We start from the raw sequence: 72,089 nt of genomic DNA on the forward strand, positions 1-72,089 counted from the left end.
AAAATGGGAAATGGAATACTGAATATGAAGGATATTAAGGAGGTCAGCTTGGCTGAGATAAACTATTGACAGAAGGGAGTAGCATCTAATAAGACTGGAAAGATAGATTGAGGCATGGCCGTAAAGGTCTTGAAATGTCAAGCAGAAGGGTTTTCTTTTGATCCTGGAGGTAATAGGGAATCACTGGAGCTTAGTGAGTAGGCTAGTGACATGGTCAGATTTGTTCTTTAGGAAAATCCATTTGGCATCTGTGTGAAAAATGGATTGGACTGGGGACACAAATTATAAAGTCATTGTAATAACACAGAAGAGAAGGGATACAGGCCTAGGTTAGTGGCTGTATAAGGGGAGAGAGGTGACATATTGGAGAGATAGTATAGAGGTAGAAAAGCTGGCAACTAACTATATATTGGGGATGCATAAAAGCATGGAGTCCAGGAAGACAAGGAGTTTGTGCAAGTGGGTGACTAGAAGAATGGTGTCCTTGACTTTAATAGGGAAGATCTAATGGATGGCAATTTGTGGTGAGTGATACAGGTAACAGAAGGCTATGGAAGAAGGGTCACAAGCAATAAAGATGCCCAAAATGTTCTATTTATACACATATCCATTACACAAGCCCAGAAGAGCTCTAATTGTGGATCACAATTGTTCACTCTCTTCCTTATTGAGATCTTCCTATTCCTTCCAAAAGGCTGTTTACATCATTTGAATGGATTCAGTCCAAGAAGCTCACTGGTTGATCCCAGGGCCGCCTATCGCAAGGATTGTTGTGAGGTTCAAATGAGATATTTGTAAAGTACTTAGCACAGTGCATGGCATATAGGAGGTGCTTCATAAATAATTGGTCACCTCCTCTTAATTCCTTTTCCACCTTTCTTGTCCACAGATATAATTTACTTTTAGCTCTATTCAACAAGTACTTGTTCAGTAAATATGTGCTTCAAATGCAACTAAGAAATGCAAGAAATACAAAAGAGGGGCAAGATATGGTCTCGGTTTCCCCATCTTTAAAATCAGGGAGTAGGACTACATGATTACTAAGCCTCTTGCCAACTCCAAATCTTATAATCCCTATCCTCAGAGTTTATGGTGCCAATAGAGGCCCTTCTGTACAATGTTCTAATCCAATGAGAGGTGTGGCTGATACTGATCCAAATATGGGAGCTGTCTATGCAATCACAGATGAGTAGGTAAGAAGGCAGTTCACTAAACAAATGTTCCTAAGGATGGGGGTGGAGGTTTGGGTTTGGTTGGGATGAATCAGGTCATCCCACAGAATGGGTGTCACCATCCCAAGGTGGACAATTAAACCCACTATAAAACTCACAGCATTTTAGACAGAAGGTACCCTGCAAGCTAGTTCAGCCTCCATCCTACCTGTTCCTTTGGTGAACTAGGGTAAGTCAATCTACCTAGTTGAATGAAGATTATAGCACATCATGGTTACTGTAAGTGGAAATATAGGAATTAGGCTAATATGTTGACAAGAATACTGAAATTGGAGTAAGAAAAACTGCGTTTGGATTCCAGTTCTGATACTTAGTAGCTATGTGACCTTAGCCCTTTGCCTAAATGCTCTGAGTCTCATCTCTAAAATAAGGGTGTTGGACAAGATGATCTTAAGTTTCCTTTAGTTCTGGTATGTTATGATATTGTTAGTGAAGCTTTGTTCTTCATCTGCTTCAAGACCATTGTTAGTGCAACTTCCTCTCTATCCTGGGGGAAAATAAGAAAAAAGTCTGGCTCTTCTAAGGCCACCAATGCAAATGTGGAATTGCTGGACTATTTCATTCAAATAGGCCGTAAGATGACAGGGAGGTACTAATAGTATCTTACTGTTTTCTACCATGTCAACGCTTTTAAGTTAATGGACATTCTATCAAGCTTCAGTCAGTTTTCTATGACTTGAATGGTTCTGCCAGTTCTTTTTTTCTTGTCAAGTGAAAAATTAATACACTGGATGACAAGAATCAGCATTCAATAAGATTGTGTTGGGCTAAAGCTCTAAGATAATTGTAATAAGATAAGATTCAAAAGAGATCAATGTAAATAAATTGTGGGGAAGGGTTCCAAAAGAATCTGTTTTGCAAGTACAGCATACAGAAGGCATGTTTAGACCACAGTGAGTCTGAAGAAGATCTAGCGGTTTTAGTGGACTACAGGATCATCATGAGTCAGCAGTATGATGATGCAACCAAAAAAAAAAAAAGGTAATGCAATTTGGGGTCTGATACAGAGAGGCATCACTTCAAGGAATGATGAAGTCATAGACAGTTAAGATCCAGAGTAGTGTGAATAATGAACCTTGTAAAGTGATTGAATGTATTCAAATTCTCACTATTTGAAGTTATAATTATGTAAGATCTAGTCATTGATTCTAGCCCAATGAAAGGGAGGAAGGAAGGAAGGAAAGGAGAGAAGGAAAGGAAGGAAAGGAAGGAAAGGAAGGAAAGGAAGGAAGGAAGGAAGGAAGGAAGAAAAGAAAGAAAGAAAGAAAGAAAGAAAGAAAAGAAAGAAAGAAGAAAGAAAAGAAAGAAAAGAAAGAAAAGAAAGAAAGAAAGAAAAAAAAAGAAAGAAAGAAAGAAAAGAAAGAAAAGAAAAGAAAAGGAAGAAGGAAAGAAAAGGAAAAGGAAAAGAAAGAAAGAAAAGAAGAGAAAGAAAAGAAAGAAGAAAGAAAGAAAGGAAGAGAAGGAAGGAAGAAGAAAGAAAAAGAGAAAAAAAAAGAAAGAAAGAAAGAAAGAAGAAGAAGAGAAGAAGAAGAAGAAAGAAAGAAGAAAAGAAAGAAAGAAAAAGAAGAAAGGAAAGAAGAGAAGAAGGAAAGGAAAAGGAAAGAAAAAGAAAGAAAAGAAAGAAGAAAGAAAGGAAAGAAAAGAGAAAGAAAAGAAAGAAAGAAGAAAAAAGAAAGAAAAAAGAAAGAAAAAGAAAGAAAGAAAGAAAGAAAGAAAAGAAAGAAAGAAGAAAGAAAGAAAGAAAGAAAAGGAAGAAAGGAAGGAAGGAAGGAGGAAGGAAGGAAGGAAGGAAGGAAGGAAAGGAAGGAAGGAAGGAAGAAGGAAGGAAGGGAAGGAAGAAAAAAGAAAGAAAGAAAGAAAGAAAGAAAGAAAGAAAGAAAGAAAGAAAGAAAGAAAGAAAGAAAGAAAGAAAGAAAGAAAGAAAGAAAGAAAGAAAGAAAGAAAGAAAGAAAGAAAAGGAGGGAGGAAGGGAGGGAGGGAGTAGGAAAAGAAGAAGGAAGTATTAACCACTTATTATGTGCTAAAAGTTTTACAAATATTTATCAATCAATAAACATTGATTAATCATTTTCTATGTGCCAGGCACTATGCTAAACATTAGGGATACAAAAAGAGACAAAAGACAACTGAAGCCTTCAAATATATCTCATTAGATCCTCACAAGAGGGTAGGACAATCTGTGAGGCAGGTGTTATTATTACCACCATTTTATAGTTAAAAGAAACTGAGGTAGGCAGAGATTATGTGACTTGCCTGGGGTCACACAGCTAGTAAGTGTCAGGCTGGATTTGAACACAAGCCTTCCTTCCTCCAGGCAGGCCTAACACTAACCACAGCACCACCTAGCTACCTCTAGCTAGAAATACGCAATATAAATCCAAATAAAATAACCACTAAATGCTAAATCTGGGCTATAGAAATGGACTGAGGCATTGAATGAGAGACTGAAATATGTGAATGCAGACTCAAGATATGGGGGAGCTCAGGACATAGGAAGGCACTTAATCCTTCTCCAGGCAAAGCATATAAAAGTTGAAATCCCTGTTCTGCATTATTACCAGAGTGAGAATCCAGGCTTTCAGATTAGACTCTACTGGCTAGCTGAGATGAGTAGCTTAACTTCTCAGCTAGTGTTTCATTACAACAAAAGGGGTTAATTGGCCCCACTCCATATTTCCCCATTAAGGGGCTTCAAGGGTCAAAGAGATCAGGGATATAAAATATACGCATGATTATTTTTCTTGATAATGATTACTGAGGATGTATAGGAAGGAAAAATATCATTACAAAACAATGATAAATAAAATTAATGATTAATGATAAGTAAAAAGTAATGTCTCTTTCCCCACTTCAGGTCCACCTCACCTTACAAGATGTCTCAGCTCCTAAGAAGCATTGTTGAAGTAATTGACGTCTTCTACAATTACTGTGGCCAGGATGAGGAATGTGACACCATGTGCAAAAAGGAACTCAAGGAACTTTTGGAAAAAGAGATGGGTCCACTTCTGAAGGTAAGAGCTGTCTGTTGAATCCAGTGGTCCATGAAGTCACATGTTTTATATCCAGGCTAGTCTTGCCCAAAGATTTCTTCCTAGTCAATAGCAGGCAAAAATTATTTACCTTCTCAATGTCCCACTTCGGAGTCTAGTAGAAAACATTCTGGGATTTGACATAGTAATCACCGTATCTAACACGTATGTGATGCTTTCAAGTTTGCATTATAATTTCCCTGCATTACTTCCTATGAACTTCTCAACAGTCCCATGACAGGGCTGTCACATGCCTAGTTTACAGATGCAGAACTAGGTGGCCACAGGACATGGCTGAATGATAATAGTGCCTTTCTCTATGGTGTTACTACCTTTAAGTTAATGGATATTTTATTAACCACTGGTCAGTTTCCTTTAATTCTTGACATTTCAGCCTTGAGTGTTTTCTGCTAAGTGGAAAGATAATACACTGTATGGTGGTGTCAAGACCCAGTAAGGTCTTGGCAGGCTGGAGCACTGAGAAGAATCTAATAAGATAAGATTCATGTCAAGAAAACAAGCACTTATTAAGCACCTACTTTCATATACATAAGTTCAAAAAATCAAACTCATGAGTACAAGCTGGACTGAGGTTCAGAAAAGTTGGCAGCTAGACAGCACCACGAACAGATCACTGGACTCAGAGTCAGGAAAACCTAAGTTCAGATCTCGCCTCAGACACTTACTACCTGTGTGACCCTGGACAAGTCACTTAACCTCCCCCAGTTTCAGTTTCCCCACCTGTAAAATGGGGATAATAATAGCACCTGCCTCCCAGAGTTGCTGTGAGAATAAAATAAATTAATATTTGTAAAATGTTACACAAATCCTAGAAACTATTACAAACAATTATGTTCGTAATTTTATGTTGTAAAATGATGTTTTATGATATATATAATGTACATATATGAATGTTATATTTTACATTATTTATATATTATATGTATTTATATATCATAATGTTATTATTATAATCCTAGTAATGATTATAAACATGTTACTCATGGTCACAAAGCTAGTATCAGAGACAGGATTTGAATATGAATCTTCATGACTCCAGCATTGTAACCACTGAACAATACTTGTATGAAGTAGACAGTCAATAAATGAAAGTTAAGTTAAACTGAATTGAAAAAAAGTTAATTAATTTACTAGGATTCCTTATGTGCCTGAACAAAAGGCTGGTCCTGGAAAAAGTGATAAGTAGATGAAACTTGTCTTCAGTTGTCTTCCTCTAATTTTTCTCTGTCCTTCTTAGGCACAGGGATACCTATCCCCATCACTGACCCCACCCTAGCTCCTGGGGCACAGGGCTTTCCTCTTTTTCCAAGTTCTTTCTGTCTAGAGAAAGATAATCTGAAAACCAGTTCATATGAATGTGTTCTTGACTAGGTCTGTTCCTCTTCCTAGGCAAAATTACAACCCCTAAAGAAAACAATCAATCTTCAATGATAGCATTTTAGGTACCCCGAAAGAGACAAAGTACCTCCAAAATCAATCTGGAGAAATTAAGATGGGTGAATAACAGGAAGTCAATTACATCTAGTCAGTCAGTTAACATTTACTATGTGCTAGGCATTGTGCTAAGTTCTATCACATCTAATGATAGTTGATCCAAAATACTTGATTTACATTAGACATATTATTTATATTTGACTCATTTCATACACTAGGTACACCAGCTGCCTTTCATCTCTTTTCACTCCCTTTACTCCTATGCTCTCATTCCCTCAATCTTTTTCACCTAATACCTATGAGCTTTGTCAGGTTGTTAGCCCAAGTGGAGCTCCCTCCAGTGGGGTCCTGCCAGTACACACGTTTTGACAATTTTCCTTCACTTCATCAGTGGGGAATGGACACTAGACTCATGGGCTATCCCTTGTACCTTGTTCCTACATAGAATCCCAACAATCCTGATACTGTGGATGTCTTCATGCAAATCCTGGACCGGGACCATGACAGAAGAGTAGACTTTACTGAGTATCTACTGATGGTATTCAAGTTGACCATGGCCTGCAACAAATCCGTCGTCAAAGAATACTGCCATGCTTCAGGGTCAAAGCAGAAACACCAAGGTCACCATCATCAGGAGGCACAAAGTGAAACAGAGGAACAGGAAGAGTCAACAGGCCAAGAGTCAGACTCCAGTCATTCAAGCTGGAGCTCAAGAGAGGGATTTGGGTCATCCAAATCTGGGCAATCACATAGGATCAGGGGCCATAGGCATGGGTCTAGCTCTACTGGGTGGGAAAGGAATGATTCCTCATATAATTCAGGGCATGGGGAAGGCTCAGGGAGGAGCTATCATAGATCAAGATCAAGCCACTCAGAGAGTAGTAGCCAAGAGAAATATGGATCCAAAGCAAACAAGCATGGGGGAAGGAGACATAAGTTAAGTATTAGCCCCTCCAGAAAATCTGGAGGAGAAGAATATGAATCTGGCACTGGTAACTCAGGTAGATGGGAAAGACATGGATTCAGCAGCAGCCAGTCAGGGGAATTTGAGGTACCAGAAGAGAGGTCTGAAAGAGCGAGGGACAGAGGACAAAGGCATAGCTCCAGATCACATCAGTCCTCTAGCTATGAATGGTCTGAGTCTGGGTCAGGTCAACCACCTACCTATGAACAACACCAGCCTGAATCTGGTCAGTCCTCTAGCTATGGACAACATGGGTCTGGCTCCAGTGGTCATTCAGAGAGTTGTGGAGGATCAGGACATCATTCAAGTTCACATCAGTCCTCCAGCTATGGCCATCATGTGTCAGGCTCAGGTCAGTCCTCCAGCTATGGACAACATGGAACAGGCTCAGGTCAGTCCTCTAGCTATGGCCATCACGGGTCAGGCTCAGGTCAGGCCTCTAGCTATGGACAGCATGGGTCAGGCTCAGGTCAGTCCTCCAGCTATGGCCATCACGGGTCAGGCTCAGGTCAGGCCTCTAGCTATGGACAGCATGGGTCAGGCTCAGGTCAGTCCTCCAGCTATGGCCAACATGGGTCAGGCTCAGGTCAGTCTTCTGGCTATGGACAACATGGGTCAGAGTCACATCAGTCCTCAAGCTATGGCAGACATAAGTCAAGCTCAGGTCAGTCCTCTAACTATGGACAACATGAGTCTGGCTCTAGTGGTCATTCAGAGAGTTGTGGAGGATCAGGACATTACTCTGGTTCACATCAGTCCTCTAGCTATGGCCATCATGGGTCAGGCTCAGGTCAGTCCTCCAGCTATGAACAACATGGGTCAGGTTCAGGTCAGTCCTCTAGCTATGGACAGCATGGATCAGGGTCAGGTCAGTCCTCTGGTTATGGCCAACATGGGTCAAGTTCAGGTCAGTCCTCTAGCTATGGCCAACATGGATCTGGCTCAGGTCAGTCCTCTAGCTATGGACATGGGTCAGGCTCTGGTCAGTCCTCTAGCTATGGACAACATGAGTCTGGCTCTAGTGGTCATTCAGAGAGTTGTGGAGGATCAGGACATTACTCTGGTTCACATCAGTCCTCTAGCTATGGCCATCAGGGTCAGGCTCAGGTCAGTCCTCCAGCTATGAACAACATGGGTCAGGTTCAGGTCAGTCCTCTAGCTATGGACAGCATGGATCAGGGTCAGGTCAGTCCTCTGGTTATGGCCAACATGGGTCAAGTTCAGGTCAGTCCTCTAGCTATGGCCAACATGGATCTGGCTCAGGTCAGTCCTCTAGCTATGGACATGGGTCAGGCTCTGGTCAGTCCTCTAGCTATGGACAACATGAGTCTGGCTCTAGTGGTCAATCAGAGAGTTGTGGAGGATCAGGACGTTACTCCAGTTCACATCAATCCTCTAGTTATGGCCAATATGGGTCAGGCTCAGGTCAATCCTCTAGCTATGGCCATCATGGGTCAGGCTCAGGTCAGTCCTCTAGCTATGGACAGCATGGATCAGGGTCAGGTCAGTCCTCCGGTTATGGCCAACATGGGTCAGGTTCAGGTCAGTCCTTCAGCCATGGCCAACATGGGTCAGGCTCAGGTCAGTCCTCCAGCCATGGCCAACATGGATCTGGCTCAGGTCAGTCCTCCAGCTATGGCCATCATGGGTCAGGCTCAGGTCAGTCCTCTAGCTATGGCCATCATGCATCAGGCTCAGGTCAGTCCTCCAGCTATGGCCAACATGGATCTGGCTCAGGCCAGTCCTCTAGCCATGGACATGGGTCAGGCTCAGGTCAGTCCTCCAGCTATGGACAACATGGAACAGGCTCAGGTCAGTCCTCTAGCTATGGACAACATGGGTCTGGCTCCAGTGGTCATTCAGAGAGTTGTGGAGGATCAGGACATCATTCAAGTTCACATCAGTCCTCCAGCTATGGCCAACATGCGTCAGGCTCACATCAGTCCCCCAGCTATGGACAACATGGATCAGGCTCAGGTGAGTCCTCTAGCTATGGACAACAAGAGTCTGGCTCTAGTGGTCAATCAGAGAATTGTGGAGGATCAGGACATTACTCCAGTTCACATCAATCCTCTAGTTATGGCCAATATGGGTCAGGCTCAGGTCAATCCTCTAGCTATGGCCATCATGGGTCAGGCTCAGGTCAGTCCTCTAGCTATGGACAGCATGGATCAGGGTCAGGTCAGTCCTCCGGTTATGGCCAACATGGGTCAGGTTCAGGTCAGTCCTTCAGCCATGGCCAACATGGGTCAGGCTCAGGTCAGTCCTCCAGCCATGGCCAACATGGATCTGGCTCTGGTCAGTCCTCTAGCTATGGACAACATGAGTCTGGCTCTAGTGGTCAATCAGAGAGTTGTAGAGGATCAGGACATTACTCCAGTTCACATCAGTCCTCTAGCTATGGCCATCATGGGTCAGGCTCAGGTCAGTCCTCTAGCTATGGCCAGCATGGGTCAGGCTCAGGTCAGTCTTCCAGCCATGGCCAACATGGATCTGGCTCAGGTCAGTACTCCAGCTATGGCCATCATGGGTCAGGCTCAGGTCAGTCCTCTAGCTATGGACAACATGAGTCTGGCTCTAGTGGTCAATCAGAGAGTTGTAGAGGATCAGGACATTACTCCAGTTCACATCAGTCCTCTAGCTATGGCCATCATGGGTCAGGGTTAGGTCAGTCCTCCAGCTATGGCCATCATGGATCTGGCTCAGGTCAGTCCTCCAGCTATGGCCAACATGGGTCAGGGTTAGGTCAGTCCTCCAGCTATGGCCAACATGGGTCAGGGTCAGGTCAGTCCTGCAGCTATAGCCAACATGGGTCAGGGTCAGGTCAGTCCTCCAGCTATAGTCATCATGGGTCAGGCTCAGGCCAGTCCTCTAGCCATGGACATGGGTCAGACTCAGGTCAGTCCTCTAGCTGTGGATCTGGCTCAGGTCAATCCTCCAGCCAGACACGACACAGATCTAGTTCAGGTAGTCAGTCAGGGAGGTTTGGACGACAAGGAAGTCGTTCAAGTTCACATCGGTCTTCTAGCCATGGACGACATGCATCTTGCTCTGGTCAGTCATCTAGCTTTGGACAATATGGGTCTGGTTCAGGACAGTCATCTAGTCACAGACGACATGGATCCAGCTCAAGTGGTCGGTCAGAGAGTTGTGGACGACAAAGACATAGTTCAAGTTCACATCAGTCCGCCAGCTACGGACAATGTGGGTCTGGCTCGGGTCAGTCCTCTAGTTACGGACAACATGGGTCCAGCTATGGTCAGTCCTCTAGCTGTGGATCTGGCTCAGGTGGTCCATCAGTGACTTGTGGAGAACAAGGATATAGTTCAAGTTCATATCAGTCCTCCAGCTATGGACAATGTGGGTCTGGCTCAGCACAGCCCTCTAGCTATGGGTCTGGGTCAGGCCAATCATCTTGCCAGAGCTCAGTCAGTCAGTCAGGAAACTGTGGAGACCAGCAATACAATTCAAATTCACAGCAGTCTTCTAGTTATGGACAATGTGAGTCTGTATGTGATCAATACTCTGACTATCCACAATATAGGTGTCAGTCTTCTAGCTTTGGACCTCATGGTTCAGGCTCAGCTCAGTCCTGTAACTCTGGAAGTCATGGATCCAGTGTGAGTGGACAAACATGTAGTCCAGGAAGACAAAGGCTCAATTCAAATGGTAGCTGTGGGGAGTTTGGGAGACAAACAGTTGGTTCAACATACACCCTGTGTGCAGACAGCAGCAATGAGTTATCAGGGGATGGACATAATGAAAGTAAGGCAGTGTGCAGCCTCTCCAGCCAAGATGTAGCTGGTTCTCAGAGAGCAGGAGGAAACTGTGGAAGGGTGAGAACACACTCAGGTTCCCAGTACCCTTGTAGCATCACCCCTCTCTATGAGTACTGCCAAGAGCAAAGATTTTATTACTACAAGTGAAAGGACAATTGAATGCTAAATAACTGAAATACATAAAGAAAAGGAAAAGAAAAGAAAAGAAAAGAAAAGAAAAGAAAAGAAAAGAAAAGAAAAGAAAAGAAAAGAAAAGAAAAGAAAAGAAAAGAAAAGAAAAGAAAAGAAAAGAAAAGAAAAGAAAAGAAAAGAAAAATGAATACCATAACCAAGCCATTTACCGTGGCATTTAGTTCTGGAAATAGGGCAGGCTGTCTTTGTCCCTTTCTTTTAAACCTAGATGTCAACTCTATGCCTTCTATTTGGTGGTAGTCTCTTACTTAGAACAGTTCCACTTAGTGGTGTAGGGTGTTTTAGCTCCTTGGTTAGGAAATAGTAAGTAGACAAAGTCCATGGAATGTGGCACTAAATATGGGGCAGTTTTCATTTGGGGGCAATATAATTTGAGAACTTGGGAATTTGTTTTAATCTGAAAAGTTTGATTGGGGTGGGGGTGGGGGGTTCTCATGGATTGTTAAATTTACTGATGTAAATGCTGATCACTCCTCTCCAAGGAGTTAAGAAGAAAGATTGCCTAACTCCTAATTGATTAGATTACCAGTTCACAATGCCAAAGCCACTGTGGCAGAGCCATATACTTACCTTCAGATCTATGCCATGGGTATGCAGCCTCAGCAGTTTCTTTCCCCATCATGGTTATCCAACCTTGATTATTAAGAACATCTGTGATAAATAAACTAAAAATCAACATGAGAAACTGGCACTCTCTCCCTAGCCAATAGATAAGGTGGTTGTCTTTGAAGAATGGAAATTGACAACATTTTTGTCCAAATAGCAAACATCTTGGATTCTAACTCCAACTAAAAAGAAAGATATCTGCTTGACAACTATTTTAGGCTAGAAAAAAGTGGAGGCAATGCGGCCCTGGCATGTGGCTGCAGACCACGTCTGCATTTAACCAGCCTTTCCATTTTGGAGAACATTATCTATAAGGAAAGGGGACAGAAAATGTATATTACAACTGTATGATCTTTTTGATCAACTGTGATACTCAAGATTATTGCTGTTCCCTTGAGGGCATTTGGCAAATTTTGAAAACTGGATTCCACAAAAACTGACAATAAATATTGTTTATCAAGTATTATAGCCAATGTCTTCTCTGCTTCATTCTCAGATCAGACTGTGAACTGATTTCATCTAGTCTATTTACCAAGAAACCTCTATTACTTCTTTCCCCAGAACAGGAAGGAAGGAAGGAAGGAAGGAAGGAAGGAAGGAAGGAAGGAAGGAAGGAAGGAAGGAAGGAAGGAAGGAAGGAAGGAAGGAAGGAAGGAAGGAAGGAAGAAAAGAAAAGAAACATTTATTAAGCACCACTATATGCCAGGCACTATGCTGAGCCCCTTACAAATACGATTTCATTGAATTCTCACTGCAACCCTAGGAGATAGGTGCTATTACTATCCCCATTTTATAATTGAAGAAAACTGAGGCGAACAGAGGTAAAGTGACTTATGCAGGGTTTCACAGCTAGTGAGGGGCTGAGGCTGGATTTTAATTCTGTTCTTCCTCAGTCCCAGCACTCTATCTGCTCTACCATCTAGCTGCTTCTAAACCAGAGTTTTGAAGTACTCAGATATTAATGAAAGAGAATTGAATGAATTGAGATGCTAAATAATTTCATTAAGGCCACATAGTTTATTCCATTTTTAAAAAATAAACTCAGGATATGCAAAACGACAATATTAGATCTGGACTATCTTTTTAAGAGGTAATCTATTCCAACTTGCTCCTTTCAAAGTTGAGAACAATGGGGCTCAGAGGTAGGACTTATCCAAGACCACACAGTGGTCTAGACTGGAAATTCCTTGGCTCTATCCTGTTTAGCATCATCCACAACTTACAGGAAGGCATTTTGTCCCTTTGCTCCTGGGTGGATCTTAAGATACAGAGAAAGAAAGAGACACTTAATCCATTTATCTAACTCTGAATTCAACCTTGTGGGCAAAGATTATTGAGGAGGCATATATTCTAGTGGCCTTACTGCCACGCCAGGTCCAAATACTGGTTCTGTTTCTAAGAGATGAAGCAACACACAAAAAAGTCCCTGTCATGCGACCCAGCACTTTAAAGGCTTATTTCAGATGGTTCGGAGAGACTTTAGACAGATGTAGACAAAGACAGCAGAAATGTCTTTCCAAAGGCACCAACCCAGGATAATCAGACCCTCAGTACTGTGAATACAGCAAACATGCCATTGAAAGACAAACAGATTTGTAAGATTTGTTTTGTGTTAGGAGATATATTTAATAGACTCATAAGTCATTCTAGCTGTTCACGTACCACATCTCCTCTCTTTGGGGGAAGAAGTACAGTCTAACTAGCTTACATCAGATGTAAAAGATATGCTTGTCAAATTACAGAATCACAGAAGCACATAATCTTAAATCTAGAAAGGGTCCTCAGAAGAATGATCATCAAACTTGGACATGAATGAGAATCCCCTTTACAGCAGCTAGGTGGCACAATGCATAGAATATTGGATTGGGAATCAAGTTCAAATTCTGTTCAAGATATTTATTAACTGTATGACTGTGCAAGTCATTTACACTTTCTCAGCTCCAGTTTCCCCATCTTTAAAAGGAAGATAGTAATTAGCAATTACTCCACAAGGTTGTTGTAAGAATTATATGAGTTAATGTGTATAAAGTGCTTTGCAAACCTTAAAGATATCTAAATGTTTGTTGTCGTTCAATTGTTTCAATTGTGTCCAATGACTCATGACCCCACTGGGGTTTTCTTGGCAAAGATATTGGAATGGTTTGCCATTTCACAAATGAGGAAACTGAGGCAAACAGGGTTAAGAGACTTGCCAAGGATCACACAACCAGTAAGTGTCTGAAGCTGGATTTGAACTCAAGAAGATGAGTCTTCCTGACCTGCAGACCTGGCACTCTAACCGCCGTGCCACCTAGCTGTACCTTTCATATAGTGGGTACTTAAGAAGTGTATGTTGACAATTTTTTTTTTACTGACCCAATACACAGTTGACTTATATTCAGCTTATAGACTATTAAACCCCCTGGATCTTTTTCAGGCAAATTTCATACAAATGTTAGTAAACAATACATTTATTAAACACTTACTATGTGTTTATGCTTTGGAAACACAGAAAGTCAATTGGTATAGATATCACTTAGTACAATCCGTCTTCACCATGCTGTACTTGTATGTGATTTATTTTTAAACAATTTATATGCTTTGCATATAACTACCTCAAGTTTAAACTAATTTGATTTAGCCATTGTTCTAGCCAACAAAGATCTTTTTAGATCCAGAATTTGCTACCACAGTAGCAGTCCTCCCTCAGCTTTGTGTCATCCGCAAATTTAATCAGCATGAGATCTCTGCTTTCATCCAAGTTGTTAATAAAAATACTGAACTGCCCAAGAGATCCCTGGGGCACTCCACTAGAAACATCCTTCTAGGTTCACACCCATCCATTAATATCTACTTATTGAGTCATTGAGCCAGCTCTGAATCCACTATGATCTTCTCCACACACTTTCATTTTGTTTTCGAGGAAAATGCTAGACTCTTTGACATATGCTTTACTGAAATTCAGGGATCCATGGTCCATAGAATTACCCTAATCTACTAACCTAGTAATGCTGTAGTAATCCAAGCAGATAATATTTGTAAAAGCACTTAGGATAGTGCCTGGCATATAATAGGCTCTACATAAATGCTTATTCCACCCCCCCCACCTCCACCAGTCAATAAAGGAAATGCTTCACATGATTTGTCCTTAATGAAGCCATGATGGCTCCTATATATTCCTAAGTGCTCACAAACAATGCCTTTATTAATACCATTTAGAATTTTGTCAAGAATCAGTCAATCCCACTAGCCTTTATTTTGAAGTTTTTACCCTCTTTCATTTTTGGAAATCAAGACATTTGCCTTCTCTCAACTTAGATGGATGGATATCTTTTTAATGTATGTTACTTTACTGCCCATTTATCTCCTTTTGAATAAGGCATTCCTTCTGCTACTATATTCTAATGTGTCACAAACCCACCAAGTCTCAGCTACAACCTATGAGATCAGAGGTGACAGGGAGAGTTAAAAATCCATCCTGTACTCAGAAGGTGAGTTTTGAAAGACAGGTCCTTCCTTAGAGTATAAAGATCAGCAAGGTTCTCCTTTGTCAGGTAAATCCCACATCAAGAGGCACTGATATTTTGGAAATTCAGAGTTAGTCAATGATGATTGCTGGTTTACTAATTCCACCAGACTTATGCTCAAATCTTGTGCTCTGAATGTCACATTCAGTGGGCCCAGAGAAGAGAGGATGATCTTCAGTTCTAACCATGTAGTCCACAATTCAAGAAATTTCAGTGACTCCCAAGTACTTATGAGGAAAAAATATAAACTGGAATTTAAGAACTCCATGATCCAGCTCCAACCTAATCATACAGTTTATTTCATAATTCCCTTTCTTGTACTCTATGTTTCAGCTAAACAAGAGTACTGCCTAGTCCCTAAATTCAATGTGCTATCTCCCATATTTGCATCAGCATCATCATGATCATTGCTAGCATTTACAGAGTGCCTGCTGCGTGCCAGACACTGTGCTAAGTGCTTTATAAATATTCTCTCATTTGACCCTCACAATCACCTTGGCAAGTAGATGCTATTGACATCTTCATTTTACAGTTTAGAAAATGAGGCAAACAGAAATTAAGTGACTTATCCAAGATCACACAGCTAGTAAGTGTCTGAGGATGGATTAGAAATCAAGTCTTACTAATTCCAAGCCCAGAGCTCTGTCCAGTACTACATCTAGTTGTCCCTGTATAGACAGTGCCCCAGGACTTTGATGTACTCTGTCCTCATCCCTAACCATTAAAATCATTTAAGGCTCATTTTAGGTGTCACCTCCTCCATGAAGTCTCAGTCTTCCCTGTTGAATCTCTCTTCATCCTTACTCAGACATCTACCAATTGTGTGACCTTGGGTAGGTCACTCTCTACTTCAGTTTCTTCATCTGTAAAATGAGAAAGTTGAACTCAGTGGCCTCTATGCTGTCTTCCAGCTCTCAGTCTATCATTCTATAATCCCATAATATATATCACACTCAATTTTGTATTATACTTGTCCATAAATTTGTCAGTTCTCCCTGGCAACAATGTCATTATCATTGTACAGATTGTTCTGCTCATTTACCTCACTTTGTATCCATTCAAGAAAGTCTTCCTCGTTTAGTATGCAATTGAACATTTCATCATTTCTTACAGCATAATAATATTCCATTACATTCATAAACCATGACTTGTTTACCTATTCTTCATTAGAAGGACATGCCCACAGATTCCAGTTTTTGGTTACCATGAAAAGAGCTGTTATATTTTCTTACATACCACGTATGCTAAAAATTTTAGTGCAGTTTTAAGCTATAAAACTGAATTAAGCAGTTAATAAAGCTGTACTTAAATGTAAAAAGAGACATACATTTTTAGACATGGCCAATGAAGGAATTTATTTTGCCGGATTATGGCTGTTATCAATTGAGGACTTTGCTTTTCAAGGTTTTGTTGTTTTGTCTGTTTTTGAGAGGGGACCATGCAGTGGGGGTGTTAGACTAATAACAGGGACAGGAGAGAACTTTTTCACAGAATCACAGAATCTGAAAGTTGGAAAAGATCTCAGTGACTGTAAGGTCTTGGTGACCAACTCATGCCAAAAAAGAACCCCCAGTATGATAAACCCAACAAGAGTGGCCATCCTTTGGTGGGGAGAAGGAAAAGATGAGCTACTCACGCTGTATTTGAGTGACAGCAAAAATAATCTAAGCACAGATGTCCTTCAGGCAGGAGATACAGAACAGAAGGCAGCTGAGAGAACAGAACTGAAGGAGATGTAGATTTGGAAGACATCTATCTATGCAATTAGAGGTGATAAGATCTAAAAGCTAAAAAAGCAGAAAATCAACCCCAGCTGCCCAAGAATTGACTACGTAAAACATGAAGAACAAGGGAATAACCTATATTTAAGAACAGCAACATAAATAATGAGCTGGCTTTCTCTTGCAAAGATAATCCTACCAAACCTCCTGACAGGATTAAACCTGTACTCCCGAATTCTTCAGCAGATCATTTGTACAAACCAATCTAACGAGTTCAGATCACAGATAAATATTCTGATGCCTTTTATGACGTGTTGCACAAAATAAAACATCTACTTATATTTCCAAAACAATAGCTAAGTTCTTTTCTGATATTCACTGCTACAATTCTATTTTTGTTCATAGTGTGTATATATATATATATATATATATATATATATATATATATATTCATTTTATAGACTATGCATAGTACATAAGTAGTTACAGCAGAACTAATTGTACATAGTATTGACAGTGCCATTTGACAGATTGGATAAATTAGTACACAAAGCATTTTGGTTTCATTTAAATAGAAAGTAAAATTTTTCAGGACAAAAAAATAAACATTTTACCTTTGGTTAATTTTTTTAAAGTATACAGAAAACTTCCTTCAGAAAGCAAGGGGATATTTGACACAATCACAGAAAAACAGAATGAACAAAAAAAAGAATTACGGGGGTAGTGTTGCACAACTAATTATCAAACAGATGGGCATGGAAGCATGTATAATTCATCCTACTGGAATTCAATGGAAGAATAAAATGTATTACATCAATTACATTCATTTCATAGCAATACCTACACACCAAAGGCTTTAGTCTATTGAAGTCCATGAGGATTTTTAGCAGAATCTTAAATCATTTTAATGTATGATAGCAGAAAATATTTTTAAATCAATATCCAATTTTCAAAAATCAAAATTCAGTATTTGATCAATATTCAAGTGCACTTCGCTGGCATGAGAGAAAAGATATCTGATGCATTTCAAAAACAGGAGAGATTTAGATGATCCTGGACACTTCATGAATGAAAATACTATGTCTTACTAATGAAACCCAAGCCTAAGTTCATATGAAGTTATCCACCAAGACCAATTTCACCAGAGCATTTGCCTACTTGTGAACCTTTCAGTTCTCTGGATAAATACTCTGCTTTTCTCCATTTGTAAGCAGCTTATACTTTCATTAAAGTCAAAATCCAGCCTTGTTCCAAACCCAATCTATAATTTCTAAGAAAACAATGTTGTGGGCTCTGAGGGGCCACTTGGAGAGGCCTCCTCCTCTTACTTACTTTTGCCCAGAAATCTGGATTGTTAATATTAATTATTAACATATTAAAGTGCCTGATTTTTTTTTCACTTCAGCGCCACAGCAGAGTCTATTTCACTAACATTTAATAAACATCAACTGTGTGCAATATAAGAGGCAATGTGGTTTAGTTCTTAGAGACCTGGCTTTAGAACCAGGAAGACCTGGATTCAAGTTTGCCCCATTCTGGCTGTATGACCCTGGGCAACTCACTTAGCTTTTCACTAGCCCAGGCAGCTATGAGCTGCAAAGTAGAATCCACCTGAATTGGTTGAGGGAACTTCCTCACCTTGGAGTTCCCTTATGCCATTGAAAGCACATGTTTAGTCCTTATCTTTATGTGTAATACATCATGCTAAGTGCTATGGGAGCTAGAGTACAAGTATAAATAAAACACAGTTTTCCCAATGTAGCAAGAATTATGAAAGAAAACTGGATTTGGAGTAATAAAAGAGCTGGATTTTAATCTAAATTCTAACACTTATAGTGTGATCAAAGACCCATTATTTCACATCTCTGAGCCTCAATTTCTATAAAATGGGAACAATATTGATTATTGTTATTGTTGTTATTCATAGCATGTACGTATCACCTTATACGTGCCAGGCCCTGTGCTTAGTACTTTATAATTATCTCATTTCATCTTCACAACAACCCTGGGAGGTAGAGACTATTACTATCCTCATTTTACAGTTGAGGAAACTGAGGCAAACAGGGGTTAAATGACTTGCCCAGTGTCACCTAGCTAGTAAGTGTCTGAGATTGAACTTAGATCTTCTTGATTCCAGGACCAGGACTTTACCCATTGCGCCACTTAACTGCCTCCCTCAGAATGCTGTGAGGAAAGAACTTTAAAATACCGTATCAACATGAGCTGAGCTCTTCCCTTGACCCGTCCTAGGTCATCATTTAAATGGTGAGGTACTTTCCTGATCCAGCGAACCCCACAAAATCATACAAGTCAAGGGGTTCAAATCTCCAGGTCCACTTCAAAAACACCCTTGAAACAGCCCAAGCTATAAAGGGCATGCATATCCGAAAAGCTACCAAGTATTTGAAAGATGTCACATTAAAGAAACAATGTGTTCCCTTCAGGAGATACATGATGGAGTTGGCAGGGTGTGCCTAGGCTAAGCAGTGGGGTTGGACACATGGTCATTGGACCAAAAAAGAGTGCTGAATTCTTGCTGCATATGCTTAAAAATGCAGAGAGTAATGCAGAACTGAAGGGTTTGGATGTGGATTCTCTTGTCATTGAGCGTATCCAGGTTAATAAGGCTCCCAAAATACGGCAGCGTACTTACAGGGCTCATGGTCAAATCAACCCACACATGAGTTCTCCTTGTCACGTTGGGCTGATACTTACTGAAAAGGAACAAATTGTTCCTGAGCCAGAAGAGGAGGTTGCTCAAAAGAAAAAGATATTCCAGAAGGAAAACCAAAGCTTATGGCATGGGAGGAAATATGACATTAGAATGAACATAAAAGTGAAATGAAAACATCTGTTAGAGTAAAAAAAAAAAACACGAGCTGAGGTTGAACAGATGCATACAAATATGTTAGCATATGACAAGTATGCAAGAGAAATAGACCATATTCTCCACATGGGATGGATTCCACCAGTGGCATGATTGATGGTACCTGTCACCGAGAGGCCACCTATCTACCTCATTTCTGGATGTTTCTCATTTGTACACTCAGGCAAAGACCAAGACAGGCAACAACATTCATTTCTGAATAGCAGCAGCTATTTCAAAAAGTCCACGTCACAAAGGGAAAAGGAAGGCCTCGATATGTCAAACTGCGTGGAGCACAAAAAAGTATAGCTCAGGGAGATATACCTGACCGTCAACATGAATTGTCTCCCCTTTCACTATGTCTCTTTCTGCTCAGTCTTACCCCTGACACTTCTCTACTTGTGTGTTTTCCTAGCTATCATCATCATCATCTTCTTCTTCTTCTTCCTAAGAAAATAGACATTGAAGTTCTAACAGAAATATGGAATAATGACATCTGGTGGTGGAAAATGTAGCCTCTACATTTAGCCTTTATATTTACATTTACATTTAGCCTCTCTAAATGTAGCCTTTAACTAATTAATTAAATTAATGCTAGGTAATTTTGAGGGGGGGGCTAGGCAATGGGGTTAAGTGACTTGCCCAGGGTCACACAGCTAGTAAGTGTGTTATGTGTCTGAGGCCGGATTTGAATTCAGATCCTCCTGAATCCAGGGCCGGTGCTCTTTCCACTGTACCACCTAGTTGCCCCTAGGTAAAGTTTTGTGAGGCTAGAGGGTCAGTAGGAACCATAGTCCCAGGAAGAGAATTCAGAGAAAAGGTATCTGGGTCTGGCCCAGAAATATAACTCTAATTTGAGACAGGGAGATTCTTGCTCTGGAAAGATGTGACTAGTGATGCCTCCTTCTGAGATGTGGTGAAAGCTGTACACAAAATGATGTAAAGGAGCTTCTAAGCTAAAATACTGCCTCCCCCATTAGATTATAAGTTCCTTAAGGGCAGGGACTGTCTTTTGCTCTTTGTGTATCCCAAGTGCTTAGCACAGTGCCTGGCACACAGTAGACACTTAATGAATGTTCACTGATAGCCTGATTTAAAAACAAAGGAAGATGACAGGCACCATCAACTTAGATCGCTGCAGTTCTGCAGGTTAGACAGACGCTACCTTCTGGGAGTTGTGGAGAACTGCAGTAGATGCCACACAAAAACTTTTGAGAGGTGACTTCTAAGGAGAGCCCTACTTAGATTATGAGTATAAGTGACTGAAGCTATACAGGACTCCAGGAGAAGGCCGCTCATTGTCCAGGAGTGAGTGTTTGCCACGAGTCTCATGAAAACTCAATTTGTTTTCTTCAATTTGTAAATAAAGCTTTTCTTCTTGGAGTCTTGTGAACTCTGCATTTACAATGATGGTGTCATTTAGTGAAATCCCTGGGCTTTCCAGGCAACAAGTCAGTCATGTGAGACATATGTGAGCCTCTGACACAATCCATCCATCCACCCAAACATGCATACATACATTCCATTTCCACTATCATCCTGTATTCCTTCTGCCCTTTGTATCCAAATTCCTTGAAAAGGTGTCTGCAATAGGAGCCTTCGCTTTCTCTCTCATTCACTTCTTAACTCCTTACAGTCTGGCTTCTGGCCTCACCATTCCACTGAATCTGCTCTCTCCAAAGTTATGAGTGATCTCTTATTTGACAAATGCAACATCGCTTTTCCAGTCTTCATTCTCCTAGACCCCTCTGCAGCCTTTGATTCTATACATCACCCTCTTCACCTTGACACTCTCTTCTTTCTAGGGTTTTGGAATACCACTCTCTCCTGTTTTCCTCCTACCTGTCAGACAGCTGCTTCTCAGTCTCCTTTGCTGTATCCTTATCCAAGTCACACCCTCTAACCTATGTCCCATAGGTTTCTGTCCTAGACCCTTTTCTTCCTCTATATTATTTCCCTCCCACAGGTTTAACTACCCTCTCTATGTTGATGACTCTCAAATCTACTTCTCTTCTCTACTGAACTACAATCTTGACTCTCCAACTGCCTCCCGGACATCTTGAATGGGATGTCCAGTAGACATCTTACATTCAACATTTCAAAAACCATACTCATTATCTTTCCCCAAAACCTTCCCCCTCCTCCACCTTCTCTATTGCTATAGAGGGCAACACCATCTTCCCAATGCCTCAGGCTCACAACCTATTTGTCATCATTGACTCCTCACTATCTCTCATCAAATCTGTTGCCACAGCCTATTAATTTCACCTTCACAACATCTCTTGAATATATCCCCTTATCTCCTCTGATGTTGCTACCATCATGGTGTAAGTCCTCATCACCTCATGCCTGGACTATTATTGCAAGAGCCTGCTGCCTCTAGTCTCTCCCCACTCCAATTCATTCTCCATTCAGCCACAAAAGTGATTTTCTTCATATGCACATACAATCAAGTTACCTTCTTCCTCAATAAACTCCAGGGGCTCCCTATCACCTCCAGGATCACATACAAAATTCTGTTTAACATTCAAGACCCTTCATAACTTTTTGCCCACACATACACACCCACACACACCTTTCCAATCTTGTTACTCCTTCCATACTCCCCATCTTGTAGTCTTCATTCCAGTGACACTGGCCACTTTGCTATTCCTCAAACAAGATACTCCATCTCTCACCCCTGGGCATTTTCTCTGGCTGTCCTCCATGCATTGTCTCCCCCTTTGGAATATGAGCTTCTGGAGGACAGAGGTGTTTTTTTTAAATTTTCTTTGTATCACCAGTGCTTAGCAACATGCCTGATATAATAAGAGCTTAATAAATGCTTATTAATTGATTGACTGATTGATTCATTCACATGGCTAAGTCACTCCATCAAAGCAGTTCTCAATAGTTCCATATCTTGATATGTGACTTAATGAGTTGTGGAGGCCAAAATAAATTTATCACTGGGAGACTGATCTAGTGATGGGCTTCATTTGAACTTAGGCCACTAAGCCAGTATTTGGCAAGACTTGCCAGAGCTTGTACAATGTTGGCATAACCAACAAGAGAAAAATATTTAAAAATTTTATCTTTTATGACTGAGATGCCTTAAGATCATGCCTGGGATAAGAAGGTCTCTTCATATTATGAAAATGGTTAATATGATATATGACATCAGCAAGAAAGGCTGTATGGCTTAGTGGATAGTGAACTGAACTCAGAACTAGGAGACATCCACAGGCTGTGATAAAAGTGCTGACTTACAAGGGTAGAGGTAGCTTACATATTTGGGAATTACTTTTATCACTGGAATCACAGATGCAATACTTATTTCCATTTATAAAACTAGTCAAGTCAATGGTAATTATTAAGTACTCTCTATGTGCCAAGCACTGGAGATACAAATATGAGCAAAAAGAAAGCCAGTGTTAGCCCTCAAGGAGCTTACATTCTAAATGGGGAAGACAATACACAAAAGGAAATAGTAAATGGGGTGGGTACTCATGAGGAGCCATGGTAAGGGTCTCAATGGGAAAAAGTTTAAGAAGCCCTGGTCTAGACCACAATATTCTCTTAATACGTAAAGCAAAATAGGGAGAAAGAGTAAGAAGTTAATGAGATTAATGAACTTGTGGAACAGTTCATGAACTCAATGGGTATATTCAAAGGTGAATTACAGAGACCTAGCGTTCAGAGAAAGATAAAATATCAGTGGATAATGAATCATTAAAACTTATACAAACAAGTAGGACAAATCTTTCATTGTTAGACCCAGAGGAATTAAGGTGTCCCTTAGTTTTTTCAGGAAAACAATACCTGGTCATAGGCCTTTTCAGTAATATCAAACTTGGCTAGAAGCATACCAGAACAAGACAGTCCTGAAGCTCCAATTCCATAATCCTAATTAGTCTCCCTTATTCCAATCACTTCCCTCTACAATCCATTCTCCACACAACTGCCAAAGTGAGGGCTGTGTCATTTCTTTGTTCAAGAATCTCCAATGACTACTTATTACACATCAGGAAAAAAAATACAGCCTTCTGTTGGGCATTTAAGGCTCTGGCCAAACTGGGTCCTGTGTAACTTTCCTGGCTTCTTGCACATAATTATTCCCCTGCACACACTCTACATTCCAGTCAAACTTGTCCAGTTGCTGTTCCTCATACACAACATTCCATTTCCTGTTTCTTTGTTTTTTCACAAACAATTCCCCATGCCAAGAATGTATTCCTTTCCCACAACTGCCTCTTAGAATCCCAATGCTTTGACTCAGAGATTCCAGTGCCAGATACACCTGGGGAGGTCAATGATAAAAAGAAAGGTCCCATACACACCAAAATATTTAAAGCAGTGTTTTCCATAAGAGCATAGATGTAGAAACAAAGTAGATATCCGTTGATTGAGGGATGCCTAAGCAAATTGTGGGGCGTGAGTGTTGATGGGATATTACAATGTAAGGAAAAAATGGATATGAAGAGTACAAAAACACATGGGAAGACTTATATGAACTGATACAAAATGAAATGAGCAGAACCAGGAAAACAACATGTGCACTTACCAAAAATAATGCAAATGAAAAGAACAACAACAAAGAAACAATGTTATGTAATCAAAACAGGCCTGCACAACATACAGCCCACAGGTCCATGGGTGTAATGTCGTGCAAACCCGAATTAAAATTATCAAGTTTGACCCAAAATAAAAGACAAGGAAAATGTGCCTCATTCCCCTTTTTTTCTAGTTGGAGGATTATGGGTAACCTTACTAGACATTTCATATTACTTGGTATACTGCCTAGTTTCACTAATCTGCTTTTTGTCCCTATTTTAATTCACTGCTACAAGGTTGGATCTCTGAGGATAGAAGAGGAAGGATCATATTTAGAAATGAAGGTGGTGTAAAAAGAAACAATATTAAGAAAAAAATTAAGTACATGTGAATCCCAGTGATAAATATGTTGCTGTTATTCAGCTTCTTCAGTCACATCCAATTCTTCATGATCACATTTGAGGTTTTTTTGGCAAAGATACTGCAGTGATTTGCCATTTCCTCATCTAGTTTATTTTGCAGATGAGGAAACTGAGGCAAACAGAGTTAAGCGACTTGCCAAGAATTCACAAAGCTAGTAAATGACTGAAGCTAGATTTGAACTCAGGGAGATAAGTCTTTCTGACTCCAGTCCTGGTGCTCTTCTTTACTGTACCACCTAGCTTCTGTGATAGATATTTTCTGGATTTGGGCCTTTTCCTTCGTGTGTCTGTATTTCTGCTATTTAACCTATCTCTGTTTTCTTTACTTGAACTAGTTTCAGCTATTCCTGTGAATTTTCTTTTTAAACTCCTTATGGAGTAACAAAAGGTTACTATTTCACTTTAAAAATTAGAAAAAAAATAAAAATGGAATTTTATTGGTACTTCAACTGCCACTGGCCATTTCTATTGCTACTATATAGCTCTGACTGCTGGTGGTACCTCTGGACCTCATGAACTTTCATGATTGCCTGGACATCTCCTTCTTGGAATACTCATTTCAAGTAAAAGTACAAAGTAGTTTTGATGACTGATGCTTTATAATATAACTTGAAGTCTTGAGGTACTGTTCTCCTTTCCAATGAAACACAAGTTCTGACATACTATAACATGCTTTGAGTACAGTCCTTGCAACAGACTGTGTCTGCTTTCCAAAGACCAGCCTAAGTATGGAGAATGTTATCATCAGTAGGTCTTCCACTTGGTAATAAATTCCTTAAGTAAGGCAACCTATAAAACAAAGATTTCCTGATATTAGGAATCCTTTTGTCCCTCCTTGGACTCCTCACCAAGTTTCCCTTATGTGTTTCTTCCTGCTGGGACAGCCCCACTGGGATCCAACAGTCCATGCTTCTGTTATGTTCATACACAGTACTTCTTTCTACTACAAGAGATCACAATCCCTGAAGTTGCCACTGTCCTATGATGACTATGTTTTCATACCCATCTGCTACCACTTCCACTGCCATTGGTCACCACCACTCAGTAGCCACTTATGCTACTATTCATCTCCAACAACTACTGGTACCTCTGTATTTCATGACCTCTCAAAATTGCCTGACTACCTCCATCTTGGAATATTTATTCACCTAAGGTCAGGAAAGAATAAATACCCAAGACAGAGGTAGCCGTGTGATCATAGCCTCATGTCAACCTTCCTAATGATCACTTGGAATGAAACCAGGCAGGAAATATCCACACATTCTCCAATGGCTGGTCATTCCCGTAGGCAAATCCACACATACTGGTAGGGAAGATGAATAGATTTTAATTAAGTGAATCAAATGAATTCAGAACTGTTTGGATGGTCACATTCAAAAAGCGGCCATCATTGTTCTCACAACGCTCCGGGGCGGTGCCGCCGCCGCTGCCGCTGCTGGTATCACCACCGCTGCCCCTGTCACCGCCTCCGCTGCCACCAGTGGGAGAAGATGGCGGAGGGAGGAGCGGCGGATCTGGACACCCAGCAGTCCGACATCGCTAGGCTCCTCAAAACCTCACTCCAGAAAGGGGACACCTGGTATTTAGTGGATAGTCGTTGGTTCAAACAGTGGAAAAAATATGTTGGGTTTGACAGTTGGGACAAATACCAAATGGGAGATCAAAATGTGTACCCTGGTCCCATTGATAGTTCTGGACTCCTTAAAGATGGTGATGCTCAGTCCCTTAAGGAACATCTTATTGATGAATTGGATTATATCCTATTGCCAAATGAAGGCTGGAATAAACTTGTCAGCTGGTACACATTGATGAAGGGTCAGGCACCCATAGCATGCAAGGTGGTTGAACAGGGTATGTTTGCAAAGCACTGCAAAGTAGAAGTATATCTAACAGAATTAAAGCTGTGTGAAAATGGAAATATGAACAATGTTGTAACACGAAGATTTAGCAAAGCTGACACAATAGATACAATTGAAAAAGAAATAAGAAAAATCTTCAATATTCCTGATGAAAAAGAGACCAGATTATGGAATAAATACATGAGTAATACATTCGAACCACTAAATAAGCCAGACAGTACCATTCAGGATGCTGGTTTATATCAAGGACAGATGCTAGTAATAGAGCAGAAAAAAGAAGATGGAACATGGCCAAGGGGTCCTTCAACTCCTAAGTCCCCAGGTGCATCCAATTTTTCAACTTTACCAAAGATCTCTCCTTCATCTCTATCAAATAATTATAACAACATCAACAACAGAAGTGTGAAAAATTCAAACTATTGTCTCCCATCATACACTGCTTATAAGAACTATGATTATTCAGAGCCAGGAAGAAACAATGAACAGCCTGGCCTATGTGGCCTAAGTAACTTGGGAAATACGTGTTTCATGAATTCAGCTATTCAGTGTTTGAGCAACACCCCTCCACTTACTGAGTATTTCCTCAATGACAAATATAAAGAAGAACTGAATTTTGACAATCCCTTAGGAATGAGAGGTGAAAGAGCGAAATCTTATGCCGAACTCATCAAGCAAATGTGGTCCGGAAAATACAGCTATGTCACCCCAAGAGCCTTTAAGACACAAGTAAGATGTTTTGCACCTCAGTTTTCTGGGTATCAACAGCAAGACTGCCAAGAATTGCTAGCTTTCCTCTTAGATGGTCTACATGAAGATTTGAATAGAATTAGGAAAAAAACCTTATATTCAACTGAAGGATGCTGATGGAAGGCCTGACAAGGTGGTTGCTGAAGAAGCCTGGGAAAACCATTTAAAGAGAAATGACTCTATCATAGTAGATATATTTCACGGCCTTTTCAAATCAACTTTAGTTTGTCCTGAGTGCGCTAAGATTTCAGTAACATTTGATCCTTTTTGTTACTTGACACTTCCACTGCCTATGAAAAAAGAGCATACCTTGGAAGTTTATTTAGTTAGCATGGATCCACTTACCAAACCTATGCAGTACAAAGTAGTTGTTCCCAAAATTGGAAATATAATAGATATTTGCACAGCTCTATCTGCTTTGTAAGGGGTACCAGCTGATAAGATTCAAAATTACCACTAATAGAACAGAAGATAATGAGCAAGTCATAATTCCTGTTTGTTTAAGAGAAAAGTACAGACACACAGGTTATAGCCACCATAGTGGTTCATCACTCTTTGGCCAACCTTTTCTTATGGCAGTACCTAGAAATAATACTGAAGAAAAACTCCACAATCTTCTGTTGTTGAGGATGTGCCGTTATGTAAAAACATCTACTGAAACTGAAGAAACAGAAGGATCCCTACACTGCTGCTGAAAGGACCAAAATATTAATGGGAATGGCCCAAATGGAATACATGAAGAATGTTCCCCAAGTGAAATGGAAACAGATGAGACAGATGATGAATCTAGCCAGGATCAGGAACTTCCTTCAGAAAATGAAAACAGTCAGTCTGACGATTCAGTTGGAGGAGATAATGATTCTGAAAATGGATTATATACTGAAGAGACTTGTAAAGGTCAACTTCTCATGGGACACAAAAAGCGATTATTTACATTCCAGTTCAACAACTTAGGCAATACTGATATCAACTACATCAAAGATGATGCAAGCCATATTAGATTTGATGACAGACAGCTTAGACTAGATGAAAGATCTTTCCTTGCTTTGGATTGGGATCCTGAATTGAAAAAAAGATATTTTGATGATAATGCAGCTGAGGATTTTGAAAAACATGAAAGTGTGGAATACAAACCTCCCAAAAAACCTTTCGTGAAATTAAAAGATTGCATTGAACTTTTTACAACAAAAGAAAAGCTAGGTGCTGAAGATCCTTGGTACTGTCCAAATCGTAAAGAACATTAGCAGGCTACAAAAAAATTAGATTTCTGGTCACTGCCTCCAGTACTGGTTTTTCTTACAGCAGATATATGAGGGATAAGTTGGACACATTAGTTGATTTTCCTATTAATGACTTGGATATGTCAGAATTCCTTATTAATCCAAATGCAGGGCCTCGCCACTACAATTTAATTGCTGTGTCCAACCACTATGGAGGGATGGGAAGAGGGCACTATACTGCTTTCGCAAAAAATGAAGATGATGGAAAATGGTACTATTTTGATGACAGTAGTGTCTCAACTGCTTCTGAAGACCAAATTGTGTCCAAAGCAGCATATGTGCTCTTCTACCAGAGACAGGACACTTTCAGTGGAACTGGCTTTTTTCCCCTTGGCCGAGAAACTAAACAAGGTACTTCAGCTGCCACAGGCATCCCATTAGAAAGTGATGAAGATCGTAATGAGAATGACAATGACATAGAAAATGAAAACTGCATGCACACTAACTAATGAAAGTCCTAGAAGCCATAAAAGAGAGACTTTTCTGCAGGTGGTTTCTGTTGAAATAATGAAGTTACCCACCACATTAAAACAGAAGTCTGAGACGGGGAGTTTCAAATAAGAGAATATAAATCCTTTATCAGATTTTAACTTGTGCAGTACTTGAAGTGAAACACAATGAAAACTTTAACAGAAATTGTCTCTTAATACATTAACAGTCTTGTACTTACAAGCTAAATATATATAGGAAATCACAAATAAACCCCTTTTAAGTTTGCTGCTGTTTTGATGAAAAAAAAAGCGGCCATTAGTGATTCAATGTCAACATGGCAGGTGATCTTCAGAGCAGTAGCCATCCCCCAGGGATTTATGTGTGGCCATGTACCATTTAACTGTTGTAAAAATTAAATGGCACAATGAGTGTGAAAACATTATGAGAAAATTAAAAACACTAAGAAAGTTCAAATGAAAAAAAAATGTATGTAAAATGCTTTCCAAAGAATAGCTATATAAATGTCAGCTAATGTTATTATTATTAAGAATGGAATTCTGATAGTTTAAGGGGTGGGGTGAAGGTATCAATGGAGCTCTGAACCCAACTGCAATCAGTTCCACTTAAGGAATTCCCAAGCTGAAAAGGATTTTCTCCGGTAAAGGGAAATACCAAAGGACAGCAGGCAGAGCCACTGAGGATAATAAACCTGGTTACCAGATGGTAGGAAGAAAATGGAGATGCATATGTGAAGCTTCTCTCTTTCCCTGGAGGAAAGGGTTAACACCTTCTTTGAGAAGGTAACAAAAGGAAAAACAAATGGAGAGGGCAAGAATTTTCCAGGTGTGTTCAAGCTGAAGATAAATCTGAAATAATGAATACCTGAGAGTCCTGTCATGCCTCCAATCACCTCTGGCTGCTCAGTGAACTTATACTTGAAGAGAGCAAAAGTCCCTTGATAGGAGGAGGGAGATGTGATCTGTCTGCTGCAGAATCTGGTGCTGGCTTCCTCTTTTCCTCCCTTTGACCTTGATGTTGGAATTTCCTGGTAATCCTGAAAGTTTTAGAATTGAGCAGTCCTTGCTGCTGGATTCATGTTAGCCTTCCATGAAGTGGAATGGTGAGATCAGTACTGTAGCTACTTCTGTAGCTAGATGTAAGTGACCAATGAGTGAAATGGATGGGAGACCAACACTGCAGAAGAGGCCTGGTGATAGAGGATCTTGGTGACAGAGACAGGAACAAGAGCTGTGAGGACAGAGGGCATCCCAGGAGATTGTTTGCTAAATGTTGTAAGGCTTCTGAATCCTTCCACCACTTACCCAGATTCCATGTTAATATCCTATGATCCTAAGATTGGTAAGGATAATCCTTTCTTTTGTACCTTTCCATAAACTATGAATTTATGCAGCTGGGTACTCCCTTAAGTTATATCTGAAAATCTGGGTGGTGGGAAAATGGTAGAAAATTTTAGGACAATATTTGAAGTATATGGTGCCGTTAGAAAATTGCTGAACCTAATTCCTTTTACGCTATATTTGACAAACTTATGTTCACAGTATGCTTCAAATCTATATATGTGGGAAGAGGTCAAGAAGTGAGAGAAGACAACCCTAAGAGATGGGAGAAGGGTTGTCATGATTTGAATACAGAACATATTTTACATTTTAATATTTTCAGTAATATTCTATTTCATACTCTACATTAATTTTGGTCATAGCCATTAGGAGTTAGTCCGAACTATCTAGCATTGCTGCTGAAGTTATGAGCTTGGCGATAGGCAAGCAATCTAGGTGCCTGTAGGCTGACCATCCTCTAGTGGCCAATAAGGCTACTTCAACTTTTGTGGAAGTGCTCAAGAGAAACTGACAAGGCCACTAGGTTGGTGACTGAAGCAGAGTGCCACCTGGTGGTCACCTCACATATTGTACTATCTCATTATTATATGTAGTGACACTCTCTTCTTGTAGGTTTAAGAACTTGAACCACTTGAACCACACAAGTAGACTTCCACCATTGACCTGAAATCCTAGGATAGTATCTCCAGCTCCACACAAAGCCTACAACACTACAGGGACTCTTGCCTCAAGCTATCACAGGATGTTTCTATCCATACCAGGCACCGCAATGGTGCCAGTGACTCAGGCCAGCAGGATGAGCTATGCGGAATCACAGAACCACAGAGTAAGTAGTCATCTAGTACATGGGTTCTTAACCTGAGGTCCAGATTCATAGATGTATTTCAGGGAGTCTATGAACTTGGGGAGGTGAGAATTACATATTTAATTTCACTTTCTATTTCCTTTGTAATCTTATTTGTGTTGTGTTATACATTTAAAAACATTATTCCGAAAAGGGGGCCATAGGCTTCAGCAGAGTGAATGCCCAAGGAATCCACAACTGAAAAAAAGGTTAAAAATCTCTGATCTAGTCTAACACATATCCAAAAAAAAAATGCCTGCCTGCAACACCCCATGAGTAGGAATGTGTGTGTGTGTGTGTGTGTGTGTGTGTGTGTGTACACATACATGTATGCTACCAACATAGACAAATAGCTGATACACAACTTTTAGGCACATTCTTATAAAAAAATGTAAATGACAATGACAAAGAAAGGATACCCCATGAAACAAGAAAGAAAAAAATGAATTTAATTATTAAAAACACAACTTAGAATATCAATGTATTTCTCCATAATAATGCAGTAAAGACAATGCTGTTGGATAAAAATATTTGCAATTCTTAAAGGTGTGTATATGTATCCTAAAGCTATGTATCCTTCAAATTTAAGTATATCTTGAAGATAAAAGAATATGTTGCAAACACTAAGAAGAATTTATTCAAGATATATTTTAGTATCCACTCTGTTCAAAGCACTAAAGACCTAAAAGAATATCAACAAAACTCATAATTAGAAAGATTCACTAAACATTGGAAAATTCCAAATAAATAAGTTCCTAAAAATAATAACATACTTTAAGACTCTCACTGCTTATGGTTAAAATAAGAAAAAATATATATTTTTATTGTTGTGATAGAAATAGATTATTGTTCTAGTTTAAAATATGCATTATGATCAACAAAAAGTAAAATATAAACACATTCATTTAATGCCATTTAACAGCCCCCCAAAAAAAAGAATTAACCAAAAGAAAAGGGAAAGGAGAGAAAATGAACTTGAGAGCATGAAATTAATCTACCTTTTTACAAAAAGCAGGTAAAATTGTGGAGAATCATAATGTATTATTAAGTTAATGAAAAAAATAGTTTGGTTCATTAGTGACCTTAGAATAGAAACATTCCGAGGAGAACAAAATAATTTTTATTCCCTCCAGATATTGAGTGCAAAAATGCAAGGATAGCATTAAAAAGACAAATCAAAATTAATATTTATAATATTAATTTTTTCTTTTTTTATTCTGAACTTAAGAAAATGAAACAAGCATTTTCATCACAAATGAGAATAGAAAAAGGATGATTGCACATAAAACTGAAAATCTATTATGTATAACTTGCTTTTCTTTTAAATATATAATGAAGTTATGTAACTGCCTTTTTTTCACTCTCTCCTCCCACCCTAGAGACAGCTACCATTATACATAAATATATATATATATGCATATATACATATATGTAAATCTATACTATACAAACCTCTATTTGTCAGTTCTTTCTCTGTTTGCAGACAGCACCTTCTTTCATAGGTCCTTTGTAATTAATTGGGGGTATTTATAATAGTCAAAATTACTTGGTCACTCAAAGTTGTTCTTAAAACAATACAGCTGTTACTGTATGCAGTGTTCTCTTGGTTCTGCTCATTTCACTCTTCATTATTTCATGCAAGTCTTTCCATATTTTTCTAAAATCATCAAGCTCATCTTTTACTATAGCACAGTAGTATTTTCATCATGATAATATGCTACAACTTGTTTAGTCATTCCCCAATTGATGGGCATCCCCATAATTTCTAGTTCCTTGCCACCACAAAGAGAACTGCTATAAATAGTTTAGAATACACAGGTTCTTTTCCTTTTTCCCTAATCATCTTTGGAAACAGACCTAATAGTGGTATTGCTGGGTATAGGCAGTTTCATAACTCTTGGAGCATAATTCCAAATTGCTTTCCAAAATGGTTAGACCAGTTCACAGTTCTACCAACAGTGAATTAGTATCCCAACTTTTCTAAGTCTCCTCCAACATTTGTTGCCTACCCCTTCTACCATTTTAGCCAATCTGACAGGTGTGAGATGATATCTCAAGCTTGTTTTAATTTGCATTTTTCTAATCAATAATGATTTAGAGGGGCAGCTAAGTGGTGCAATGCATAGAGCATGGGCCTTGAACTCTAGGCAAGTCACTTAACCCCAACTGCCTCACCAAAAAACAACAACAACAACAAAAATAATAATGATTTAGAGCATTCTTTCATATGACTATAAATTGTTTTGATTTATTCCTGAGAAAACTGCCTGATCATGTCCTTTGACTATTTATCAATTGGAGAATTATTCATTTACCTATAGACTTGGCAAAGTTCTTTATATATTTGAGATCTGAGAAACTGTCTCTAAAAATTTTTCCCCAATTTTCTGATCTTGGCTACATTGCTTTTATTTGTACAAAACCTTTTTAATAATGTAATTTAAATGATCCATTTTATGCCTCATAATGATCTCTATCTCTTGTTTATTCATAAATTGTTTACCTAACCATAAGTCTGAAACGTAATATGTTCCATGCGTTTCAAATTTTCTTGTAATGTTTCCATTTTCACTTTATCTTGGTATGTGGTGTAAGATATAAATCTATGCCCAATTTCTGCAGACTGTTTTCCAGCTTTCTTAACAATTTTTACCATATAACGAATTCTTATCCCCAAAACTTTCTTCACACTTGTCAAATGTGAAGTTACTATAGTTATTTCCTCCATACATTGTATGTCTATTCTATTCCACTGATGTACCTTTCTATTTCTTAGCCAGTACCAACCAGTTTTGATAATCATTACCTTATAATATAATTAAATCTGGTACTGTTAAACCTCCTTCCTTCACATTGTTTATTAGTTCCTATGATACTCTCGACCTTTTGTTCTTCCAAATGAATTTTGTTATATCTTCTAACTCAGTAAAATATTTTTTTGGTAATTTAATTGGGATAGCATTGAATATGTAGGTTTATTTAGGTTAAATTTTCATTTTTATGATATTGGTCCTGCCTACCCATGTACAATTAATATTTTTCTAATTATTTAAACTGGTTTTATTTGTATAAAAAGGGTTTTTTTAAAATAATTTTGTTCATATAGTTCCTGGATTTATTTTGGCAAGTATACCTCCATGTATTTTATTCTATCTTGAGTTATTTTAAATAGAGTATCTCTTATCATCTCTTCTTTCAGGGTTTTGTTGGTGATATATAGGAATGCTGATGATTTATGTTGGTTTACTTTATATATTACTACTTTCCTAAAATTATTGTTTCAATTAACTTTTTAGTTGAGTCTTCAGGAGTTTCCAAGTATATCATCATATCATCTGTGAAAAGAGATAGTTTTATTACCTCACTGCCCATTTTGATTCCTTTTATTTCTTTTTTCTTCTCTTACTGCTATTGCTAAGATTTCCAATACAATATTAAATAGTATTGGTGACAGTGCACATTCTGGTATCACATCAGATCTTACTGAGAAGGCTTCTAGCTTATCCCCATTATAAATAATGCTTGCTGATGGTTTTAGGTAAATGCTTCTTATCAATTTAAGGAAAAATCCATTTATACCTAAGTTTCAAGTGTTTTAATAGAAATGGGTGTTGTACTTTACCAAAAGCTGCTTCTGCATTTATTGATACAATCTTATTATTTTTGTTACTTTTATTATTGATATAAATCAATTATATCAATAGTTTTCCTTATGTTAAACCATCCCCGCATTCCTAGTATAAATCCCACTTGGTCACAATGTGTGATCTTTGTAATATAATGAAATTTTTAGATAGAATTTTTTTTTTGCATCCATATTCATTGATGGAATTGTTCTATAATTTTCTTTCTCTGTTTTTACTCTTTCTGGTTTAGGTATCATATATTTGTTTCACAAAAGGAATTTGGTAAGACTCCTTCTTTGCCTATTATTCCAAATAATTTATTTGATTTTGGAATTAGTTGGTTTTTAAATGTTTGATAGAATTCACTTGTAAATCTGTCTGGTCCTGATGCTTTTGTAAGGAAGCTCACTTTATGGCTTATTCAATTTATTTTCCTAAAATAGGTCCATTTAGATATTCTATTTTGTCTTCAGCTAATCTAGGCAGTTCATATTTTTGTGAATAGTCTGTCATTTTACTTAAATTGCTAGATTTATTAGCATATAATTGGACAAAATAACTTCTTATGATTGCTTTGATTTCATCTTCATTGGTGGCATATTCACCATTTTCATTTTTAAGATAAATTTTTAATTTTTAATATTAAACACTAATGGACTTAATTCACCCATTTAAAGAAAACATTAAAGAAGGATTAAAAATCCACCTCCAACAAAATATCAATTACAGAAAATGCAGTTAATCCAAAAAGATACATACAACTAAAATTAAGACATATGTCTATAGTATATTATGCAACAGTCAGTTTTTTTAAAGTGGGAGTGTCAGTAATACTATCAGATACAGTAGAATTCAAGCCAGAAAACATCAAAGGGTAGAAAGTTATTTAACACAAGAAATCTACAGAAATTGTTCCTTTTTTCCATCCTCCTTCAATCTAGATGAGACTGGAACAGTCTAGGTAGGGCAGTGAGAAACAGGAGCCTCTAAACCAGTCTAGGTAGGGCAGTGAGAAACAGGAGCCTCTAAACCATATATAAGGATCCCTGAGGGCTACATACTGGTTTAGCTTTAAAAAGTAATATTATCTATTTTTCATTGTATTTTGACTATTCTGTTAAACATTTACCAATTACATTTATCTTGTTTGGGCCACACTTGAGAGGGTTTTGGCCTGGATGGAGCCTGCCAGTCACATGTTTGACAATTCTGGTATAGGGTGATATGAAGTATCCTATCCTATTTCCCCAAAAAGATTCTTCGTGATTTGATGGAAATCAATTGGCATGCTTTGTTAGGTCTTGAACAAATAGAGAGTGCCAATTCTAGTTTGGGGGTGGGCACCTCAGGAAAATCCTTCCCATATGCCAGCGAGAGAAAGGACATCAAAATTTATAATCACAATATCTAGATATAGTGTTGGTGGCTGAGACATCATTGGAAATGGAGGCAGGTGGGAATTTTGTTCCCTGTACAAACTTTGCTGGAGTTCAGGAGAAGCTGTAGGAAAGGGAATAGCCTGAGAGAGAGGAGGAGGTAAGAGAGAGAGTATATTTCCCCTTCTAATGCAGCCCTAGTGATGTTAGGATCATTAGGGCTGCATTATAAGGGGAAATATGCCTCCTGCCAAATCAAGAACTCAGTAGAAGCATCCACCTCTTTGTAACATGTGAAGAACATGGAAATCTAGGAGCAGACTGGGAACTACACTCACAAAGAGGGATTGGCACTTGTTGAAAGCCATAAATAGTTGAAGAGTCCACATATGAAATGATCCCAAATGCCACCAGCTAGGAGCCATACAGGACTCTAGGTGGAGCTAGCACCTTAACAAAGATTCTCTTTCATACACACACTACTTATAAAGCACACTTGTCCCTCAATTTCACCCATATCCAGAACTCTGAGTCCATTATTTTTTACTAAATGCATTGGAGAAGGGTGGGTGGATGAGGCTAGAGACATCTATTCATGCCTCCCCTTAAGCCATATCTAGATAGGCCCAATGGGATACACATAACAACCTACATGGACAAAAACATGGCGCACACACCCCCTAGACTTGCTCCAAATGAATTCAATCACTAATTGACACATCATTCTCTCTCATTCTTTTGCAATGTCCATTACACTTCATCCTTCAATAACCACTCCATGTTTTTTTAATAAATTAACAAAATAGAAAACAAAGGGAATTAATAAATAAAACTAGGAGCTTCTAAAAAAAACTGTTAATTTGATTAAAATTAGAATTGGGGGGGATGTGCAGAGGGTGTTATTTCATGTCTCAATTTTGGTGGAGCAGGGAGGAGGAATTTTTTTTTTCAGAAACTATTCGTTATTCGTGATATAGTATACCAATATCTTTGATTTATTCTGGTTTTTTTTTTAAATAAACTTGGAAAAGGCAAAAAAGTACCTTTTTTAAAACAACAAAAATAATAGATAAGCTGTCCAAATTACTAGTGTCAAAAATAAAAAAGGAGAATTCACAACAAATGAAGAATAGATAAAAGATACTTTTCAAAATTCTTTTGCCCAACTATATGTTAGCAAAACCAATAACTTTAAAAAATAAATTAATATTTATAAAAATATAAAATACCCAAATTAATAGAATAAGAAAGAGAATTAAAACAACCCAATTGTTAAATATTTCAGAGGAAGAAATTGAACCAGCTACAAATAAACCTCTGGAAAAAACTCCATGACCAGGTGGATTTACAAGTGAATTTTATCATACATTTAAAGAATAATTATTTCCAATATAACATATGTTTTTGCAAAAATTGCAAAATGATTAGTACCAAATTCTTTCTATGATACACGTACTCCCCAGTCCTATGACAATCATCTCTGGCCCCTGAAATAAGTAGTACAAACAACACAGAACAAAAACAAATAACCCCAGGTTCTCTTCTCACAGCCAAGATAAAGAAGAGAAAGGGGAAGAAAGCAAACCCTTCCCTACTCATATGTTCAGCTTATGGAATCTCCAAAAAGATAGGAGTCAAGGAAAAGAGCATAACTGAAAGATGGTGGGAAAACAGTGAAAGACTAAGTCTTACCACTCAGTCTTCCCTCTTTTAAAAGTGCAGGCAGCCAATCAAAGGAGACAATGTACCTCCCCCACTCACCCCTAACAGGGAACTGAAGACAGAGGACTCAGTGAAGCCTAGGTACATATTTATATGTATATGTGTCTACATATAGCCATTGAGGGAATTAATTCTTCTTGACTCTGCATATTTGTTACAAGAAATTTGTTTTTCTTTTTCTTGTTTACATTGCACTGGGGGACAGGAATAAGAGAAACTAGATTTCTGTTAAATTTTTTTAATAGAGGAGTGCTACAGATGTGAAATGTTTCATACACTTTTGGATGATGATATTACTGTTTTATTCATTTTACTTAACTTTCACTTCACTACAGGAGATATTTCTGGGAGTGAGAATAATCTGTAAATGTAATATAAAAACAAAACCTCAAGAAAACTTTAAAAGAAAAACAAAACATTCCCAAGGACCAGATCTTCCACCAACACCCCAACAATGATCACCAGTAATTAAATGTACTTCTTGATGTTATTTTGTAACCCAGATAATTAAAATTCTGGACAGCCGTATTCCTCCACATAGCTTAGTGCCTTCCCATAGGATTCTCAGCGTCAGTGAACAGGAAATGATGCCTGACACAGCCTTCTAAGAACTGTACAATACTGCAGGAGGAATCTGCTTAGAGATCTATTGGTATGAGTAGGTTCCCAAAGTGGGCAATACCGCCCCCTGGCATACCTTCCACATCGTGACTTTCCTGATCACAATTTCAATATGTCACAGGACCGCATAAGAAATTCAATGGGAATTTTGGGGGAGTTTTGCAGAAGCCACAGAGGACATACAAAGGCCAGCAGATGACACAGAAAAAGTTTTGTATAGTATTGTATAATATCAACATATTTGATCTTTCAGTACCATAATAATTCAGACTTCTCTGGTGCAAAAGGAGGGCCAAAACATTTTACACAGATTTTCCAGATTACAGGAGTTCCCTTTGCCCCCACAATGTGGAAGGGATAACTGTATATTCCACTATGTATACTTTCTCTGATTTCTGTTTTACTATCTACTTGGATAAATGGGTTTCTTTGCTACTTAATTATGTGTATTCATTGTGAGACTGATATTTGATGGGAAGGGAATCAAGCCTTGGATATAAAGTCTGGAGTCTCCCTTTAAAGAAACAACTATCAGAAGTTTATCTTGAACTTGAAAATCATATCCCTAGACTAATAATATTTAAGGGAGTAGATAGATGTAATTTTAGCCCAGTACCCCCTCTCTCTGTGGAAAACAGAATGGCCAGGCTTCTGACCCCAACCTCTTGCTTTCCTCTTAGCAGGAAATAAATTCTTCTTTGGAGAAGGATGGTGAGAGAAGAGGCTAGAGAGATCTATTCTGCCTCCATTTGAGCCAGATATGATTACCCTGACCCCATGCTGCATGTCAAGAACAGCCCTCATTACATGAAGTAGGACCCAATCCCTGTTCTCTCTCTCTCTCTCTTTGGGCTACCTTACTCCATCTAACATGCACTCATGCCAACAAATCTGTAGGTTTTCAGAGAGGGGTCACAGACACCATGCTACTACAATTCACTCTTAGGGTCTTAGTAATCCTGGTACAACTGTAACTTCTGATTACCTACTGCTGTGCCTCCCACTTATACAAATCAGTCCCAATGATAACATGAAACATTTATTAAATACAGAGCAAAAATAATAACAATAAAATTTTTACTGAAGGCAAAAGTAGCAATGTCATAACATTTATAACAAATCAACATCCCACACATAAACCTGGGTTATGCTCTCCCACCAAGGCACCCAGTGTCCATAGAGAAGGGCGGGCCCACACTTCTAAAAGCCTGAGCAGTGAATAGGAAAACCCATGTTCATGGAGCAAGACATGAGTGGATTTCAGGCATAACAGTCTGTACCACATGTCACCTGCTCCCCTTCTGAGTTCCTCACAGCAGTGTCCTGGTGGACACCAACCAATTATTTTCTATACTTGGAGCAGTAAAGCAGTGTTAAACTCCCTTAGGTAATCAAAGTCTTAGTTCTGGAGTCTACAAAGGCCCCCAGGCCTGTCCCCCTGTCTAGGTGCTGAAGCACTGAGAAGGTTTAAGTGAAAAGAATGCCTTTTAATACTGGACAAAACTTTTCAGGTCAGCTCCGAAGAGCTTTCCTCTCTTGAGCCATAGAGAGCAGTAAAGGGCAAACAGACAGGCCTTTAAGGGAATTCTATCAAGCTGTAGAAAAGTCAGAGATGAGTAGGTGAAGACTGGCTTGGGTTATGATTTGTATTGCTGGTCCCTGCTGCTGGACACTTGCTAAACCCACAGTACCTGAGACATGGGACAATGACAGGAGCATACCAGGATTTGTGGCAGTTGCAATGTTATGCAATAGTGTTTGTAGACAGTATATCAAGCCACAAGTTCTAGGGAAGAACAATGCAAGGTCCCTTATTTTTTCCTTTGAAGAAGCTTGTTTTTTACCACTCCAGACAGGCGGATTTACTTTCTCTCTCTCTCTCTCTCTCTCTCTCTCTCTCTCTCTCTTCTCTCTCTCTCTCTCTCTCTCTCTCTCTCAAACTATACATTCAATCAATCAGTCAACACATATTTATTGTCTACTGTGGTCCAGGTACTGTGCTAAACACTGGGGATGCCGAAAAGGGTAAAAAAGACAATCTCTGCCCTCAAAGGGCTCACAATCTAATGGGGAAGATAATTATTATTAATTACTGAATCACTATTATTATTATAGTTAACACTTATATAGTACCTACTCTGTGTCAGACATAGGGCCTACTATGTGCCAGGTACTGTGCTAAGCATGGGGATATTAAAAGAGGCAAATTACAGCTCCTGCCCTCCGGGAACTTTCAATCTAATGGAGTTTACAATATATTCATTATTTCCCCACATGTTATTTCTCTAGCTGAAATACTTTCCCCCTCTCTAAATTCTTCAATACCCAGCTCAATTCCTACCACCTCCAAGAAGCCATCCCAGGTGGCTACTGTCCTTACTATTCTCCCTCTCTAATCTCTAATCTGATATCTCCTATATTTGATAGTAGGAAAATCTACACTTCTTAAATACTGTTTTTTCTTCTTCACTGTACTTTCAGAGGGGCATTTCTCATCTTCCCAGCTAAACTGTGACCTCTTTGCGGCCAGTGACCCTATTGGATAGTACAACAAACATAGAATCACAAAGTTTTAGAGCTGAAAAGAGCCTGAAACATCATTTACTCCAACCTCCTCCTCATTTTGAAGACTGGGGAATTTGGCCTTGAGGGAGGGATTAGATCACCTTCATGCAAGGTCACAAAAACAAGTCTTAGGACAACCAGGAAGAGAAAGCCAATCTCCTGAATCACGATCCATTGTTCTTTCTAATAAGCATATGGCAGACACATGAATTACTTACTTATTGATAAGATTTCCTTCTCCCTTATACTCACCCTGTCAATCTCTTCCTCCAGCTGCCCTTGTTATTTACAGAAATAAAATGAGTCATAATTAATTCACATTAAGGTATTAGTAGAATAACGGTTGGGGCAGCTAGGTGGTGAAGTGGATAAAGTAATTAGCCTAGAATCAGGAAGACTCATCTTCGTGAGTCCAAATCCAATCTTACATGCTTCTTAGCTGTGTAACCCTGGCGAAGTCATTTCACCCTGTTTGCCTCAGTTTCTCATCTGTAAAATGAGCAGAAGGAAATGGCAAACCACTCCAGTATCTTTGCCAAGAAAACCCCAAATGGGATGATGAAGAATCAGACACAACTGAAATGACGCAACAACAACAAATTTGAATACATGTATAAGCTTTAGTTTCAGGCTCTTTTCAGCTCTAAAACTTTGTGATTCTATGTTTGTTGTACTATCCAATAGGGTCACTGGCCGCGAAGAGGTCACAGTTTAGCTGGGAAGATGAGAAATGCCCCTCTGAAAGTACAGTGAAGAAGAAAACTAAATGGAATACATGATACCCACTTGCCTACTTCACAGGGTCATTGTGAGGATCCAATGTAATAATACATGTGAAAGCATTTAAAAATAACAAGGCATTACATGATAGCAAGGCATATTTATTTTCAAAAGAATCATAGAGTATTTAGGAGAAAGGAAATGTATTAAAAATGTATTATGATGCAAAGAAGTGAATGCATAATGGTGAATTCCAGCTATGGCATAATTGGTGTGAGAGAGAATTCTTTGGAATGGTAGGGTTTTCCTGTGTCTCGCAGATCACCTATGTAAGGCTGACCATAAATCTCCAAATGATTTATCAATAAAATAAAATGTATGGCACCTGAAGAGGGAAACTGATGTCAGGAGTTTTGAGAAAATTTTTTGTTCAGTCGTCCAACTCTCTGTGACCTTATTTTGGATTTTCCTGGCCATTTCCTTCTCCAGCTCATTTTACAGATGAGAAACGGAGGCAAAAATTTAAGTGACTTGCCCAGGGTCACACAGCTAAACTCTGAGGTCAGATTTGGGTCAGGAAAATAAGTCTTCCCGACTCAAGGCCCAAGACTCTATCCACTGAGACACGTACCTGCCTTTTATACACATGACCTCATTTGTTCCTTATAAAAGCCCCATGAGGTAGGAGCTTATCATTCCTATTTTACCAACAAGTCAGCTGAGGCCCAGCTTGAAGGACTTAGCCAAGGGTACACAAATAATAGATGGTTGAGCTAACATGAACTCAGATCAGCTGATTCCAAGGCTGGAACTCTCTCTATATTAAAAACCTATGGTTTCTTATCTCTGTTTCTGGGTGTTTATGAAGACTCAGATGTCACCTTTTTACCTCCAGTAATACTGATGCCACAGGGGAAGAGGGATTGACCTTCCTAAGAAAGAGAAGGAACTGGTATTTGTTAAAGCTACAATATTGCCAGGCATTGTGCTAAGCACTTTTCAAATATCTCATTTGATCCTTACAACAACCCTGTGATGCTATTATTGTCCCCATTTTACAACTGAGGAAACCCAGGCAGAAGAGATTAAATGATTTGCCCAGAGTCACACAGCTAGTAAATGTCTGAGGCAAGATTTGAACTCAGGTTCTCTTGACTACAGGTCCAGCACACTATGCACTGTGCCACCTTACTGCCTCCAAAGAGTAACCAGAGTCTTAGGCCTGGAAGAAAGTCTAAAAAGTTGTATAGCATTCATCAGCATGCAAGATTGTACCTGTGTTATCTCACATATATAATCAGGCAAAGCCTCCTCTCTTCTTTCTTGTTTCTAAATTTTGCCCAAAGAGAATTTAAATAGCTCCTGCCGCTTCACGGCTTGGAACTTCTTTCCCATCATAACCTCAGCATGGCCACTGACATAGGTCCTGGGATGACCAACACGTAGACGAGGTCAGGTAGAAAACTCAGATGAAGAAGATAATTTAGGGCCATAAAGTCAGCAGTGGTGGAGAAGGCTGTGTGTGCCAGGTCCAAGTTTCACTGCCCCTCTCCCCGTTTTCTTCCCATCATCTCCCATTCACAAAACCGAAAGTGCTAACACCACTAATTCTGGGTCCTAATGGGAGCAGAGGAATCAAAAGCATGGCAATAGCCCGCTAGAGAGGCTGGCACACACACTGAATGCCAGACTCCATGGCCACCTTCAGGTTGAACTTGTACCCTTCTAGAACTGGTGAAAGAGGAGAGGAAGGCCAGGCATATTGCGCATACACCCATTAGCCTGGGAGAAAGAGATTTCAAGTGGTTGGAGGATGGCTAAATGGGATCCATCAAACCAACGTTCTATAGGGGAAATCAGCTCAGGGTGGAGAGGACTCTTAAGAATGGAATTCTGGACACCAAAAGGAAGAAAGATGAGAGCTGTCTGAAAAGCCATTTACGAAGGCCTAGGGAACCTGGTAACCAAATTCAGCTTTTTAAAGAGACGTAGGAAAAAATGGAAACAAGGACAGGCAACAGAAGTTAAATAAGTTAAATATAAGTATACAACATTGTCTTATAAAAAATAGTGTTAGTAGTACTAAAGCTCAGAAAAAGCTGAGGCTGCTGGGCTCAGCCTCTGAGGCTGCCGAGATCAACCATAAATGGAGGGAGGGAGGGAGGGAGGGAAGGAGAGACAGAGAGAGAGAGAGAGAAAAGAGAAAAGGAAGAGATGGAGGGAGAGAGAGAGAGAGAGAGAGAGAGAGAGAGAGAGAGAGAGAGAGAGAGAGAGAGAAGAGAAAAGGAAGAGATGGAGGGAGAGAGAGAGAGAGAGAGAGGAGAGAGGAGAGAGAGAGAAAGAGAGAGAGAGAGAGAGAGAGAGAGAGAGAGAGAGAAGAAATAGATGATAAGGAGATAAAGAGATAATAAAAAGATAGAAATGATAGATAAGTAGATAATGAATAGATAGGTGATAGAGATAGATGATAGAGATAAAGAGGTGATAAAGAGAGATGACAGAGGTGAGCGATGATAAATAAATGGGTAGATGATGGAGGGAGATAGACAATGGATGGATAGGTGATAGAGATAGGAAAATAGAGATGAAAAAGAGAAAGATGAGAGATGGATAGATAACAGAGAGGTAGATGATAGATATAGAAAGGTAGAGATGATAAAAGAGATGATAGATGATAGAGATGTCTATATACATACACATGTAAGCGAGACAGAGACAGAGACAGGGAAACAGAGCCACAGAGAGGAGGGGGCACCAAAAAAGGGACAGGGTTGCTGTTTGTGACAGATGGGATGATGACACCAAATGATAGAGAGAAGACATCGTTGCTCATTTCTTTGCTTCTTTCTTTTCTGACATGGTGAATGGCCTCTGCAGAGGCAACAACAGAATATACATGACTAGCAGTAGTTGATATTCAAGATGAATAGCGGGATTTGCTGTTTAGTACTTTTATCAATGACCTGGAGTAAGGCACAAAGGCCATTAGCACCAAATTTGCAAATGACACAAAGCTGGGAGGAATGTCTTCACCAGCTAGCTCTATGGGCTATATCTATTAAGATGAAGTTTAATAGGAATAAATATAAACATTTGTGTTCCAAAAAATCAGCTTCATCAGAACAATGTAAGAGTTAGTCAGCAGTTTGCCTGGAGCAGTTTTAGGTGTCTTGGTGGATTAAAATCCAATTAGTCAGCAGTTTGATATAGCAGCACAACAAAAAAAGAAAAAAAAAGTCAATGTGATCTCAGGCTACGTTGGCTTCTAGGAATAGAGATGTGATATAGTCTCTCTGTTCTCTGCCTTTGACAAACCATGTCCGTAGTATTGGGTTCAGTCCTGGGTGTCACAGTTTAGAAAAAGCACTGGAAACCAGTCCAAGAATGAAAAGCAGGAGAGTGAAGAGTCATGATTCCATGTCATTCCATGACAGTTGAAGGAACTGAGGATGGAAAAGAGAAAGCTTCACTGGGGAGGGAGGTTTCAGAGGAAAACTGAAAATATAATATGTATTTGAACATCTGTCATATGGAAAAGGGACTCAATTTGTTCTGTTTGGCCTGATAGGGTAAAACAAGAGAATGGGTAGAAGTTTCAAAGATAGAAATTTCTGCTTGACATCCAACAAAATGTCCTAACAATTGGAGCTGTCCAAAAGCAGAATGGGCTGCCTTGGGAGGTGGCGGGCCTCTCATTGGAGGTGTGGAAGCAGAATTACCATTTGTTGGGTATGTTAAAATGTGGATTCCTTTGAGGGTATTGTTTGGATCAGAGGACCACTGCAGTCTCTTCTAATTCCAATATTCCATAATTCCCTGTTACCCTCAGAGAAAGTGCTCTCCTAAAGGATGATAAAATTTTGAATGAGGCTGGTTCTCACAGAAAGGCAAAAGACAGTTCCTGTTCTCGAAGAGCGCACAGTCTACTAGGGCAGACGATATGCAAACAGCTATGTAGAAACTAGAAATAGACAGGAAAAACTGGAGATAAGCAACAAAGGGAAGGTATTAGCATTAATGGGAATTGGGAAAGGCTGCTTACAGCAAGTGGAATTTGAGCTGGAACGTGGAGCCTTCTTTTCTAATCTTTCAGTCATTCACCCTTTCTCCTTTTCTTAAATCTCTTCCTTGCTTCTTCAATACTATTTCCATATCTTTTTCCCTTTCTCTTCAGCTCTCAGTTTCCCTTAGAGTTATGAATATAGTCACAGAAGAAAAACAAGCACAATAAGTAACAAAAAAAGACAGAAAAGAATGTAGATTGTAGTCTGGGGATGCCACCTTTTCCCTTGCTTTCTGAGAATCTTCCTTGGCATATTGAACAACCAGAGTATCCAAACAGATCATTGCCCTACTGTAAGACTGGAGCTAAATTTTTAGCAATAGATCTACACCACCCACATAGCCTCCATGGGGAAGACATAATAACCAAATCACAATACACAGAACCATCCAGATATAGTGTGCTGTGAGGTATTCTTGAGGACCCCACAAAGACATCTGCACAGCCCTAGAAAAGACAAATAGCAGAGCTCAGCAAAGAATGCTGACAGTGGATCCAGCTAGCACACATTTATTTCACCACAACTTGAGGGAAATGACGACAGTTCTATCCTCTAATTGCTTAGTGTATCCTGAAATCTCTCTGAGCATATTCATTACCTGCCTGAAGTTCTGAGGGGCATTTGTTCTGGTTGCCATGAAGGTCATGAAAACTTCTGAGACCATCTTTAGATACAGCCTAGAATGGGGAAGCTAGGGGGCACAGTGGAAAGAGCAACAGCCCTGGAGTCAGGAGGACCTGAGTTCAAATCCGGCCTCAAACACTTGACACTTACTAGCTGTGTGACCCTGGGCAAGTCACTTAACCCTGTTTGCCTCATTTTCCTCATCTATAAAATGAGATGGAGAAGGAAATGGCAAACCACTCCAGTATCTTTGCCAAGAAAACCCAAATGAGGTCACAAAGAGTCAGACACTACTGAAACACTGAAAAACAACACTGTAACAAAGAAAGTATGTGTGAACTTAGCAATTAACATTTATTAAGTGCCCAATATGGGTGAGACACTGTGTTTATTTGATTCTACAGGCAAAAGGCAATCGTTAGGTTGCATTGATTAGAGAAAGAAGAATAGTTAAATCTGCACTTTAGAAAAATCTCTTCTGCAGCTATGTGGAAGATGGATTAGAAAGGATAAAGAATTGACTTCTGAGTTTCTGTGACTTCCTATGTATTATTTTGAAGCATGGTTATTTGTTTATGTTGTCAATAGGAAATTATAACTTCACAAAACACACATGAAAAACTGGGTTTATTACAAGAGAAATGAACATGCCCGTAGAACTCTATGTAAGTGCAAAGAGTTCACAAGCTTGCCTATTGATGAGATGACAACAAAGCAATCCCATCCTAAATTGGAGCAGCATGGCAGGAGGAAAAGAGCAGTAGGGGTAGGGAAAGGACTAACTCCCTCCCAAAGGAGAGGAGAAATAATGAATAAGTAAGATGGCAAAAGAAACAGTCTTTTCCCTTGTAAACTGCTAGACTATGAAAATATAATGGTCCACTTATCTACAAGGATCTCAGCTTCATAAACAATTCTTAGTCTGGTACAGACTAACGAGCACCTGTCTTCACTCCCAAGAACACACAGGGAATCTAGTTTGGGTGCAAATAATAAATTATGTCAGCTCAAGGGGTGGGTGGCTTCATCCTTGATACATTTAGGGCCTCTTGCATACTTTGGTCCAGTGTTTCTGGAAAATATTGCAACTCAAAAAAACAAGTTCAGAGGACCCCTTGATAATATCTAATCTCCCACTACTAGACCACAAGCTTCTTGAGGGCATAGACCATGACTTCACTAAAAATTGTCTCTCTGCCAGTGCTCGGTATAGTTCTCTATAGATACACTTGTGGAATTAAATTGAATTGAAATAAGAATTGAAATATGAAAGAACTGAAATAAGAAAACAGCTAGGTGGTGCAGTGGATAGAGGACTAGCCCTGAAGTCAGGAGGACCTGAGTTCAAATCCAGACTCAGACACTTGACACTTACTAGCTGTGTGACCCTGGGCAAGTCACTTAAACCCATTGCCTAATCAAAAAATTATTTAAAAAAAAGAAAGAAAGAAAGAAAGAAAGAAAGAAAGAAAGAAAGAAAGAAAGAAAGAAAGAAAGAAAGAAAGAAGGAACCAAACAATTTTCTTGGTGAGAAACCCCAAACTAGGATTTGTATTAATTTAATCAAATTTGTCTCAAGGTAAATTTTCTTAAGATACAATTTCTCCTTTAATAAACTTAATAGGTCAGGTCTGATAACCTTGAGGCTTATTGGCAAATTCTATCCCTTCATCATAAGCAAAACAAAGTGGTTTCTGAAAAACCTGAATATATGGCTCTTGGTCCCAACCCTTTGACTCACTGGAATTAGCATCCAGAACAGCCAGTAGCAGAAATGCTTAGTAAACATTACTGAATCTTTAAGATCTCTTCATCCCTGGGGGCTGCATTCTGTTCTGCTTCACCCTCCTACCTGTTGGCAAACACTGGGTGGACCAGGACCATGCTATATAATAGCTGATGGTGACATAGGGAGTTTGTCTACCTGCCTACATGCACCTTGTCACTAATAACACCCCATAGTCATAGAAGTGAAACCAAAATATGGAGTCAAGGAAGTTTGTTCAAGGTCACAGTCAGTCATTGGTAGAGGCTGAATCCCACAGAAATGAGGCTGTGCCATTTATGGAAAGAGTGCTAGAATAGGGGTCAAAAGCGTTTCATATTCATGAAAAATGCTCTCCACCTCCAGAGAAAGAACTGATGTCATCTGAATACAGACTAAAGCAAACTATTTTCCACTTTGTCTTTCTTTCTCTTTTTAGTTCGAGTTTTCTTCCACAAAATGACTAATATGGAAATATGTTTTACATAATTGCACATGTATAACCATATCATATTGCTTACTCTCTCAAGGAAGAAGGAAGGGAGGGAAGGAGGGATAAAATTTGGAACTCAAAACTTTTTTTAAAAGATGTTAAAATTGTTTTTAGAATTTTATGTAAATGTAATTGGGAAAAAATAAAACATTATTTTTAAAAGAGTGGTTAATATCCTGCATCCAACACTTACTTTTCTTGGTTTCCTTATCAATAAAATGGGGATGATAATATTACCTAATAGTTCCTTACACACAAGATCAGGATCAAAAGTGAGATAATGCACAGAATGCTTTGTAAATCATAGAGATTTTATAGATATTCAATGTTAGCTACTTTATTTTTCTTCTTCACCCTCCCATTCTCTGGCCTTTTCCCCTACCTCTTTCCTTTCCCCTTCTCCTCCTGATGTAGTGAATGATTAGGTGAGGACAATGTATTTTTTTTTTTACAACATGCTATTCATGACTCCTACAAAAGATGGGAAAAGCTCTTCCTCTATGCTCACCTCCTCCCTTGCTGAGTTCTTTGCATTGCTTCCACAAGTCTATTTAAAATTGAATGAATGGAGTCAAACAAAGAAGCTCACTAACTAGACCCCATGCCTCCCATCCATTTTCAGCTCAGCCGATATATACTCCAAACAGGGCTAAGAGATGTGAAAGATACAAGAGAATTGAAAGACATAGCCTTATATCCATAAGCAAAAAGAGAGGGAGTGATGACTATATGGTTGCTAAGGTTCTTTCCAGCTCTAGATTTTATAATGCTATGACACCTGCCTTGAGGGAGCTTATGATGCCCACAGAGATCTTTCTGGAAAAAAGATCTGATATACTGATAGGTAGGGCCAATACTAGACCAGATTTAGAAGTTGCCACTGCAGTCACAAGTGAGTAGATGAGAGTTGTTGTTCAGTCATGTCTGACTCTTCATGACCCCATGCACACCAGGCCCTTCTATCCTCCCCTGTGTCTCCTGAAGCCTGTCCAAGCTCACATTTGTTGTTTCCGTGACACTATCTATCCAACTCATCTTCTGCCATCCTCTTCTCCTCTTGCCTTGAATCTTTCCCAACATCAAGGTCTTTTCCAATGAGTCCTGTCTTCTCATTGTGTGGCCAAAGTATTTAAGTTGCAGCTTCAGTATTTGATCTTCCAGTGACTAGTCTGAATTAATTTCTTTAAGTTTCGACTGATTTGATCTCCTTGTTTTCCAAAGGGCTCTCACAAATCTTCTCTAGTACCACAATTCAAAAACATTGATTCTGTAGCACTCAATTTTCCTTATAGTCCAACTCTCACGGCCACACATTGCTACTGGAAAAACCATAGCTTTGACTATATGGACCTTTGTTAGCAAGGTGATGTCTCTACTTTTTAGTATGCTGTCCAGATTTGCCATCATTTTCCTTCCAAAGAGCAAGCATCTTTTAATTTCATGGCTGCAGTCACCTTCTACAATGATCTTTAAGCCCAAGAGTATCTGACACTGCTTCCATTTCTTCTTCCTCTGTTTTCCAGGAAGTGATGGGAGCAGTTTCCAAGATCTTAGTTTTTCAATGTTAAGCTTCAAGCAGCTTTAAAGAGAGAGGGAGGGAGGGAGAGAGAGAGAGAGAGAGAGAGAGAGAGAGAGAGAGAGAGCAGATGGCTAAACAAATGTCCCTGATGACAGAGGTGAAGGGAGAGGTGGCACTGGGTTTGGCTGGGAATAAATCAAATCACTGAAAGGGCAGCACTGTCCTAAGATGGACACTCAAACCAAGTATAATAGTTGGGAGCCAATTCATTCGCCATCCTACTTATTTCTTTAGTGAATTCAGTTGGTCTGCCCAGTCAAGCAAACATTGCAGACATCTGGAGTTTATTCTAGTTACAAATCCCAGCATCAGAGTGACAGACACATTAGCAACAATGCCAGAATTGGAGTCAGAAGACTTGCATTCAGCTCCCAGCTCTGGCACTTAGTATCTGTATGACCTTTGGCATGTCACCTAAACTCTGAACCTCTGTCTCCTCATCTGTAAAATGAGTGAGTTGGACTAAAGGATCTCCAAACTCTTCCAGTCCTGTTATGCTGTGATGCTGTTAACGTATTCAGATGTAGTGACCCACCATTATTGCTAGTGAAAGTGTCTCTCTGTCCTAGGGGATGTGATAACAGAAATCTGGCTCCACTAAGGCACTTAATGAGTACCCTGCATTACTAGACCATCTCACTCCAGTGCTGGCTAGACCTTCTCTGTAATTTTGAGACTGTTTCCTCAAGAAGTATGAGGTTAAGTGACTTGCCCAGGGTCATACAATCAGTATGTGTTGAATACAGGACTTGCACCTGGGTCCTGACTCTGGGGCCAGTTCTTTGGAACCTCCACCATTTTGCACCTCATGTTTGCTCCTTTAAATGCATAGAAATGTTATCAACCAGCAGTAAGTTCCCTCCAACTCTATTAATCCTGTTTTCATTTCTTATTGCTAAGGGAAATCCTATCAATTACTAGATAGCATCTCTTCTTTTTTTAAAAAAATATTTTTATTTAAAAGTTTGAGTTCCAATTCTACATCCCTTCCCTTCCTTCCCCCCTCCCTGAGATGGTAAGCAATCAGATATAAGTTATATGTGTGCAGTTATGTAAAACACTTCCATATTAGTCATTTTGTACAAGAAGACTCGAATAAAAGGAAAAACTGAAAGTGAAAAATAGCATGCTTCAGTTTGTATTCAAACAATATCAGTTCTTTGTCTGAAGGTGGATAGTACGCTTCATCATTCCTCCTTTGAGATTGTCTTGGCTCGTTGCATTGCTGAGAATAGCTAAGTCATTCACAATTCTTCACCAAACAATATTGCTATTACTGTATACAATGCTCTCCTGGTTCTGCTCACTTCACTTTGCATCAGTTCATGTAAATCCAGACATTTCTGAAATCATCCTGCTTGTCATTTCTTATAGCACAATAATATTCCATTGCAATCATATACCACAGCTTGTTTAGCCATTCCCCAATTGATGGGCATCTTTTTGATCTCCAATTCTTAGACACCACAAAAAGAGCTGGCATAAATATTTTTGTACAAATAGGTCCTTTTTCCTTTTATGGTTCTTTTGAGGATATGGACCTAGCAGTAGTATTGGATAGCATCTCCCCTAAATTGATATATGTCTTTACTTGTTCTTTCTTACATATCCAAGAAAAATCCAGGGCAACAAGGTAGTACAGTGGATAGAGTTCTGAGCCTGGAGTCAGGAAGACTCGAGTTCAAATCTAGCCTCAGACACTTACTAGCTATATAAACCTGGGGAAGTCACTTTAACCTCTGCTTGCCTCAGTTTCCTCAACTCTAAAATAGGGGATAATAATAGCATCTACCTTGCAGGGTTATTGTAAGGATCAAATGAGATGATACTTGTACAGTTCTTAGCACAGTGTCTGGCACACAGCAGGTGCTATGTAAAAATCTTATACTATTTCCTCCCTTTTATTTATGGATATGAGCGTTTGAGTTAAGCTCAAAGATAAGGTCAGAGACAGAGTCCAGATAGGAGGCCATCCTCCTGATCACCTCACATAGATGTGCTGCTTTCTTTGGATTGAACACAGAAGGATCTGTGAAAGCTGGTGCCCTGGAAACAAGCCTGGACCTCCTGGTTCAGATGCAAATCCTCCCCTCTCTTTTCCTGGGAATGAATGAATGGATGGATGGATGGATGGATGGATGGGAGGATGGGTTGATAGATGAAAAAGTCTTCATTAAGCATCTACTATGTGCCAAGCCTTTAAGTGTTGGGGAAACAAATACAAAAAGTCCGACAGTTCTGGCTCTCAAGCAGCTGATATTCTCATTACAGAGGCAGCTGATGGTACACTGGATGGAGAGCTGGACCTTAAAAATTAGGAAGACCTGAGTTCAAATTCAGCCTCAGACATTACTTGTGTAACAAGTCACTTAACTTCTGTTTGCCTCATTTTCTTCATCTGTAAAATGAGCTGGAGAAGGAAATGGCCGTTCCAGTATCTTTGCCAAGAAAACCTCAAATGGGATCAAGAAGAGTTGGACACAACTGAAAAATGATTGAACAACAACAACAAAATCTGGACACTCAAAGAACCAAGAAATATGCTCCTGGATCCAACTCTATGGGGTAGTGGAATCAAGATTCAGGACACAGTGAAGGATCAAGGGAATATGTCATAGATCAAGTTCAGTCCACTGAAGGATGTGACAAAAATGAGTCCAGTTCAAGCAGTCAGGAGAGGAGGCTCAAATTAAGTACTGACTCCTCCAGAAAATCCATCAGAGAATATGAGTCTGGCTCTGCCCTCTCAGGGGGCTTCGAACACCAATAAATGGATCCAGATCCAACAAAGCGGGTGTATTTAAGGTACAAAAAAGGGTCCAGAATGAGTGCTGTAGCCTGGAATGGTAAAGGGCAAAGATGTAGATCCAGCTACAGGGCCCCTAGCAAAAAGCACTACCTAGGTTACCTCTGACAGGAGCGTCAGAGTGGATCAAAAGAAGAGGAGTCAAAGGGGAAGGAGACAGGTTCCAGTCATTTAAATCCTAGCTAGGAGAGTGTCCAAGAGGAATACAGGTTGCACAGCTATGGATAATCATAAAGGACCCTCAGTCAAGGGTATAGGTCCAAATGTACTGATCAGGGAATGCAAGATACCTCCCCTAGCTTGAGGCACAAGGAGAGTGGGGGTAAAGATGCCATCAGTAAAGCTCAGGAAATTAGCCAAGAGAAACATGGTTTAAGATCAAGTCTCCAGGAGAGAAGCAGATATGAGTTAAGTGCTAAATCCTCTATTAAATTTAGAGAAGAATATGAGTCTGGTTTTGGCCCCTCAGATGGACAGGGAAAACAAAGACAGGAATCCAGGGACCATCACTCAGATGACCTAAGGTACAGGACCAGGAGTCTGAATCAGGGGATGAGTCAAAGAACTATGGAAGATGAGGATCTAGGAATAGTGCCATAAATCTGACTCAGGTCAACCATCCAGCCAGATAAGATATGAATCAAGTTCAGCTATTCAGTCAGGAAGTTATGGAGAATTGGAGCCCAATTATACTTCCTATTGGTCCTCCAGCTGTGGGCAATATAGGTATTTCTCAGATCTGTCTCATTCAGCCAGGGAAAAGATTGATGTGTCACAGGAGGAAAAAGATATATTTCAACTTTACATCAGTCCTTCAACCATGGACCACATAGATGCAGACCAAGTCAATCCTCCAATCCATGGCATAGGCCAGTTAGACAGCTATGGATAGCATGAGATTGGCTCTGGTCAGTTACTCTGTCCAATACAACTTTGAGTGAACTCAAGAGGTCAGCCACAGTATTGTGAAGGACAAGTACTGATCCCTCCAGAAGTAGCAGTTCAACAATAATAGTAATAATAATAATAGCTGGCATTTATGTAGTGCCTACTATGTATCAGGCACTGTACTAAGCTCTATACACATATTATCTCATTTGATCCTCACAACAACCTGGGAAGTAGGTGCTGTTATTATCCTCATTTTGTAATTGAGGAAACTGAGGCAAACAGAGGTTTAAGTGACTTTTCCAGGGTTCCACCTAGTGTGAAACTGAATTTGTGCTCTGCTCATCCTGACTCCCAGCGCTCTACATGTTGTGCCACCTAGCTTGCCAACAGTAAATGGGATAACATTGATCTGACTCAGGTCAGTCTTCCTATTATGTTCAATAGGATTTTGGCTCAGGTCAGTCATCTAGCCAGAGACAACATCAATGCTGTGGTTTATCAAGAAGTTATGAAGGACAGGAACATAGTTCAATCCATATTAGTCTTCCATGTATAGACAATACAAGCCTTTCTCAAGTCAATCCTCCTCTACATATGTCTCAGATCATCCATCTAGCAAGAGAAAATGTGAATCTGGCTCACGTCAATATTCTAGCTAGGGACATTAGGTCTGGCTCTTAGCAGTCCTCCAGCTGTGGAAAACATGAGTCTAGCTTATGTTAGCCCTCTAACAGTTGGCCTGGCTGAAGTCAATTACCCAATCAAAGTATAGATCTTGCTCAGATAGTCATTCAGTTCGTAGGAAGCTGCGGACGACAAGGACATAGGTCAAATTCACACCAGTCTTCTAGCAACCCACAGTATGGATCTTGTTCCTGTAGCTATGGACATCACAGTTCTGGCTCAAATTAGACCTCTAATTATGGACAATGTTAGTCCGAGTCAGATCAGTCACCCAGTTCTAGATAGCACTGATTTAGCTCAAGAGGTCAACCAGGAACTTATGAAGGACAAAGACATAGTTCAAGTTCAAATCAGTCCTCTAGCTATGGGCAGTAGCTTATAATCTGTCTTCTGACCTTATTATTTTATTAAAACAGCTCTTCCAAAATTACCAATGATCTCCTAGCTGCCAAATACAATGGCCTTTTCTCAAACTTCATTCTCCTTGACCTCTCTGCAGCCTTTGACACTATTGATCACCCTCTCTTTGATTTTCTCTTCTCCCTAGGTTTCCAAGACACCACTCTCTCCTGGTTCTCCTACAACCTATCTGCCCTGTCTCCTTTGCTGAATCCTCACCCAGTTCATACCCTCTAATACCATATGTCCCACAGGGTTCTGTCCTGAACCGTCTTCTCTTTACCTTCTATACTACCTCATGTGGTGATCTCATCAGCTTTCATGGATTTAGTTGCTATCTTTATGATGATGATCATAAATCAACTTTTCCTGCCCCAATCTCTCTGCTGACCTCTAATCTTGCATCTGCAATTGCCTTTCAGACATTTCTAACTTCAGATATCTTAAACTCTACATGTCCATAACAGAACTCATTATCTAACCCCAAACCCTCACTGCTCCTACCTTCCCTATTACAGTAGAGGGCAGCACCATCCTGCCAGTACCAGAGGCTCACAACCTAGAAGTTATCCTTTACTCCTTACTATCTCTCATCTCCTATATCTAATCTTTCACCAAAGGTTATGAAATTTTGTCTTGGCGTCATCTCTCAAAATTGCCTCTTCTCTCCTCTGATACTACAACCATAGTGGTATAGCCAACTTAATAATTACTGGTACCATGCCCTTCTCCCTTACAATTTGGTAGGGTAGTTTTCTACGAATAGGAGCAGATGCCAAGAATAGGAGCAAAGATCCAAAGAGCAGAAACACGGGCTCTAATTTCGCATTAAAATTTTGTTCCCTCAAAAACTGTTCCACACTGTAAAGAAATAAAGCAAATGTAGCCTAGATCTATGACTTCAGACCACCTCTGCATTTCACCAACCTTTCCACTTAGGATAGCACTCTCAGAAGTAGAGGTTCTTAGAGTATGGTGCCAAGGACTGCCCTTTGTGGAATCAATAGTCATTCTAGCAATTTTCTTGTACTTCCTCTTCTTCCTGGGAGAAAAGGTGAAGTCACCCTTACACTAGGCTGTATCAGATGACAAAGACATGTTTATCAAGTTGCAGTGCTACAGAAACAAAGACTCTTAGAGCTAGGAAGAAACCTCACAGGAAATCTAGTCAAACCTTTATTGTACACCAATGATATCAAACCCAAATAAAAATGGGGGTCACTAAACCATACACAAGATCCCTGCCAGTCATATATTGACTTAGAAATCTGCATATTCACATTATTTATATTGAATTGTATTTTCGCTTATTTTGTTAAGTAGTTTCAAATTACATTTTTATCTGGTGAGTGCAATGCACTAGTGCTTCCTTCTCCTCACCTGTTTGAATGTACCCTCTCCTCACCTGTTCCTCTTTGAGGGCCTCACTGACATCTAAATTGGTTCAAAAAAAGAATATATGCACATATATATATATATATATATATGTATATATATATGTATATATATATATACACACACATATTTATATATGTGTATATACATACACACTCAATTAGTAATATGAATCTATCTTATCCAACAGGGAAATAGGAAGGAAAAGGGATAATGAAAAGAGGGGAGGTGATGAAAGAGAAAACACATAAGAGAAGTCAGTAGTCAGAAGTCAAACAGATTTGAGAAGAGAAAGAGAGAGACAGAGAGAGAGAGACAGAGAGAGAGAGAGAGAGAGAGAGAGAGAGAGAGAGAGATAAACAGAAGTAAATAAGATAGAAGGAAATGCACAGTTAGTAATCATAACTTTGAATGTGAATGGGATAAACTTACTCATAAAATGGAAAGTAGATAACAGAATGGATTAGATACCAGAATCCAATAATATGTTGTTTACAAGAGAATTCTCTCTTACACAGAAAGAATTAAAATAAGAGGCTGGAGCAGAATCTATTATGTTTCAGCTGAAGAAAAAAAAAGGCAGGAGTAGAACAATCATCAGACAAGGTAAAAGCACAAGTAGACTCATTTAAAAGGGATAAGCAGGGAAACTTCATATTGCTAAAAGGAACCATAGATAAATGAAGTAATATCGATATTAAACACACACACACACACATATATATATATATATATATATATATATATATATATATATATATATATATATATATATATATATATGCGCCAAATGGCACAGCATCCAAATTCTTTAAGGAAATTTTAAATAAATTATATGAGGAAATAGACAGTAAATTATATGAGTGGGAGACCTCAGCTTTCTCCTCTCAGAGCTAGATAAATCTACCCTTAATATAAACCAGAAAGAAGTCAAGGAGATAAATAGAATCTTAGAAAAGTCAATTGGACCTCTGGAGAAAACTTATTGGGAATAAAAAAGTATACTTTTTGTCAGCTGTGCGTGGAACCTTAACAAAAATTGGCCATTTAGTAGGACATAAAAATACCACAACCAAATGCAGAAAAGCAGGAACATTAAATGCACCCTTTCTAGACCATAATGAAATAAAAATTACATTTAGTAAAGGGCTGTGGAAACATAGATTAAAAGCTAATTGAGATCTATATAGTCTAATCCTAAAGAATGAGTGGGTCAAAGAACAAATTATATAAACGATCAATAATTTCATTAAAGAAAATGATAAAAATGAGACAACATTGCAAAATTCATGGAATATAGCCAAAGCAGTACTTAAGGGAAAATTTAGATTTTTAAATGCATACATCAGCAAAAGAGACAAAGAGTAGATCAATGAATTGGGCATGCAACTAAAAGAAAATTAGAAAAGGAAAAAAATTAAAAATCCCTAATCAAACACCAAAATGGAAATCCTGAAAATCAAAGAAGAGATCAGTAAAATTGAAAGTTAAAAAATGATCTAATAAATAAAACTATGAGCTGGCTTTAATGAAAAAATCCATAAAATGGTAAGCCATTGTTTAATTTTATTCAAAAAAAAATAAGAAAACCAAATTACTAGTTGTAGAGGGCTGTCTTCGGGGAGTTGGAGGGCTTAGGCCAGCCTGGGTCTTACCTATAGATTGTACTAAGCCTGACAGCTGTGAAACTCAGGATGTCGGCTCACCACCCCCCTGTTCCGTCTCTTGAGAACAGGATGCAGGAAGGGAGGAAAGGGATGGGGTACAGGACAGGACGCAGGAAAGAATGTAACAGACAAGGTACGAGGAAGTAAGGAAATCACCTAATTAGATTTGTACTTTTCATGAATAACAATGTTACTGTTGCTTGATCCAGTACTCTATAAGCCTGAGCCCTCAGATCAACAAACAGAGTTTGTTCTTCACTGCTCTCACCTGGCCCGTGATTCTTTCTCTCTTCACACTCTGCCGGCATCAGACCACAGCCGGGGATGCAGGTGCTTCCAGCATTTGGCGCTGAACAGGGACCTGAAAGGAAGGCTTCCCCTGGCAGAGTGGCCCTCGACAAGGTGGGCTGTTTGGCCAACAGCCCTAGAAAAGGAGCTCCGGTCGTCAAGAGAAGAAGCTAACAAGGTAGGGCGATAATTTTCCTATGCAGTTTTTTATTTTCACCAGGTTAAGCGGGGATTAAAAAGAAACCAGACTGCCGCTTATCTGGGTCTCAGATTTAAAGTGAAAGTAAACCGCACAGGCTGACAAACAAGACTGCGGCTTTTCAGCGTCTCCAAAAGTGAAAGTAAACTTCAGAACCAGACTGCCGCTTTTTGGCTTCTCTGATTTAAAGGGAAAGTAAGCCGCACTGGCAAAGTAGTGTCCTATAAGATAGTTAGCTAATATGGGGCAGAGCTCCGGGGCAGAGCTCCTGGGCAGAACAGAGAGACAGACAATATTATTTGAAAGTGTTCAAATACAGGGGACACAACTAGAATTTCAGCATGCAAATAAGAACATTGCCCTTTCTTTAAATTGTCAACTGCATCTTTGTCATTTCTATTGAGAGCAAACCAAGTGCCATTCTGCTACTGAAATCTCTGCGTAAGATACCTGTACTGTCCAACCATTGCATTACAAGTCATAGCTGAAATCAGTCCAGTGTATCACCAAGATTCAGTCGGCTGACTATTTTGCTCGCCAAGACTGTACTAACAGCAGCGTTGATTACACTAGGAAATGGCAGTGCTCAGTCTTTGTGGTGTTGCAATTTTCACATGTTTGCTATTTTATTGATTATTGTGTAAAATAATAGTATTGTATGAGAACTTAATGATTATATCTGGGAATTATTTTGTATAGAAAATATTAGAAAAGTGGTTACCATGCTGCTGTCCTCTTCTTGTTAAAAAGACCCATGTCATAAATATTCAGGACATTGGCAGCTGATCACATTTACAAAGTCAGTGTGTAAGTGAAGTTACTACTCCCTCCATAATGCCTTATGGACAAGCAGGAGCTGTGATGTGAAGCTACATTGTATTTCCCATTTTATATATGTATCCCTATTTAATTTTATTCAAGTTATAGTACATTCTGAAAAAGTTGGCCTTAGGTGTGTGTCGTTGTGGCATGCAAAGAATTACGATGACTTTACATTAAATGTTAGAATTTATAGTCATTATGACATTAGAAATTTTTGTGGCTTTCAAGAGTCTCAAAGAAAATTGTATATTAACATTTTTTGTCAGCCATCACATTTCCAAACAGCATTTAAAAAAAAACACACAAGAAAACAAAGGTAAATGTGATATGGCAGATGAGCAGACTAACCAAAATCAGTGGTTAAGGGGATTTCATTTTAGATCCTTTTTAATAATCAAAGACAATGGGACATTTGCCGTATACATATAAAAAAAAGTTTTATTGAAGTTAGAGCTAAAATAGCGTACTTAATTTTATACCTTTTTTAGATACATGTCCTTTGCAACCTTCCATTCATTTCAGATCAGTTTGTAAATCAAGAGTTCTATCTTACGTAATTCTAGAAAAATAAAGCTTGTATCATTTTATCTACAACCACCATTTAGGTAACTTAAAAATTACATTGGAATTCAAAAAAGAGGAAAATTACTTAAGAAGCTAAGTTATATCAATAATTAGAAAACAAATCAACTTGTTTTCTTAATCAGTTGGGGAGGAAACTTCAAGGGTAAGGGTAAATAAACTCTCTGCTTTAGAAATTTGACATGAGCAGTTTGTATGTTAAACACAGTCTAATGCACTATATGTATACTACAATTTCCAGTAAACAGTAGCTTGTAAATTTTCTGAATCAGCTCCTTAGTACTAGTTATAATATAGCTAAAATCTTAATATATTTTACAGTATATAAAAGGCTATAACTTCATAAGTCCTTTTTAACATATCTTTGATAGAACTTTTTGATTTAAAAAATTATTCATTCTGACTTTGTTAGAATATTAATAGCAATATTTTCAGGCTTTCATTTGTCCTGGTGGTTCTTTGGGAGGGTTTGCAAGCTAATTAAACAAGTGAAGTGGGAAAGGGGACATTTATTTGTCTTTGAATATTTAGAAATAGATTTTTACCCTTGCCCAACAAAACCCTCTTGAATTCAGTAGATAACTAAAGAAATTCTTTTGCTTTGCTGCAGAGTTCTACTGCCTAACTCCCCTCTTGTATTAGAAAATCCAGCATAAATTTGTCATAGCCTGGTCAGTAGTTAAAACAACATTTCAGAGTTGAAAATAATTTTTATTAATTAAACCATTAGGGAATCTTTTTTTAACTACAGATAGGAAACTTAGTTATTTCTGTGTTTTCTGCCAAGAAGCATAGCCTTAAACACATTTCTATACATACCTGATTTCTTAGCTACTTAAATTATGCTGTTCTAAACATTACTTAATCATATTTAGTTGGCTATTTTTCTACTGAACAATTACACAATGTTAGGGAGAGTCTTATTCTAAAATTCCTTTATTTCATATCAATGTGTGATTCATGTTTTTTAAGTGTAATTACAATGTATGTGTCAGAGTATGTGCAAAAAAAAGTGGGGGAAAGATGAATATCATATGAAGACAAGCAGATACTTTGGATTAGTTACATATTTTAAGAAGGACATAAGCAATATCATTTCTTGTTTTGCATTAGTATTCTTGGCAATCCAAGACACCTCAAGACTGACAATGGTCCCACCTATACTAGCAGAAATTTTGCACAATTTTGTCTCACCTATAATATCACTCACTCTACTGGCATCCCATACAATCTACTGGACAAGCCATTGTTGAAAGGTGCAACAAGGATATTAAAATCCTCCTTGATAAACAGAAAAAAGAGGGAATAGAAAATAGGGTAAGAAGGAGATTGGATCAGATAATATATACCATAAATTTAAAAAGGAGATTGGATCAGGTAACATATACCATAAAATTCTTGACACTAGATGATCAGGGACGTACTACTGCACAAAAACATTTTGCAGGGCAAAAGAACAGGTTGTTAGATGAGCAACCAGATGTCACAGTAATGTGGAAGGATCCAAAGACAGGTAATTGGGATGGTCCAGTAAAATTACTAACCTGGGGTCGAGGTTATGCTTGTGTTTTTCCAGAACATGCAGGAGAACCAGTCTGGGTTCCCGAGAGGAACATCCGTACCTGTCAGCATACTGACCAGAGGGATAGAGACCCTGAGCGCCAAAGGAAAAACTGATTGGAGAGACAAGCGGAGGAGGAAGGCAAGACCAAGAAGATGAAGAGCCAATAATAAAATGTTGACTGTCCTTTTTGCAATGATGACTGTCGCAGATGGCTCTGGGACGGAGTCATGATTATATTGGACTTACATGCCTTACCCCACTTTGGGTTAAACCTGTAACTTGACCACTATACTTTTGTTTGTGTAACTCCCTACTTGCTTTTTAATACTACCAATGTAACTCCTGATCAAATATTGAATAAGCTTCAGGGCGCTTGGCATTCCAAAAATGTAACATGGATGGTATTGATCCTCAAGATATTGTTTATAAGCTATTGTACTATATCAAGCAACTTAACACTTTCCAGAATATTTCAAGTTTGCTGTTGCATTTCGTACCCTGATAGTATTCTTGTTACTCTTGAGTTTTCTCCTGATGTGCCTCCCATGTTTTCAAGCTAGAACAGAAGAAAGGGGGAGATGTAGAGGGCTGGCTTTGGGGAGTTGGAGGGCTTAGGCCAGCCCGGGTCTTACCTGCAGCTTGTACTAATCCTGACAGCTGTGAAACTCAGGATGTCGGCTCACCACCCCCCTGTTCCGTCTCTTGAGAACAGGATGCAGGAAGGGAGGAAAGGGATGGGGTACAGCACAGGACGCAGGAAAGCATGTAACAGACAAGGTACGAGGAAGTAAGGAAATCACCTAATTAGATTTGTACTTTTCATGAATAACAATGTTACTGTTGCTTGATCCAGTACTCTATAAGCCTGAGCCCTCAGATCAACAAACAGAGTTTGTTCTTCACATCTTCCACCTGGCCCGTTATTCTTTCTCTCTTCACACTCTGCCGGCATCAGACCACAGCCGGGGATGCAGGCGCTCCTGGCAACTAGTATCAAAAATTAAAAAGGTGAATATATCATTGATGAAGATAAAATTAAAGCAATTATTTGGAGTTATTTTGCCCAATTATGTGCCAGTAAAACTGACAACCTAAATGAAATGGATAAATATTTTTAAAATTATAAACTGTCCAGATTAACAGAAGAGGAAATAGAATACTTAAATACCCCTATCATGAAAAAAGAAATTAAACAAGCCATAAATAAGCACCCCAAGGAAAAATCCCAGTGCCAGATAGATTCAAAGTGAATTCTACCAAACATTTAAGGGACAATTAATCCCAACACTATATAAACTATTTGAAAAAATAGGTAAAGAAGGAGTTTACCAAATTTATTTCATGACACAAATATGGTTTTGATTCCTAAACCAGACACAGTAGAAACAAAAAAGATGTATCATTGGTCTTTGGCCCATAAATAGCCTTTAGGGCATCATAAAAGTGATTTGGATTGTTACTATCAGTACAAAACTGAATTTCATCTGCTTTCTTACTGAGCCAAGAATCCTGCATTTTTCTAAGCTTTTCTTGCATTTTACTTTTGATGAAGTTAAATGCTGTCTTCTTAGACATAGACAAACTATCCTGCTGGCAAATCTTACAGAGTTCTCATTTTTCATTTAGCAGCTTCGGAATTTTCCCATCATTTTCATCAAACCAATCTTGATGTTTGTGAGTGCTCTGGCCCAGATGAATAAATGCTGTGCTATATGCCAAATCTCTGAAAGCTTCCCACTCCTTTTCTGCTCCACTGTTGCCAACCATGTGTTGGCTCAGCTTTCCCTCCAACTTAGCAATGAACCATTTCCTCTCAGAGAAGCACTCTAATCTGTTGCCCTGTAGGTCATTATCCAAACTCCATTTCCCTCCCCACTAACCAATATCTTATTCTCATCTCCCTCAACCCTCCCATCCTAAAGTTCCAACCAAATACCACCACCACCCTGATCATGCTAAGAGAAACACTCTAATCTATTGACATTACATCTTCTGGTAGCCATCTTGCCTTTGGGCCACCTCTTGTTGAATGTGAATGTTCAGCTTGGAGAAGATAAATCTGTGATCAGTATGGCAATCTGTGCCACACATCAACTTTATTACTCTCACACCTGTCTGTTGCTTTTCCTTACAATGACAGTTAAATGCCAATTTTTTTCTGTAAGGATTCATCCACAAAGTCTTATTGTGCTTAGGTAAATGTAAGACAGTGTTGGTGATGAGGTAAGGATGCACACAAGTTTTTAGCAGAAGTGACTGTAGTAAGTATTGCTGTTTTCAACTCCATTCCTTCTAAGGACTTCCTGCAACATCTGATAGTCTGTGCCTACTCTGGCATTAAAGGCACCCATAATTATAAGTTTGTCCTCTTTCAGCTCATTGATGATGAAGGTCTCCAGGTCTTGATAAAATTTTTCTTTGACTTCATCAGTGTTCATCATGGTGAGAGCATACATACTGAAGATGGTGGTATGGTGCTTTCCTGCAAGTGGCAATCACATTGTCATGAACCCATTGTTCATTCCTTTTAAAAGGTGTACAAGCTTCTTGACTAGATTAGTGCTGACTGTGAAATCTACACTAGCTACACAACGCTCCACATCACTGAAGTCTCTAGAAAAAAACATATATCTAGCTCTGACTTTGGTAAACTGACCTTCATTTGACAGCCTTCTTTCATTCAGAGCTTCTATTTGGATGTAATACCTGCTGAATTCTTTCACAACTAGAGCTATTTATCTTTCAGATCTACTGGATTTTGTATTGTCCATGAGTGTGTGAACTTTCCATGTACTGATGGTGAGTACAAAAGATTTTGTACCTTTTTTGTGTGTTTTGACTACAGGATAGGACCTCCACCTGACCACAGGCCCAGGTTAGGTTTAGCGAAACAATTTTTAGGGTACCTTTTCTAACCCCTTTATTATTCCAGGAGATGAGCAGTGCAGTCCTCCAAAAAGCCTTCTCAGATACCTAAGGGATTGCCAAATCCTACTGCTGCTTCAGTCCAGTGAGATGACCCTGTGGCCTGGGCCACCTGTGTGCAGAGTTGTGACTGCAGCTCCTCATATATTCGCATCTACTGTTTCATTACTTGCCCATCACCACAGGACTTTGAAGTAGGTTAAAATGGTAAAATAGTATGGGTCGTGTCTTTTGACTCACAAATAAATTGGATTTAAGTAAGGCAGAGTTGCACAAAGTCATTAACCTCACTCTGTCTTCCAAAGTCATCAGAGTCCAGTGGCAAGACAAAAGTCAAGATGACTGGTGATGGCTTGGGATGAAGTGGGTGATATTTACTTCTTCAATGTCTAGCCAAGCTCTAAGCACTCTGCTTCTGCCACCTTCATGGCTCATTGTAACATATTGTTCACATCCACCAGGGGAAGTCTTCACGTGCTTGAGCTAGATCCTGCCCTAATTCACTGACAGATTTAAAGCCTATTGGTTAAAGCCTATCTGCCAAAATGGTTTACTAGGGTTTGGCCACTGTGCATGCTACAGTGTCGTGGATACCCAGGTGATACTTGGGTGGCAAGTAGACACCAAACATAGAAATCAGACCTGAAAATGATCTCACATCAAGTCCTCCCACCAGAGGTACTAGTCTTCCCTGATGCCTGTATACCCCAATAAGCACTATCAGCATAATTGACCATATTAATAACAATAACAACAAAAAACATGTGATTATATCAATAGATGCAAAAGAAGCCTTTGACAAAGTATAACATCCATTGCCATTAAAAAAAAATACTAGAAAGCATAGGAATCAATGGAGCTGTTCTTAAAATGATAAATAGTAGTATCTGCCTAAAACCAAGAGCAAGGATTATCTGTAATTGGGATAAAATTAAAGCCTTCCTACTAAGTTCAAGAGTGAAGCAAGGATGTCCATTATCACCACTACCATTCAATATTGTGCTAGAAGTGATAGTTATAGCAGTAAGACCAAAAAAAAGAAATTCAAGGAATAAAAATAGGCAATGAGGAAAAAATTTATCACTCTTCACAGAAAATATAATGGTATAGAGAACCCTAGAGAATCAACTAAAAAACTAGTTGAAACAATTGACAATTTCAGTAAAGTTGTAGGATATAAAATAAACCCACATAAATCATCAGCATTTCCATATACTACCAACAAAACCCAGCAGGAAGAGATAGAAAGAGAAAATCTATTTACATAACTACAGACAATTTAAATACTTGGGGGTCTATCTACCAAGACAAATGCAGGAATTATATGAACACAATTACAAAACATTTTTCACATAAATAAAGTCAGATCTAAACAATGGGAAAATATTCATTGATCATGGGTAGGCCGAGCCAATATAATAAAAAATTACAATTCTACCTAAGTTAATTTACTTACTCAGAGTCACACCAATCAGATTGCCAAAGAACTGTTTTATAGAGCTAGAAAAAATAGTGACAAAATTCATCTAGAAGAACAAAATGTCAGGAATATCAAGGGAATCAATGACAAAAATGTTAAGGAAGGCGGACTAGCCAAACCATATCTCAAACTCTATTACAAAGTGGTAATCATCAAAACAATTTGGTACTGGCTAAGAATGGTGAAATAATGGAACAGATTAGATACATAATACATGGTAGTAAAAGACCATAGTAATCTACTGTTTGACAAACCCAAAGATTCGAGCTTTTGAGGTAAGAACTCAACATTTAACAAAAATTGTTGGGAAAACTAGAGAGCATTTTGGTAGAAACAAGACATAGACAAATATCTCACACCATTTAAAAAGATAAAGTCAAAATGGATAAATAATTTAGACAAAAATAATGATATCATAAATAAATTAGGGGAGCATAGGAAATGTATCTGTCAGATGCATAGATAAGAGAGAAGTATATAATCAAACAAGAAAGAAGGGATTATGGAATATAAAATAGATAAAATTGATTACATGAATTTAAAAAGATTTTACACAAACAAAACTGATACTGCCAAAATTAGAAGAAAAACAGGAAACTGAGAAAAATGCAGCAAATTTTTCTGATGAAGGCATAATTTCTCAAATATATAGGAAACTGAGTCAAATTTATAAGAATATGAGTCATTTCCCAGTTGACAAGTGTTCAAAGGATATGAACAGGCAATTTTCAGTAAAAGAAATCAAAGCTATCAATAGTCACACCAAAAAAATATTTTAAATTACTACTGATCAGAGAAATGAACATTAAAATAACTCCAAGAAATATCACACCTATCAAAGTGACTAGCATGACAGAAAAGAAAAATGACAAATGCTGGAGAGAATGTGGAAAAATTGGTATGCTAATGTACTATTGGTGGAGTTGTGAACTAGTCCAGCCATTCTGGGGAACAATTTGGAACTGTGCCCAAAGGGCTATTAAACTGTGCATACCCTTTGACTGAGCAACACCTCTATTAGGTCTCTATCCAAAGAGATCAAAGAAAAGGGGAAAGGACCTGTTTCTACAAATGTGTGTGTGTGTGTGTGTGTATGCACTTTTTGTGGTGGCAAAGAACTGGAAATTGAGAGAATACTCATTATTTGGAGAATGGCTGAATAAGTTTTGCTATGTGATTGTGATGGAATATTATCATGCTATAAGAAATTATGATCAGTGGGGCACCTAGGTGGTACAGTGGATAGAGCACTGGCCCTGGAATCAGGAGGACCTGAGTTCAAATCCAGCCTCAGACACTTGACACTTAACTAGCTGTGTGACCCTGCTCACTTTAACCTCATTGCCTAGCCAATAAATAGATGGATGGATGGATAGATAGATAGATAGATAGATAGATAGATAGATAGATAGATAGATAGACAGGTAGATAGATGAATGAATAAATGACAGTAAGAGTGGTTTCAGCAAAACCAAGAAGACTTATATGAACTGATGCAAAGTGAATTGAGCAGAACCAAGAGATCATTACATACAATTATAGCAATATAGTAAGGATGATCAACTGTGAAAGACTTTGCTACTCGGATCAACACAATGATCCAAGATAATTCCAAAGGACCCATGGTGAAAAAAGCTACCCACTTCCAGAAAGAGAACTGATAAACTGTAAATGCAGATTCAAGCATACATTTCTAGAAAATTTCTTTATTTTTATTATTTTGTTTTGTTTGTGTTTTGTTTTACAACATGTCTAATATGGAAATATGTTTTCCATGACCTCACATGTATAACTCAGATCAAATCACTTGCCTTCTTAAGGAGCAGGGAGAGATGGAAGGGAGGAAGAGTATTTCAAACTCAAAATTTTTTAAATGATTGATAAAAAACACATCAACACGTTAGCCATGCCAGAACATGTAATCTGTCACCATTCTACCAAAAGGCCAGAGACATGGCTCATCGTCAGTCATGATTTGTTATAGCGTTAACCAGAGTTCTGCAGTCTTTTCACAATCTTTCAAAGTTGTTTTCCTTAACATTATGGTGGTAATTTTATAAATTCTTGTCTTGGTTCTGCCCATTTTGCTCTGAGTCAATTCATATAAATCTTCCCAAGTTTCCCTGAATCCTTCATATTTGTCATTTCTTACAGCAGAATAACTCCTAATTACATTAATATGTCACAATTTGTTCCAGTTCTTTGACCACAAAGAGAGCTGCTATAAATATTTTAGAATGTATAGGTTCTTTTCCTTTCACCATGATGACCTTGGGAAACAGACCTAATAGTGGCATTGCTGAGTCAAAGGGTATACACAGTTTTGTAACTCTTTGGGCATAATTCCAGATAGCTCTTCAAAATAGTTAAATCAGTTCACACTTCCACCAATTACAGTATGTTAGTGTCCCAAGCTTTCCAAATCCCCTCTAACATTTATCACTTTCCCTTTCTACCACTTTAGCCAATATCATAAGTGTGAGATATCTCAAAGTAGTTTTAATTTGCATTTCTCTACTCAATAATGATTTCAACCATTTTTCCATATGACTATATATACTTTTGATTTCTTCATCAGAAAGCTGTCTGCTAATATCCTTTGACCATTTATCAATTAAGGAATGATTCATATTCTTATAAATTTGACAAAGTTCTCCATATATTTATCTGATAAACTGTCTATATAATTTTCCCCCAATTTTCTGCTTTCCTTCTAATTTTGGCTACATTGAGCAAACTCTTTTTATTTAATGCAATCAAAATTATCCTTTTTAAATCTCACAATGTTCTCTATTTCTTGTTCAATCATAAATTCTTCTATTCATAAGTCTGATAGGAAATATGTTCTACTTTCTGTCTTTTTTATATGTTCCTTTATATCTAGATTGTGTGTGTGTGTGCGCACATGCGCATACGCATAGAGAGAGAGAGATCTTATCTTGGTAAATGGTGTAAGATATTGATCAATACCCACTTTCTGTCAGACTGCTTTCCAATTTTCCCAGAAATGTTTACCAACCAGTGAATTCTTATTCCAAAAGCTTAAATCTTTACATTTGTCTAACACAAGGTTACTATAATCATTCACTACTGTGTACTGTATGTCTACTCTGTTCCACTGATCCAACTTTCAATTTCTTAGCCAGTATCACATAGTTTTGATCATTATGGCCTTATAATATAGCTTAAGGTCTGGTACTACTAAACCTCCTTCCTTTAGTTTTTCTTTTATTAATTACTTTGATATTCTTGACCTTTTGTTCTTCCAAATGAATTTTGTTATTATTTTGTCTTGCTCAATAAAATAATTTTTGGATAATTTAATTGGGATGGCATTGAATAAGTAGGTTAGTTTAGGTAGAATTGTCATTTTTCTATTCTTAGTTTTCACAGCACTGCTCTTTCTAGGATCTCCATGGACTTGTCTCCTTGCTTCTTAACCTCTTTTGGCATGTGAGAAATGAATATTTGTCTCTTATATTTGATAACTAATTATTGTATTAGCACCAAAGTGTTTCCCCTTTTCTACTTCCTCATTCAGAAATTAACTAGTGTGAGAAATCTGTCTTAGAGATTTCCCCAGGCCAAGATCTAATCAGATAGTAAAAAAAATTCTAAGTTTAGGCTACTGTGTGTATTCCTGATCATCGTGTTTGTTCAGACAGGTCCTGAGGAAATGTTCATTCTCCCTATTATCAAGATAGGTGATATGGAAATTGATGTCTTTTTGACTAAGATTTGAGTGACCTAAGTCACATACCCCAAGACAGTCCACCTCTCATTTGATTAACCAATAAGAAGTGATTAGGTATCCCTCAGGAACACATTCTCTTCCAAGGGCATATAAACTATGACCCCACCACCATAAGAGTTCTTTGGTCTGAGAGAGACCATCCTTTTACTAATAATCTGCTAGTCTTCTTAATAAAATGACTAAATTACCCAGAAACTGTGTCTCTCAAACTTTCTGATCATTGCAGTTGTATCATTGTCTATTCCCTTTTTATTCAAATATCAATTGAGATAACATATATAAAGCACTTTGCAAATAACAGTGTTACATAAATTCTAGTTATTAATATTATTAATGTTGTTCACAAATATTCCTCAAGGCTATGTTCTGGACTCTATTCTTTTTCTCTTTCTGCACTCCCTTCTTTAGTGAGTTAACCTGCCCCAGTATTTTATCAGCTATTATCTACAGCTAGATGATCCACAGAACTTGGAGTGAGGAAAACCTGAGTTTAAATCCTGCCTCAGATACTTATTAAGTGTGTGAGCCTAGACAAGTCACTTAACCACTCTGTGCCTCAGTTTCCTCATTATTAAAATGGAGACAATAATGGTACCTACATCATAGGGTTTTATGAGAATCAAATGAGCTAGCATATAAAAAAGCTTTTTGCAAATCTTAAAGGGCTATATAAGTATTTTTATTATTATTATTACAGAGATACTATGTCTCCCAAATCTATATATCTAGACCTGATCTCTCTCTTAATTCCAGTTCCACATTACCAACACCTGCTGTACCTGGATGTCCCACAGACAACTCAAATGCAACACATCCAAAATGGAACTCATTAACTTTCTTCTGAAACCTTCCATTCCTCCAAACTTTCATATTCTGTTTAAAATATCCCCTCTTTCCATTTATCCAGATTTGCAACCTTATTATCAACCTGGATGTTTCCTCTTCTTCACTTACCACAGCAAATCAGATGCCAAGTTGTATTGATCCTACCTCCACAGTATTTCTTGTATTTCTCTCCTTTATTCTATAAGCACAAACATATATGAGGCCTTCCAAAATTCTGCACCATTGTAATGCCTCCTAACTGGTCTCCCTGCTTCTATTCTTTCCTCTTGACAATCCATTTTCCACTCAGCCAACAAATTAATAACATCCCTAAAGCACAGATTTGACTGCCATTACCCTGGTCAAGAAGTTTCAGTGACTCCCTATTGCTTCCAGAATAAAAATTAAAAACCCCTTTTGACATTTCAAGTCCTTCACAATGTTCTGCCAACCTATCTTTCCAGATTCATTTCACATTACTTCCCACCAGGCACATTCCAACCATACTAGCCTATGTGATGGATCATGTAGATGATAGGCCAACACCTGCCTTTAATTTCCTGGAATGTTCTTCCTCCTCACCTCCATTTCTTGGAATGTTCAACTTCCCTCTGGGTTCAACTCAAGTGCCATAAACTACAAAAGTTCTTTTCTTATGTACCCAATGTCTTATGTACCCAATTCTTTTCTTATGTCCCCTTCCCCTACCAGAAAAAATTGTTCTGCATTTATTTACCTGAGTATGTACTGGTTTCCCAGAGTAGAACACATGCTCCTTGAAAGCAAGGACTTTCATTTTTGTTTGGGGCAGTTAGAACCTAGTAAAGCCCATGGCACATTGTAGGTGCTTTATAAATGTTTATTAAATTGGATTTTGACAACATTGTATGGTAGAAAGAGTTGGAGTCAGAAAAGCTGATTTTACTCTAGGCTGTCCTCCTCACCATGGCAAACCCTTCCACCTGGCTTTTGATCCAACGTTCCAGTCTTTCCCAGATTACCTCCAGAATCATCCTCTCTTGGTGTCTCTGTCTCTATCTTTCTCTGTCTATCTCTGCTTCTGTATCTCTCTCTGTCCTTCTCTCCCCTCTCTTCAATCTCTTCTTATTGGTTCCTTCCCAGTTGACAACAAACATCAAATATGCTCATCTTTCCCATTCTTTAAAAAAAAAAACACTAGATCCTACTACACCCTGGAGTAATTACCCTATTTCTGTCTTCTCTTTCTCAAACTCCTTGAAAAAACTACCTATATTTATTGTCTTCAAGTCTCCCCTCAAAGAGTTTTGAACTCTTTATAGTTGGTCCAGTGATCTCATTACAAAACTCAATCTGCTCTCTCCAGTAACCACTGATCTCTTAATTGCCAAATTTGATGGCCTTTTCTTAAGCCTCATCCTTTTTGACCTGCCCATGGTCTTTAACACCACCACCCCATACCTACCGCCACTGGAGGTAACTCAGAACCTGTTTTACTCTAAAGCAGGGGTGGGGAACCTGTGGCCTCGAGGCCCCATGTGGCCTTCTAGGTCCTCAAGTGAAGCCCTTTGACTGAATCCAAACTTCACAGAACAAATCTCCATAAAAGGATTCCCAATTGCCTCCAAGTAGAATAGAAAATCTTCTGTTTGGTTTTTAAAGCTGTTCATAACCTGGACCTTTCTACCTTTCCATTTTTCTTATACCTTCCTCCCTTCCATGGACTCTGCAATCCAGTAGCACTAGTCTCCTTAGTTACATGTTGCACTGAACTCTCTCCCTTCTCATCTCCACCCCATGACTTTCCTGACTTTCTTCAAATTAACTAAAATCCCATCTTCTACAAGAT

General features: G+C 38.7%; 1 protein-coding gene and 1 pseudogene across 1 annotated transcript; both read left to right on the plus strand.

Annotated features, from left to right (window-relative positions):
• The first annotated feature begins 4,105 nt into the window (after positions 1–4,105).
• LOC110217098 (uncharacterized) lies at positions 4,106–10,606 on the plus strand. The gene is made up of 3 exons (XM_020999260.1): positions 4,106–4,243; positions 6,162–7,701; positions 7,788–10,606. Exons 1-3 carry the CDS (start codon positions 4,106–4,108, stop codon positions 10,604–10,606), a joined length of 4,497 nt encoding a protein of 1,498 aa, XP_020854919.1.
• Positions 10,607–25,795: 15,189 nt separating this feature from the next.
• Positions 25,796–28,908, plus strand: LOC110221153 (ubiquitin carboxyl-terminal hydrolase 15 pseudogene; annotated as a pseudogene).
• Positions 28,909–72,089: the final 43,181 nt, after the last annotated feature.

The sequence above is a fragment of the Phascolarctos cinereus genome, unplaced genomic scaffold, assembly GCF_003287225.1.
Source record: "Phascolarctos cinereus isolate Bilbo 61053 unplaced genomic scaffold, phaCin_HiC Scaffold_5;HRSCAF=322, whole genome shotgun sequence".
NCBI classification, from domain to species: domain Eukaryota; kingdom Metazoa; phylum Chordata; class Mammalia; order Diprotodontia; family Phascolarctidae; genus Phascolarctos; species Phascolarctos cinereus.

Coding starts and splice junctions, on each gene's coding strand:
- LOC110217098 (XM_020999260.1), top strand. CDS start 4,106: ATGTCTCAGCTCCTAAGAAGCATTGTTGAAGTAATTGACGTCTTCTAC. Junction 4,244..6,161: donor AGATGGGTCCACTTCTGAAG/GTAAGAGCTGTC, acceptor GTTCCTACATAG/AATCCCAACAATCCTGATAC. Junction 7,702..7,787: donor ACAACATGAGTCTGGCTCTA/GTGGTCATTCAG, acceptor GGTCAGGCTCAG/GTCAGTCCTCCAGCTATGAA.